Source organism: Zeus faber, assembly GCF_960531495.2.
Source record: "Zeus faber genome assembly, chromosome: 18".
Taxonomy (NCBI): domain Eukaryota; kingdom Metazoa; phylum Chordata; class Actinopteri; order Zeiformes; family Zeidae; genus Zeus; species Zeus faber.
Window position 1 is genome coordinate 8,496,590 of NC_137210.1, and position 70,600 is coordinate 8,567,189.

The following is a 70,600-nucleotide window of genomic DNA, read 5'->3' on the forward strand; positions in this document are numbered from 1 at the left end:
CCCCATAGATTTTTAATATCCCAATCCAGTTTGCACTTTTCCAAAATCTCTGGTGGAAATGAGACATTTATTTCATTGCAAAAAAAAATAAAAAGCTCCAAAAACGACATCAGTTTGAGTCGAGAGATGCGATAGATTCATTCTAAATTCTAGGTTTTTGTAGGAACTCAAATTTTTGGTCATTCTCATATAAATATTGTCACAATTGAAACGTTAGAAAACCTGAGAGCACCATCTGCAGGTCACATTGATGCACAACCTACAGACGAGGCCATGATATTCCGTCCAATTAAGCAGGGAAGAAATTTTAAGTGTGTACATATTTTCTATAATAATAATAATAATGTTAAACTGGTGGCTCGTGTGGTGGTCCAAATGATAGCACTCCTCCAGCCCACAGGGAAAATAGTAGGCAAGGTTTGAAAACTGATTAAAGGCGGATGTTTAGAATTTTTTTTTTTTTCCTGACACAGGCTCGTTTCAATGACATCACAGGAACAACGACAGTAAGCCTCCAGTTTTTTAAGCACTTTGTCTGCTCACAGTACAGTAGTGGCGATATATAAATTCCATTATGACTGACGAAATGGCCCTTTGCCAATGACATTTTGATCAACCAAACATGACCAGGTAATCCACTCTCCGCCGACCCACCCCACCCCACCCCTCAACCCCAACCTTTCCTAAATGTGTCATAATTTGCAATAGCTTGCCTGTCAAGGACTGTTCAAGGAATGTTCACTGTGACAGATGACAGGTTAACCCACCCGTCCTGAGAATTATATATATGACTATTAGGTTTAATATGTCCAATGGTGAATGCTTTGTTGATAAAACAGGGTGTTTGTTATATATGTTCATCCTATGGACAGAAAAACAGTCCAATCAATGTAGAATAATCCCATGACTATTTTGAAGGTTATTTTCTTTGGTGCCTGTTGATTACAAAACAACTGGCTAGAGAAGGGAGCCATCAGATTTGACAGTTTGGCCCGGATTGCATGAATGAAAATTCTCCGCGCGCACGCACGCACACACGCACACACGCACACACGCAGCCACACGCACACATGCACACATGCACACACACACCTTGTCAATGCCACAGGTCAAATCTACCTCCAGACCACGAAGAGTTCCCGAGGTCCACTTTCCTGCCTTAAATGTTTAAAGGCTGTTAATCTTTTTACAGTTTGTATATCTGTTCCTCATTGTTAGGGGAAGCTTTTCACCTGAACAAAGCGTCCTGTCCACTCCAAGCCCGACGCCATCCTCAGGACACCACCGGAGTCATGTCCCATAGCTGGAGTTTAAAAGATAAATGAAAAGGTGCGAAAACAAAACAAAATGAACGGGGAGGCAAAAAAAAATACTCGATTGAAGACTGATAATACTCCTCGATGTACTCTGATCAACTGTTCCAAATGTCTCCGCTAAATCCCACTTCCCCGAGTCTGACCTTGACGATTTTGTCTGCGCCAGAGGTGAGCAGGCAGCCCGTGGTGGGCTCGTAGTGCATGTGAACGATGCTGTGCTTGCTGTCGTGGAAGGTCGCTGTAGGTGCTCGACTGGAAGGGGGAAAAAAAGGTAAAACAGTTAGCCGAGATACTTTTTCATCCTGGAAGGGAAATTGTGAAATGCCCAAGCAGCTCACGTCAAAACACAATAGGCAGTAATACTCACAAACAATAGAATACAAATATATAAATGAAAAGTGCCGGGATCTGGGGGAAAGGTGAACTATACAATTAACCTCACAGTAGTGTACACAATAAAAATATGGCCAATAAACTTGGAAATTTAAAAGGAAGCAGTATGAGCCTGAAAATTGTCAGCGGTATAAACCTGAGGAACCTAAGCACAGTAGTAACTGGACATTTGCGTAATTGGACTGTGTAAAATTGATGCTTTCCTGTCAGGCTCAACTGTCCCATCTGTCCAATTTGACTGTTTGGAATAGAGTAGAATAACTTGATTTGTCCTCATCCAAGCGCTGAAGTCGCTTCAACGTCTCGGTGGAAGAGACAAAGACGATGTGTCACTCACTCCTCATCGGTGATGGACTCGTGGCAGCTGTCACACACTCGCACCTCGAACTCAAAGCCCATGAGGGGGATGGTGGAGCGCCTGGACGAGCACTTCCCGCACACCGCCTGACCGCACTTCCGACAGTGATGCTGGGGGAGAGAGGCAAATAAAGCAGCTTTTACTGACCCCTGCCGGACAGCAAACGTAACTGCAGTTCACTCGACGCAAAAATATTCGCGTGCCATTACTCAGAAATGAGTCACACATATCATAAATAGACCTTTCACCCATGAAAACTTTTGTGCAAGTCGTGCGACAATACAACATTTTGAGTTCCATAAATAGAGTAACATTAATGTGTAGTTTCTTTTAAGATATACAGACTAAGCATTTGCACTTAACAAAAACTAAACCAGAAGCGTACCACTCATCGAAGCAGCAAAATGGCATAATGGTGAGTCAGAATTGAAAAAAAACATATTATATACTGTCCTAAGCGTCAGAGTCATAGGACCTCGACCATGTGACCTGTGATGATCATTAACCAAAAAAGATTTTTGAAAAAAAAAAAAGGAGAAGAAGAAGAAGAAAGAAAATCAGTAAGAGAAGTAAAAGAAAAAGTACGCTACTTGGAAATTGATTATGCAATATTACATTCTTACTCATTCGTTAACATGATCAGAATCACCGGGTGCTCGGCCTGAGGGAAGTGGGAGGAGATGTGGCTCTACACCAAGCGAAACCACAAGTTATATCTGCCCCTAAACACAGGCCAACAGTGTGAAGGAACCGAAAGCTGAAAACTGAACAGAAGTTCATATAGGCAAAAAAAAAAAAAAAAAAAAAAAAAAAAGAGAGAAAAAACACCCCAATCTGTCACTGGATGTTAGCAGGGCCCAACTGGTGCGTACGCCCTTGAACCACCACCACTTCCTGGTGACCTTTGGTCTGGTGATATTACCTGTCGCAGGCCAATCTTCTTGCTGTCCCACATCTGCTTGAAGTTCCAGAAAAAAGGCTGCTCGCACTTCTGACAGGAGTCACTGTCCAGCCACTCAGGGGTCTGATGGCACACACAGAATTTTACAAAGCGAGCGGACACGCCTTGATACACTATGAAAAAAAACTAAAAACGAAGAGAAGCACCGATTGATAGACAGATTTGACTCTCGGGTTCCCGTCCAAAAACAACAACCAAATGTTATGGTAATGCTTATGTGACTTGTTTGGAGGTGAGCCGAGAGAATGCGGAGCGACTGACGGACCGGAGGAAATACATTTGAGATGCGTAATAAAGGGCGGAATGAGATGAACTTCTGTTGTAAGGGTAAACAAGTCAAGTCTTGCGCTAAATGTCTGGGCACCGGTTGAGGTGGAGAGAGGAAATAAGAGAAGGAGGCCGCTCCGATTAAAGTTTGACCGGGGCCCTTTGGTGAATCTCCGGGGAGAGATTTCAATCCACAGAGGTTGAGGTCGGGAAGAACATCAGCACCCATTCGGCAGCTCATCCAACGGTTTGCGCTCCATCTAAGGTTCATGACAAGGAGTGGTTCACTCCATATCTGTGTGTGTGTGTGCGAGCGTCGGACTTGAGCTTGCTCACCTCCTGTCGCGTCACGTCCATGTTCCAGATGACGATGCCACCGTCCGAGCTGCAGGAGATGAGCTGGCGAGTGTGTGAGGCATAGCACAGGCCCTGCACCTTGTCACTTTCTCACACACACACACACACACACACACACACACACACACACACACACACACACACACACACACACACACACACACACACACACACACACACACACACTTTACTTTGAGAGGTTGGCATTAGATGTGAAGCTTCATCATGTCTATGACCTTTTACTCCTGGAATTCATATTCATATCCACATTTAAGGTGATTTACAGTTGGTGATTACAACTGAACTAAAAGAGGGACGTGGAGGGGAATAATATTTCCTATATGATTGATAATGTTGAGGAATATGGTTGATAGACGGATGGATACTTTATTATCCCTGAAGCAAAAATTGCAATGGCAAAAGGCAATAAAAATGAAATAATTATAATAAAAAATATAAGTGATCCAGAACTGAAGACTGCAACTAAGATGAGAAAAAAAAACAACTCTATCCCTGGATATTCAGCTTTAGAATAACTCGCTATTTAGTCATTGCTCCTTATGGATGTGAACCCTAGAAAAGAGCATCACAGCTTTGATTGGGTGTCTGAGTGACCACCGTGAGTCTCTAGTCTGCTTCGAGACGGGCGGCCTGACAGATTGTAGCTGAGAGGAAATCGTTCAAACGTGCGCGCCTGCGTGTGTATGTGCGTGTGTGTGCGTGCGTGTGTGAGAGAAGGCTCTCACTTGTGCCCCTGCAGCTCGATAGCGGTGCCTTTGCGTCCCCCGATGTCCCACATGATGATGGAGTGGTCCGAGCTGCCGGAGAACAGCACTCTTTGGACGGGGTCCCAACACAGCGAGGTCACATTACCTGTCGTGATTTGAGAAGGATCAATAACGAGAACAAAAACAACAACAACAACAACAACAACAACAAAAAGCGTTTTTCCCCATCTTGTAATCACGCCTTCTTGCTGATGAATGTGGTTGTTTTTCTGGAGTCATCTGTGTAAGTGCTGCTTACCTCGGGCGCAGCCTTTCATATGACCGGTGGCAGTCATTTAAATGCTGAATTATGAGTTTTGGGATGAATTAAGCAGCCTCGTCGGCCTGCTCTTACATTTTCTTCCACACACATGAAAAAAAGATCTCATGTACATGACCAATTTATATTGATATCGAAGGCTTAATTCTTGGGCAGATATTCTATCGTTTAGAGCGCTGCGCGTGCTTCACAACTTATACGACAAACGGCAAGAACAACCCAGAAGTCTATTCATTCCTATGTAGAGTCGGATCCCGTACACAAAAAGCTACGGCAAACGTCCGATCGAGGCTTTTTCCAACTCATCACACTACGACCGGAAGTGGAATTTTACATCAGTCGAGTTTTTTTTATTGGAACTGGGCTTAAAACTAAGAAAAGAAGTCACAATATAAAATAATAACGTTATTAATGTTAATATTCGCTATAAATAAATCTATTCTTATATAAGTGAATTGTGTGCATTTTTTTTTTTTAAGAAATTTAAACTGTCATTCATGGAACATGGTAAATGTCCAGCAAAGCAAACGACTCTTTTGTACTGGGAAAAATGAGCTCTCCCATTTTCCCTGACATATTTGGTGACGCGAAACCCAGATGTTCATCCGACGGCCACTGGGGGGGGGGGGGATTCGATGGTCGAATGCCATTGCGGACGAGGTGTGAAGGCGGCTTTAGAGTCTTTTTCCCCAACTTTCCACCGCCGTCTTTTGCTTAAAACTTCTCTTTTGCAGCGACTGCACCGGTGACTTAAGACACCTTCTGCAGGCGGAGGCTCATAATTTCTTTAAATTATCAGCCTGATTAAAAAAAAGAGCACCGACATCTTGTTTTATATTCAGAGTCCACCAGAGGAAAAAGGATCCGTTTAGCGTTACATAGTCATAGTTTATGTATTGTACCATGTATTTGTAAATATGCAGAGTGTGGCTTTGTATCAGAGCTTCATATTTATAAACACCTCAGGCGAGGTTATTTACAACTGTTTGTTTTCACAGCATTAGATCCTTTGTTTATAAACAGAAAGGCTCAGTTGAATCCGCTCGGATACTGCTTGTGTGAGAGTACTGCATGTACACACACCTGTGTGTCCCTTGAAGGTGGTGACCATGCTGCAGCTGTCCTGCTCCAGCTTCAAGATGGTCACCTGCCCCGACTGGTCGCCCACAAACGCGTGCCTGGTCTCGACGTCGAACCTGGGTGCAGACGAGTTAAGGAGAAGGAGGAGGAGGAGGAGGAGGAGGAGGAGGAGGACACCGGCGCAGTGATGAAATGTGGAAAGTGGACCGGATAAATAAATCCAGAGTCTGAGTCTGATCGACTTGATTCACTCCAGGCTCAAATGTAGTTCACATTTTACATGCTGCAGTACAGAGTATAGAGAGAGAGAGAGAGAAAGAATCTACGAGATATAATCAGATTTTCCTTATTTAAATCAGATTTTCCTTGTTTAATGCAATTTCTCAATTAGAGGACCAGGATTCCTAAATCAAATTTCAGGGTAATTTCATGCTGGTCTCATTATGGTCACCGAGAAGTATGACATCATGTTGTTTTCGTTGAATGCCCCGACCACGTCCTCCGTTGCTTAACCGTTGATTTACCACCCTAACCCTCCAGCCATTTTCTTGCGAGTTTTACTGGTATAGTTTGCGGAATCCCGGGGTGACGAGGCTGAGGACACCGGCAGCCTCTCGACCCTCGCGGAGGGCTCATTGGTATGGAGCGGTGTCACCACCGAGTGCTCTGGCTGCCTTTTCATCTGGCCATTAAAATCCACCCCGGCTGTTTCCTTGACAACGGCATGACTGATCTGGTCTATTGTTAGCTCCTTCACAATAATAACAGCTAACTGAGGCTAATCTCACTAACACGCCGTGCCTCAAGTAGCCGTGGCGGAGGCCTCTAAAGACGGGCCCCCTGAGGCGGTCTCCAAAAATTGCCTTGTCGGTTCCCACCCCATCGGAGGTGGTAAATCTCAGTACAGGATACTGCAGGCCAGAGACCCAGGCGGCGGTGCGGTAGACCCCCAGCTGCTGACCGCTCTCCGAGCAGTGCCAGGTGAAGTTCTTGTCCTGGCCCGTGCTCAAAACCCACTCCATCTCCAGCACAAACAGCACCACGGTCACCCTGCCCTGGTGTGCTGCGGTGACACACACACACACACACACACACACACACACACAATAGAGGATTTAAGGTTTCAGTACCGGGCAGGATCTCTCTCGATTTGATACAATACATTAGCAAAGTGGATTTTTAACACAAAACCGCATGCCAGCACACAGTACACTCACACGCTCACACGCTCACACGCTCACACACTCACACACTCACACACTCACACACTCACACACTCACACACTCACCCTGGTAAGTGCGTGCTGGGGTCATCTTGTTGTAGTCTTCTGCCAGGATGAACTCCTGGAAGACAGGAAGTTGAGAAAGACACCCACTGAATGACCAGGGTTTCAAAATTATACTTCCTCATGAATGAATAGGAAACTCAGATCGACAATCCGTTTCATCAAGCATATCAAACATCAAACATCAATCAAACATTCACCCTATCAAACATTCCCCCTCCACATATCCGGCGAGCAGCAGCCACTCCTGGATGCTCCAAAAGGTCAAAGATTCTCCCCAACTACCAATCCATGCAGACATCTACGACCCACCCACTGCTCGGCTTCCATCTAGACGACCAATTTGGAAGAACATCCCACCAACTGACTTTGCCATCCAACTGGCTTGGAAAGCAGAATGGGAGTCCAAGGAGGTCCCAAACAAACATCTGGTGTCAGACCCCGGGTGTCATGACATTTCACTGCATATATGTATGAACATATGTATATGTATGTGACAAATAATCTCTTGAACTTGAACTTGAACTTGAACAGGTCCCTGGCACCAGCTTCCCAAGGAGACAGTGGTCTACGCTCAATCGCTTCAGGACTGGACGTGGCCCCTGCTTGGCCAGCCTTCACTAATGGGGCAGTAGCCCCACTCCACTGTGTGCTTGTGGAGAGGAGCAAACCATGGAACACATCATAGAAGTTTGCCCTCTTCAAAAACTGAAAGGAGGATTAGTCATAGTCATAGTCATAGTCATTGTCATAGTCCATACAGCAGACCAGGAGACAACTGCTTGGCTTAGGGACTTTGCATTCGCTAAATCAAGCATAGACGATGAATTTAACCACCATTTCTTTATTACTATAACTTAAACGTAACAGAGGTATTCAACACTACTGTATGTTGATTCCGAAAGGAAATCATTGATTTCAGTGTGACGCCCGTGGCAAACTCCCAACTTTCTCTTCTTTTCCGGCTACATTGACAGGGTGGCCAGGCGTGCTGGTTCACCCGCTTTTATCAAATTGAAACTGGTGACCCAAAGATTCTGAAATATACAAATACGCCCTAGTTTTATTTAAGTTATATCACCTTTATTCATACCGGCGGAGCGCGCACGCTGTCACAGTAAAGCCCTCTCAGGAGCAGCCACAGCACAGCGCCCAAATCCAGCTCCAGAGCTGGAGCCTCGGTCGAGAGCAATTCTTATTCTGATGCGTGATGTGAAGTGCTACAGTTTTTCTTCACGTAATACACATAATATCGCACATAATATCTACGCTGATGCCTCCTGCAGCTGCGTAAATTATGTTATAGTGTTTCATATTAATAAATCTAACTATGAATGGAGTGCACTTAGAGTTTGGGAATTAAAGAAAAAATGTGGTCTCCCCCATACTACCAAACAAGGGCTCACCACAATAACATTTTTTATTAAAAATACAGCAGCCTCGGTAGCTCTGTGTTGGCCTCACATCGGGGGGCCAACGCAGATAAATTAATAAATAAATAAAACATCTGCCGGATTAACTAAAAAGAGCCCACTCCTGTAAGAATCCCCAATGGACCGAGTTTCATGGAAAAGGTCAGAGGGAAGGATGGCAGAGCGGTGAAGTCTCCTGCGATCTGACGGAATATGCAGTGCAAGACTGTGGCAGAAATAGCTCAGATGGCAAAAAGAACCAAAAAAAAAGAAATGTTTACTGCGCGCGAGAGAGAGAGAGAGAGAGAGAGAGAGAGAGAGAGAGAGAGAGAGAGAGAGAGAGAGAGAGAGAGAGGAGAGAGAGAGAGAGAGAGAGAGAGAGAGAGAGAGAGAGAGAGAGAGAGAGAGAGAGAGAGAGAGAGAGAGTATATGTGGGCTGGCAGGAGATACCTGCAGGGTCAAAGTGCAGGAAAAGCAGAGCAGCACTTGGCTTTATGACCCAATTCCTTTAAACTGCTCTGGCCTCTAGGAGCTTAGTATGCTATGGACGGCTTGGCAGACTCACAGACTCAAGGTAAAAGAAACAACTGCCTTACAGTTCCATCTGTTTGCATTAACCGTCTTAAAAGGGAGTAATGGCTGCTTTGCTGTGACGGGAAAAGGTCTTCATCAGTAGTCACCAAATGCACTTCCAGGACAACATTCTTTTTGCATCTTTTCATATCAAACCTCAAAATATTGATATCGTGACTGACCTTTCTGAAATCAACATTCTCAATATCACAATGGCAATTCTGCCTTGAAAGCAATGACAGACAGACACAGACAGACAGACAGACAGTAAACCGGAGAAAATTGGTCATGTACCATAAATAAAGCATCGCGCAAATTCATGCAGGACACGGAAGTCATACACCCTCAGCTGGAATCAGCTGGCAGCCTGCTGACCATAACAAACTGGATTGAATCAGCGTTTCTCACCAACCACGGTCCACTCTCACAACAAGGCGGTGCATTTAAATATGTCGCCCTTCATCTCCGATCCCCGCTTCGCCAACGCTGCATCGCACTACTGCTGCTGGCAAAGCTTTGCCTCCACCTTTCTAGTTCAGAGCCCTGCCACGGCTCAAAGATTGAACCGTATTTCAGTGTTTTTGCTTTGGGCCCACTGTATACCCACGGTGGCTTTCCGCATTGCGCTCCCCGCTGAGCTCAGCGTGCTGCCTGGTTAACCCAGGGAGCGTCTTAAGGCGCGGAGCCATCAACGCCAATCACAACTGTACACTGTACCGTCCATTTATTTGTTGCAATAAACGGTTCACTGTGGCGAGATTGTTTCTGACTGAACTACTGAAGTAAAGCGAACCCAAGACGAGAAAAATAAAAGGTTATGGACAATAAATCTAATGACAGAACATTAAATGTAAGCCTAAAAAATGGACATAAACCCAATAGAAAAATTTACCTAAATGAAACAATGGGTAGTGGTTTGAATTTTTTTAATATCAAGAATTCAAGAATGTGTGATTTTTTTTTTTATATTAACAATGGGTTGGGTTTTTTTTTTTTATATCAAAGTGTACATTTACATATACTTTGATCAGAAGTGCAACTAGTTTGAAAACATGACTAAATGCTCCAGCGGCTTGCCACAGGACACTCCCTGCTCTTTTCCTCCTGTCAGCAACTCTGATGAAAAACAAGCTTCTGGAAGTGCGCGGCACGTGACTCTGCAGGTCGGTGTGGCTGAAGCGGCATGACACCACAGTCCTCAGTCAAAAGCCCCAAATTGTTGCAGTGCTTTAAATGTTTATTTTAATTTTTTTTCCATATAATTTGCAGCCTTGGGGGGGGGGGGGCATAATGTGACTAATGGGTCACTGAGCAGCACCTTTGTATGTTTCAATCAGTTCACCTTGGTGATCTCCTCTCATTAAGTACTTTTAACGGAAGTCCCGGGAGACCAGAAGCCGCGTGTCGCCCCGCTGACTCCATCCCCGCGCGTCGTCGTGAGACGGGGATGTTCATTTGCTGTGTGTGTGCGGAGGCGGAGACACTTACGGATACGGCACCAGTGTCCATGCCCACCGACAGCCTCCTGGTCTCTGGGTTAAAGGACATGCAGGAACACGAGGCTGGAGGGGGAAAAGTAACCATAAACAAATATACACATCAACTAACGTGCTCCCCAAGCCCATTCCGGGACTGTTTGCCACAGTTCTGTGAACCCGTTGTATGAAGTACATAAACTTTCACTGATTTCACCTTAGCAGTCCCCCCAAATCTGTTTCTGAACAAATTTGTGGTGAGAAATAAGTTATCCAGTTGATGAATCTTCCTTCAAATGATATCTACAAGGCATCATTTCAAGGTTTGTTCTGATTTTCATCGCCGTGCTCCAATATCATGGTAGACACCGCGCCGGGCATTTTTTGTTCCAAATAGTAAACGTCGGAAAATAAAATAAAATAGATAAATACAGGTACTTCTCACTTAACGACCGAGTTCCATTCCTAGGACCAGGTCGTTAAGCAAATTGGTCAATAAGTGAGGACCTGTGTTATTTGACTGTAAGGGGGCGTGGCCATTGTGAACGCTAGTGTAGTGAATACTGACTGACTGCGGGAACGAGACAGACTGAGAACGGTGATGAGATGACATGTATACCGTGTATATAGTATATATAGATTATATAGTATATATGGTGTATTTGTGTATATTGTACGCAGAACACAATACAGACTGCTCAGAGAGCTGGTCGTAAGTCTGAACAGTCGTTCAACAGGTAGGTCGTTAAGTGAAGAGTACCTGTGCATACATCTTCAATAAAAAAACTGTTTTTATTGGTTTTGTTTGTAGAAATGTGCAGCAGATTGTGCAGCGCAGCCAACAGTGAACCTACTCCATGCCGTTTGTTTTTCTTTGTTTTTTTTTGTTTTTTGTTTCTTTTGGAAAGAAACACACAGCGGAATTATTTTTTTAATATTTATACTTCCCTCATCAGCAGTTTTGTCATGGGCGGTTTGTATTAATTCCTCTTTCTTTTAAAAGATTTGTGCTGGTCTGTGAATCTAACAGAGCAGTTCCCGGTGGCGATGGTTTTTCTCCAGCCGTGGATGGAGTTACTCAGATGGGGGCGGCGTTTCTAATTCTAATGTGTCTCAGCATTACTTAGGAAGGAGACAAATCTGAACAGTGTGTTTTAGGACATGTTTTCTGAAATAGACAGCTCACAAGAAACTGACTGGGTTGTCTTATTCCACAGTTTGTGTCTTAGTAGGCCCATCAGAGACCCAAATGTATGTAGGAATAGGATAGGAATTAGGAAATTAGGGGATAAAAGTGCAAATATACAAAGTTCCCGCAGGGAGAAGCTTAATAACGCAAAGAAATTATGAATTTGAGGCTGCAAATTAGTGATTTGAGAGCATTGATTAATAATTTGAGGGTATGTTTTTGTGTAATACTTTTGTGAAATTAATTATGAAAGGTATATAAGGTATTATTACTGTACTACCCTCCTTTTTCTGGGTTTATTCCAGTTTGACTACATGGCTACATGGTCTTAAATGTTATAACGTCCCGTATCTTATATAGTTTTTCCCGATGACCGTATGGGGTTCAAAAATATTGCGCAACTGGTGTAAGACCGACACATAAAAGGAAAAATGTAAATATCTGCTGCTGTGGACTGGGGATTGAAACCGCATGGCGGCAGAGTTCCAAGAGAGCAGGTAACACCCAGAGCTACCTGTGAAACGACAATCTGTCCGGCAAGCTGATCGCATTCTCAAAGATTAATAAAATATTAATTACAAACCCATGCATATTAATTACATATTCATTTACACCGAGAAAATAAAAAAGCTATAATTATCTCATTAAAAAAAAGATTCAACGGGAGTTGGAATGACGTTGGTTTGGATAGTAGAAAAACGACAGCTCAGCTTTCCATATACAGTGGTGTTTGTTCCTAGTATTTTATTAGGGTAACAAAAACAGCTCTTACTTGGCATGGTTTGGTAGACACTAGGCCAGTACTGGCCACTGTCCCTCTTCAGCCATACCCGAATTGTCCTGCAGCCATAAATCAAAGCATGATGAGTTTGCCTCCGAATGACAATGAGTCCTTCACTTCATTAATGACGTCAAATAAATACAAAATCCCCTTTGTTCATACGCAGCAGATGCAACAATGTGCATAAATGGAAACGCATACACTCTCTAGAAAAGCAGAATAAGTACATACTCCAGGCAAGTGAAGAACCGGGATATTCGGCACTCTAGCTCCTCTCCTTTGACAAGAAAAGTCCCCTCATGGAGTTTTCATATGGATTGTTTACTTTTCTATTACATGTGAAGCCAAGTTAAAATTTGATTTTGTAAATGCCCATGGGCTTGCATAATATGGGATCAAACATATACTCATTATAGGCATTAAGCCATGTTGGTATCGTATGGCATCATATGGGTATCGGTTGAAATTGGGGAAAACATACTGACAATGCACACCAGATTCAAAGCACAAGGTGCTTTATTTGTCATGCATCATACAGTACAGTGCAGTGAAATATTTAAAGGGGCAGTTACTGACTTTTAAACAGTACAGTAGCGCATGTACAATAACTACATAGCTGCTTTATGTGCATTTTTTCAATGGATTTTTTTTTAACTCTATATTTTGTGTTTTATTGTATTTATTGTGATTCATGTGCTTTTTACCTGCTGAGACTAACAAAGTACTTGCAATTCAATGTACATTGCATTTTAGAGTGCACATGACGAATAAACATATAGACATAAAACGTATAACGCCAAAGGCTGTACAAAAACAAAGAAGGTAGAAGCTATAAAAGATATTCACAACATCATCGAAATCAGAAAAATGTTCAAATAAAAGAAAGGTTCTGTATAAGAACGTGCACTATAATTACAGTTAAATACAGCCATCTGGTCCTAAAGAGGCAGCAGGCGGTTTGTTTTTCTCTTACGTTGAATGCCTCCAACAGGGAGGTTCGTGTGGCATGAGGTTCATTGACCGAACCGGGGCATTTAGGGGGGGGTGGTGCTGCGTGAGGGGGCTCCGAGTAACAGGGCGATTTCTACTCATCGGCGCGTCGTCGTTCCCCGCATCAACGCCACACTCATCCCCGTTATTTGTGTACGTGTGCTGCTATTTGCCGAATACCGCATTTTGAGGCGGCCCCACCTGAACGCCGTGCGCCGCAGCCAGCTCACCTGTCCTCGGAGACGCTGATCACGCCGTCCTCCTTGGGCACGATCACCGCCGCGCTCACCACGTCCTGCAGAGCCTCGATCTGGCTCAGCAGAACGGGCTTCCGAGTCTGCGGCTCGGCGCGCTCGGCCGCCATGAGGGACGCAACGCTTCTCCTTCCCCTGCCGTGGATCCGGGTAACATAACGCCCTAGTCGGACGGCATGGCCGACGCTGGTCGTCGCCGGCGGTCGCTCGGCTCGGTCGTGTGCGGTGTTGTGACGGACAGCCAGCGCCGGGGCCGGAGCCAGTCAGCTGACTGGGCGTAGTGACGTCACACGAAATATGGCGGCAGTGACCGCGGCTACAACTACCCCCCCCCCAAAAAAACAGAAAAACACTTCCGGTATGAGTTGGTCAGTACTTCAAAATAGATTTAATTTTTTTTTAATTATTTTTTTTTATGAATTGTTGGTACGTCAAAATATGTTTTATCTATTTTTGACTCAACCCCTCCCCTCCCGCGCGCGAGATTAATAAAATAGCGTAATTGTTGTAAAATAGCGTGGAGGGAAGTTTAAACTGCCGCATCCATCCCTACGTATACCGAAACTGTGTACATGTGTTATCGTAAAATATTCATTTTACTTCGGTTTTTCATCACTCACTCCTTTTTTTGTGTAATTCAATTTAAATATATCACAATTCCGATACCCCATTGGTTTATGATGACGAACTTATTGAAACACAAAGCTTACAACACCATTATATCAATGGGTGAACAACCCCAAGAACACAAGTTTGGCTTTATTCTCTGTGGATCAGAGTGCATCTTGGCACAGGCTAGAAGAAACGACGCACGTACGCATCCTCTCTCTCTCTCGCTCTACATTTTGTTCGTTTGTTCGTTTTATTCGTTTGTTTAAATTTATGTTATTGTATTTTATTCTCTCTCTCTCTCTCTCCCTCTCTCTCTCTCTCTCTATATATATATATATATATATATATATATTTATAAATAAAAATAAATCTTAAAACACACACACACACACACACACACACACACACACATATATATTACTACGGTACTACTCTGAGATATATATGCGTGACCAAAACAGAAACAGTTAAAGTTGGTCTTCAAGAACCTGTCAAAGATAAATATAAGATGTTCCTCTTCTAAGCTGCCGGATGTTTTCCTCTTGTTTCTGCGGAAGTGATGATGATTTTCCAAGTAGCTGTTGCTCAATGTTGTAGTTGTTTAATCAACTCGGGGGCACTAAGTGGGGTTGAAATCTGTTGCACATGGTAGAGAGGACATGGCTATTGGAAGGCGAATAGAAATGTTTAAATTGTGCCCGCTGGCTGCCATCTTAGTTGGAGTGAGCGTGTCAGTATGATAGATGCACCGGGTCTGCACATACTGAAGTGCAATCTCAAAGAACTAAACCGACCGATGGTATAACATAAGTCAGGATTTGAAATAATTATCCCGACCATTGAAGTTATGTTACTGAAGTTGTATATTAGACTTCACTACCCCCTGCTTGGTGGATGAAGTGATGGGTAAACGGGGCGAGAAACAACGACCTCCTCGCGGCCGTCGGCGAACAGGCGCACACGTGAGCGCACGCTTCCGCCTGGGCGCCATGTGTTGCAACTCACTGACAATGACGATTACGCCGAGTCTATCTCCCCTTGAATCTAAAGACAACACGTCTTAATTTCTCTTCTTTCTCGCACTCCGCTGTGCCCCGAGGGGCGCCCCCCAGCACCCTGCGCCCGTGCAAGAGATGGAGTGAATGCGGATTATGCAATCGGTTCACAGGGTGGACGTTACGCCCTACCACTTAATGCGCACAAATAACAGATCCAGTGTGGTTTAATGAGGCAGCCGCAGATCGTCGGATTCCCCGACCCGCAACACATCTTCTTGACTGGGAGTATTTCTTTCTTCGCATTCCAGCCTCCAATAGTGATGAGAGTCTCGCGAACGATTCGTTCGTAGCGAATTCATATTTCAAGCGATTCCGGCGTCGGGAGTCACTCCGGGGAAACGTGTACGTGCGAGGGGGAATCGTCGACTCTCAAACTTAAATAAATATATGTTTGGAACTAAAAGGGAAAGGGCCAAGGCGTCCGGCGTATTCTATATAGAATCCGACCGACAGACACGTTCAAATCCCGCCCAAACGAATGTCTTTTATTGTTTTGTCTTTTTGTCCTTTCGATTCCGCGCCGCACACGGCTGCACCGACTCGGCCGACTCCCATGCGCCGCGCAGCAGGCGTCCCCCCCTCTCTCGCACGCCCGCGCCGGGTTCGACGGGCGAGGCGTCGGGGGAAAGGGCGAAACCGCTCCCCCCGAGTGAGACGTCGGGAGCCGAGTCGGAAAAAGGGGAGCGGAGCCTGCCACCACCCGCCCTCCCGAGCGGGCATGCGCAGGGGGAGGGGGGGGGCGGGGAGGGCTTGCGCCTTATTTGGATATGGTAATCAGGGGCCCGAAACAGCCAATGGAGAGGCGAGTCCGCGGGCACGTGACGCCGAAAGCCCGCTTGGGAGGCGGGGTCAGGCGCGGGGCTGAGATTAAAAGCGGCGGACAAGACAGCGCACTCAGTGTAGGGAGAAGCAGCCACTGACACTGAGGGGGGGAACTTTTGTTTCCATGAAACTTAGGGAAATTTGCAAAATACCACCAAAATTATTCAAACCCCTCGTAAATCCACAACCTGCCCCTAGGGTCGAAGGTTTTCAGTTGACTTTACCGAGAAAGGGCTTCTAACACTCACTGTTCTTGTACTTTTTTTTTTTCCAGAGAATGGCTGAGACAGACAGTTAGCCAGCCAGTTAGCCAGCTAGCTAGCTGAGGAGGGGGTGATACAGGGCGGCAGGAGAACAAAAGATTTTTTTTTTGGCGTTTTGGCCGGTTGCACTGACACCAAGTCCATGCCGAACGTGTCATCACCACCACAATGCCCGTGTTACTTTTTCTGATAGACACGTCCGCTTCCATGAACCAGCGCACCCATCTGGGCACTACCTATCTGGACGTAGCGAAAGGCGCTGTTGAGACTTTTATGAAGGTACTGTAATGAATGGATTTTGGGGAGAGACCCGAGTGGCATTGGCGGCTCACACCATCGTTGTACTGTTGCGATCTAAAAAAAAAAAATGCCTTAATAACCGTAAATAATTCTTGTACTATCTCCACAGCTCAGAGGGAGAGATCCGGCGAGCCGAGGGGACCGGTACATGTTGGTAAATTTTGAGGACGTTCCGCTCGGAATAAAGGTAGAGTTTTTATTTTCGCGGATAAATTGTCCTTTCCGCCCGCTCCACCACGTTGTGGTCGCCGCATCGTTTGTGTGGTGGAAGAAAATCTTCAGATCAGGAGGAGCTTTCGTACCCCTTTTAAAACATGGCCGACATTTTGTTTCAGTGTGAGCCGCAAGGAACTCTGGGAGTTATTTATACAGGGGGTGGGGTGGGTGGGGTGGGGTGGGGAAGGGAGGGGGCGACTCGCCTACTTCACTTGTTTGGGTAAACTAGCACTTTCTAAGGCATCGCCTCGGTCCAGTCCAGCCTGGTTGGATGAAGGGCTCGGCCCAGGATAGAAACTTTATTCTACTATACAATAGCAGCTCACATCAAAACCAGAGGCTATAATAATACAGTAATACCAATGCAATTGCAATATGCGATGAACCTGAAAATATGCCACTACACATTGAAAGTTAAATTTTAACTTTCAATCTAAATAATACGATGCGCCATAAAATTAACTGTTAAATCTCTGCTAGTATGGAAAACAAAGTGATTATGAAAACATACAATTTACATTATTATTTTTATTTTTTTTACATAGTTTTAACATCCCTGATCAGACTCGAGTCGAGCCATGGGAGGAGTTACAAAGGTCTCATGGCAGCAGCAGTAAACACTTCCTATAGCACTCCACGGAGCACTGTGGTTGTCTAAGCCGCTCTGTTTCTGAAGGCTCTGCTCTGCTACAGTGTCATGAAGTGGGTGGGAGTGGTTGTCCATGATGGCCAGGACGTAGGCCTTCCTCCTGGTCCAGTCACCTGGATGCTGGTCCAGGGTGACACAGGACAGAAACGGCTTTCTTTATTTACTTATTTACCCTCTTTTCACCCGATGCTTCTGCCCCCAGCACGCCGCCCCATAGAACAGCATATTATTGGCTTTGATAAGAACTGGCCTATATTTATCGCTGGCAGTACACAGTAATAACCAATGTTTATTTGTTTACCACTCATCTCTGCTATATGACGTGTTTGGGACTGTGTTAGATATCTAGTTATTAAATGCATGTATAGTTCTATTAACAAAACCGTCTCTTCTCCCCACCCCATATCTCTCCCCCAAGGCTGGATGGAAAGAGAGCCATGCAACGTTCATGACAGAATTGAGGAACCTCCAAGCAACTGGACTCACAACTATTGGCCAGTCTTTGAGGACCGCTTTTGATTTGCTCAATCTCAATAGATTAGTGACTGGGATAGACAACTATGGACAGGTATGTTGTACCGGAAAGGTAGAAAGAGAACTAGACTAGTAAAGTGACTTGACAAGGTATTGCCGCCAAACCACAGTGTCCCGTCACCCCCAGTCTTACAAGCATCAAACACCAGCACATTCTGGCCCCACCCGCACTTCAAGGAACAAGGGTTCATGAAACAAACTGACAGCCATAATGTCAGTAGCCATTATTGATCTCTCACTGTTATTGGGTTGGTTTTTGCCGGGAGCATTGATGGGCTTAGAATTACATAGGCTATACTCATTTAAATTAATCTCTTAAGATTTTATATAAATTATATGGATTGTTAATTTATAACCTGGTGTTTTATTGAGCAGAGGAAGCTCTTCAATAGAAAATCTTCTATGATGATAAGCAATTCATTCCCTGCTTTGGCCGATGTAATAGTTTACTAAATGTTAATAGTAAGGTAAAGCTTGGCCACTCATTGAGTGGTAAGCTTTGTCTCAAATTTCATATTATAAATATCAGGAACTTGGGGCCCAAATGATGTAAAGACTTTTTTGTGGAGAAGAATGAAATGTAACTAGTAATGGAAGGATTTCTCATGAAACCTCTTTAATAATCTGCTCGTTCTGTTTAAGGTGCTCATGATCTATGATTTTAAGAGAAAGATGTGGTCTCTTAGGTCTATAGGATAAGCTCAGAAAATCACAACATCAGACTTGTTAACTGCAAGGCTGGGAAAACAATTGAATGCGAACACAACATGGATACACTTACCGTTTTCCTTTCATGCTGTGTCCGGTATTCATGGCTGCAGTGTGTGCAGAAATTGGTGCACAACCCGGTTATGGTACTTTTGTGATTTGATATTGTATCAGGGCATCTGCTTTCCAGTCAGAGGGTAAAAGGGGAAAGAACTTGAGGTAAGTAGTAGGGAGGATGGTCGTTTAGCCAGCGTTTCCTGAGAAACAAAGGGAGGATCTCCTCCGTTGAGGATAATTTGTACATACAGTGTGAATAATGCATGATAGTCACTTAGGAGTCTGAGTGGCAAGTACCACGCTGCCTGGGAGGCAAAATGCATACATGGACAGAAACAAGCTTGTTGGAGGGACCAAATTAGTTTTAGTCCAACCCAGGCTCTGTCACGAGATTTAGTCCAAAGACTAATATCGTGACCTCTTGGCTGCCCTCATAATCATTTAATTTCCTCCTAATCTTTTAAACATGAGGCAAGATTAATTTTTGAAAAGAAATCATTTGCATTTAAAATTCTGTCTCACCATGACTGTGTACCCAATGGATGCAGATTGGTGCTAATGGTCTAGGATTGTCCCTAAAGGTGTCCTTGCCATACAAACTACTGTCATCAACCCATCTCATATGCTGTATTGTGCCACTTTTAAACCGACAGCTAATATTTGTAAGGAAGTTCTCAAGGGGAGGCAGGCAGGTGAACTTCAAAAATACTTAAGTTAAAATTGAGGTTATTCTTATATTATGTTGTTTAGGTTTTTAGAGCAACTAATTGTTAATGGCATGAATGTTTTAATATCTTTTGAAGTCTTCATCAAATAGTGGTCAGAACTTGTCAGATTTTCTTTTAAATAAATATTCCGGTCTTCCAATAATCTTTTTCATAATTACAGTGACCATCTGAACCACAATTTAAGCTAAAGGCAGTCCAAACAACAAAGGCGCCATTTTTTTAAAGCATTTTAGACGCTGGCTTGCCTTTTATGGCTTTCATAGGCAGACTAAGGGCTCATCGTCGCTCTGATAACAGGCACACTGACTTGCGTAGGCTAATATGTTTGCCTGGTTGTTTGCATCAACCAATCAGGAACCCCAAACCTAGAAGGCTCTGTAGCTTAACATTTTACTCTGAGAAATTAATTTAGCTGTGCAGGCACTGGAGAAGCATTGCACACGAAGTTGCATGCAATGCTTCAATGCCTGAACTTCTGCAAACCTGTTGTGATGGACGGACAGTGCACTGGATCGCCGTCACTTCTTGACAGTGGACCCAGCTATACATCATTTCAGAGGGACTTCATTCACAGTTTATTTATATAAATTTATATAAAAATTTTTGCCAAAAGGATCTACTGTATATAGATCTACACCGATACCAACAGAGTATTTTATTAGATACCTTTTCTTTCTACTATACCCATCATGTGAATGGAAGCATTCAGTTGCGTAAAATGCCGCCACTCCTCCCCATCAAAATGATTTTCACACCAACACATTTTGAAAATGTTAATTATTGAAATAATTATTAAAAAACTGTACAAAACTGTACAATGAAGTACAATGAAGTATTTGTGCAATTAAAAGTAATTAATTTAACAAGACATGGGTGGGGGGGTGATTACAGTGAGGAAAGCCTGTCAATGTTCATATGGGCACCTGACTGTTGTTTTAAGACATAGTTTTAACATCCCTGATCAGACTCGAGTCGAGCCATGGGAGGAGTTACAAAGGTCTCATGGCAGCAGCAGTAAACACTTCCTATAGCACTCCACGGAGCACTGTTGTTGTCTTAGCCGCTCTGTTTCTGAAGGCTCTGCTCTGCTACAGTGTCATGAAGTGGGTGGGAGTGGTTGTCCATGATGGCCAGGACGTAGGCCTTCCTCCTGGTCCAGTCACCTGGATGCTGGTCCAGGGTGACACAGGACAGAAACGGCTTTCTTTATTTACTTATTTACCCTCGTATCACCCGATGCTTCTGCCCCCAGCACGCCGCCACATAGAACAGCATATTATTGGCTTTGATAAGAACTGGCCTATATTTATCGCTGGCAGTACACAGTAATAACCAATGTTTATTTGTTTACCACTGATCTCTGCTATATGAAGTGTTTGTGACTGTGTTAGATATCGAGTTATTAAATGCATGTATAGTTCTATTAACAAAACTGTCTCTTCTCCCCACCCCATAGCTCTCCCTGTACTACTGTATATAGATCTACACCGATACCAACAGAGTACTTTATTAGATATCTTTTTTTTCTACTATACCCATCATGTGAATGGAAGCATTCAGTTGCGTAAAATGCCGCCACTCCTCCCCATCAAAATGATTTTCACACTTGTACATTTTGGAAATGTTAATTATTGAAATAATTATTAAATAACTGTACAAAACTGTACAATGAAGTATTTGTGCAATTAAAAGTAATTAATTTAACAAGACAAGGGGGCGGTGGTGACTACAGCGAGGAAAGCCTGTCACTGTTCATATGGGCACCTGACTGTTGTTTTAAGACAGACTTGAAAAATTGTGATCCTATCCTTTAACAGACTGTTGTAGCTACTGCTGCTGTAGTGACCCAATCACACGCCTTGTTAAATCGAAAAACCCTTCCGGTGATTGGCTGCTTGTCTTGTTGTGTGTTGTTATGTACTGTGGGTGTCATGTACTTATTCTTATTATGTAACCAAATGTATTGCTTCGAGGGGGAAAAAAAAAAAAAAAATGCAGCGTGTGCACACATCCAGTAATATAAGCCTAGCTGTCAAGGGTGTGTGAGGCACCAGGACCCTATGGGAACGGTGTCATGGCAGTGCAGTTACACAGGTCCTGGTTCAAGCTCAGGTTTTCATACAAGTAACTCAAGTTATTATGAGCTAATCAATCCCACATAGCTGTGGAAGGATGATGGATGGTGATGCATGCCACACTCCTTTAGATTTGTTAATCAGCACAAAAAGGCTGCTTTCATGATATAGCGTTCCACCTTTGAGAGGGAGCCCTCATGGGATGTACAGTGGCCTTATGGAGTGTGTCATGAGCTGGCGAGGCTCTTCTCCCCTACTCTGACCAATGCCATTTTTGTTATTGTCAGAGATGTTGATGTAGCCTTTCTCTCCCTGCAGACGGCACTGCTTCTATTTATTATTCCCTAAGGTTAAGGATGTCTCTCCTCACCCTCCCACTTCATGTAGATCCCCTGTGTATTATATATATATATAACACTACTTATTTTTGACTAACTTTAGAGAGAGAATAAAACACAGAACCTCTTGAAATCTCACTCTTTAGCTTCAAATGCAGTGTACTGTGACAATAGCATCTACCCTACCTTATTATTTATTCTTGTTTTGGTGGTCCTGCCATTGTGTATTTCTTCCTTTTGGCTCCTTCCTGAATGGTTGATGTGTTTTAGTTTAATCTGTCCCTCTTCTGTTTTTTTTTTTTTTTTTTTTTTAGGGGAGGAACCCCTTCTTCCTGGAGCCAGCTATCATCATAGCCATCACAGATGGCAACAAACTGACTAGCACCAGTGGCGTCCAGGATGAGGTCAGCCACGGTCTCTCTAGAGATGGACTGTCCCGCATTCCCTCCTCATCACACACAAATGTTCACTTAAACACAAGCACCCATAACTCCTGTAGCACCGTGTGTGTGTGTGTGTGTGTGTGTGTGTGTGTCTGTCTGTCTGTCTGTCTGTCTGTCTGTCTGTCTGTCTGTCTGTCTGTCTGTCTGTCTGTCTGTCTGTCTGTCTGTCTGTCTGTCTGTCTGTCTGTCTGTGTGTCTGTGTGTGTGCGTGCCGCTCTGACCCGTCAAGACATGGACTCCACAAGACCTCAAGGTGTCCTTTGGTATCTGGCACCAAGATTTTAGTAGCATATCTTTTAAGTCCTTCAAGTTGCAAGGTGGGACCCCCATGTATCGGGCTTGTCGTTCCAGCACATCCCACAGATACTCGAGATCTGAAACATTTGTAGGCCAAGTCAACACCTTTTAAACTCTTTGTCATGTTCCTCAAACTATTCCTGAACAAATTTTTTGTAGTGGCAGGGCACATTATCCAGCTGAAAGAGGCCACTGCCATCAGGAAATATCATTGCCATGAAGGGGTGTACTTGGTCTGCAACAATGTTTAGGTAGGTGGTATGTGTCAGAGTAACATCCACATGAATGCCAGGACCCAAGGTTTCCCCAGCAGAACATTGCCCAAGCATCACACCACCTCCGATGGCTTGCCTTCTTCCCATAGTGCATCCCGGTGCACTATGGGAAGCGGAGACGTGGTTACCTGGTGCTGCAACGCAAACGCACCCTACCATCCACATGATGTAAAAGAAAACATGATTCATCAGACCAGACCAGACCACCTTCCATTGCTCCATAGTCCAGTTCTGATGCTCACGTGCCCATTTTAGGCGGTGGACAGGGGGTCAGCATGAGCATGTCATGCACTGTGGGTTCCGACACCTTTCTATCATAGCCAGCATTAACTTTTTCAGCAATGTGTACTAAAGTAGCTCCTTTGTGGGGATCGGACCAGACAGGCTAGCCTTCGCTCCCCACGCGCACTAATGAGCCTTGCGCGTCTATGACCCATTTGCCCATTTAGTGGTTGTCCTTCCTTGGACCACTTTTGGTTGGTACCAATCACTGTATACCAGGAACACCAAGACCTGCCATTTTGGAGATTCTCTGACCCAGTCATCTAGCCATCACAATTCTGCCCTCATCCCATTTTCCTGCTTCCAACACATCAACTTAAAGAACTGACGGTTCACTTGCTGCCTCCTATATCCCACCCCTTGACAGGTGCCATTGGAACGAGACGATCAGTGTTATTCACTTCACCTGTCAGTGATTTTAATGTTGTGGCTGATCAGTCTATTACACCAAACAAAGATGATTGTGATAATGGATTAAGGTCAAACTTGGTCACATATAATGTGACTCATAACTGTTAAAATCATAAACCTTATTCTTATCATAAAATATATTTGAATAGTTAAAACAGCTGGTAGGTTTTAGTTAATAGTTAACAGCCTGAAGCAAGTAGGTTAAGCTATGAAGGTCAGAACCCTGAAACGAGTGCAGCGGCTCCTAGACAAGTACGTCTCCGCTCTGTATCCTTGTCTGCTGATTGCTCTGGTCACATGGATTCCCTGAGCCTCTATATGGTTCTTGAGCCGTTTCTAACTCTCATTCTCTCAATGATCGCCTCCTCTGCCACCCACACAAGCAGCAGGCAGCTGGAACATTCTCTCACTCACTCCCTGGGAGAGCATGCTATTAAGCCATATACCTCTATTGTTTTGATAAGAACAGAAGCGCAGCTTTCCTGTGCCTACATAAAAAATAACTGCAAAGGCGGTGGCTCAGATGGTCCTGCTTTATGGTTTCCATAGATGTACTACGCTGTGAGCTTGGAGGGCTGTTATGGTGCAGCCACTGGCACCTTCTGTTATTTAAGGTTCAGCTGTGCAGTTCACAGATAGTTGTAATATTAAGGTTATCATTTTGCCCCACCAATGCCAAAGAGATAAACTAAATGATCCAAATTTCGGTATTATATGTCACACAGCGTTTTAAAACTCAATACCTTAAAGTATGAAGTTTCCATACCAGGTGCTACACAGCCCTGAAACCCTAGAAAAACCTTATACAGTTTTGTGTGCAGATTTGATTGACGAGAAGACCTTGCTGGCTAGTGAATGTGATGTATGGACTGTTCCACCACTAGTGATAAATGCACTTATGGCAAATCATGTGAAAGTATCTGCTAAATTACTGAAATGTAAGCACAAAATTTGAACAAGCAGTGCAGCACAACTGTTTACACTGCAGACATCTGCTGAATTTGGTTTCTTTCCATAAATTCTTTGTTGCTTGTTTCACGACCTTGGGATTCAGTCCTTATGGTATTAACTATACACCCTAACACATCCTCCTGTATAATTGTCCATTCTGCTGTCCATGACTGATACCTCTGCCGTGACTCACATGCAAAAGGAATACATCAACTCACGTCTTTTCCTCCACATTTACACGGTCTCTGTTTTTTCATCCTTCAGCTCCACCTGCCCCTTACCACCCCTCTGCCGGGCAGCGAGCTGACCAAGGAGCCCTTCCGCTGGGACCAGCGCCTATTCGCCCTGGTGTTGCGCATCTCTGGCCACACTTCCGTGGAACCCGAACCCATGGGTGGCGTCCCACCTGATGATTCGGCCATTACCCCCATGTGTGAGGTTACAGGAGGTAAGGTTGATGTGGAGGAAAATGGCAACAAGTGTCAATATAACTTTTATAGTGACTTTCAGGTGACTTAACATCCAAAGCTACTCGCTCGTGAAGCATTTCAGATAATTCTGGTCTTAGAGATTCTTGCTGATCTACATCATTTCAATACCAGGCCCTGTATTGCTTTGCAGCTCACCGTTTGAGTGTAAAAGTTTTTGGTTGAATTTCAAGACCTGTAATATCAGAACTCACAAGCTCACACTAATAAAATGATCGCAATGCATATTGAATCTGCAGCTAATAATAATAATAACATTGTTGAATCGAAATGTCACTCCCAATTCCCATTACTATATCAAAGTTGTTTATGATAGTGTGGGTGCCGCTGTGTGTATTTATATATTTTTGATTTAGCTTAAAATTGTTGGTTTCACTCTACTACTTAAATTGTAGAAACCAACGTGAACATGACTGTGATAATTGGCGAAAATTTAGCATTTAGTTTTCTCATTTAAAGCACCACACAATCGTCTTTGCTTTTCATTTTTCATATAATTTTTTATTTAATATTGAAAGTAATGTGCACTGGCCCTCCATTTGGTTAAAATGCAATGGGTTTTTTTGATGTCCCATGCATTCCTCTCCATGGAGAACAACAATCAAACGTCAGTGTTTTCAAAATCCAACTCTGCTTCAACCTGGTAGACCCTTTTGAAGTTGTTGAATGTTTTCAGACCAAATATGTACTGTAACTGTTGAATGAGTGAGTTTACCATTTAAACACTCTTTTTGTTTTCATGTATTTTCATTAAACTTGTAAAAACGGTAAAACAATCTGCATTCTTAAAGTGGACTGCTTTGATGGTGAACCTTTTTATACAACCTATTTACTTAACCATGTAAGACATCTACCATTTTCCAAAAGTGACTAAGTACATTTAATCTGTCATTGGCAAATTACTGAGTAAATGTAACTTGAAATGTGGATTTATGGACTTATCCATCTTTGGAGACACATCAGTCTTTTACTCCATAGCCGAGAGAGAACTTGCCAGGCCATGCTCAAAATGATTTATAACAAGATATGAATAGCGATTTCTTAAATGTAGGCCAATGCAGAGCTAACAAACTATCCCAAACAATACCAAAGAAATGCAACAAAGGGGGTATTGTTGTTAGGGAAGACATGGATGACATAAACAAGTCAGCCAGCTGTTTTGTTTACCTTGTCATCCAGGCAAGGTCACATGCTATTTTCATCTCCTCTTCAGCATGTATCTATTATTTTCCCTAGTGTTGAGAAAATAAACCCTTTCTCGCTGTTGAAGTCCATAGCCTGTTCGTCAGCCACCCATTTAATCAATCCTTCACATCTCCTGGTTTTGACAATAAAGCAAGTGGGAACAGGCTAGAACAGCTGTGATGGTGGGGTTAAGATGAGAACAGGCACCGCTCACAGAGCCATAGGGCTGCCAGTAGGCTAGGCTTTCACAAGCCGACCAGTGGCACTGAATGCCAAACATGACACAGCTCCCGCAGACAATGAGTCGTGGTCTATATGCTGCCTTTCCATTACTGCTGATGGTGGAGCAGACACAATGCCAGGGCCTATTGAAACGTGTCTGTGTGAATGGGTACACGGCGGGTCGCTGGAGGTGAAGTGTCAGACAATAAATGTCGCAGGCTGCCTGTCTGATGAACAATGAGGGCTTATCAGCAATAGCAAATAAGACTGACTACGGGTAGCGCACATAAACGGGTAGTGAACTTCAGTGCACTCTGAGAAGGTTTTCCACTCATGTTGTGAATAGTATATCGTTTTGGCGCAGAGAATTTACATATTCTCACAAAGCCAATCTGTTTTTGTCTGTCTCCTTGCAGGACGTTCCTACAGTGTTTTCTCCCAGCGCATGTTGAACCAGTGTTTGGAGTCTCTGGTGCAGAAGATTCAAAGTGGCGTGGTGATCAACTTTGAGAAGACGGGTCCAGACCCGCCACCACTTGAAGGTGAGACAGTGATCAAGATCAGACTCCTGCAAAGCTGAGCTTCCCTTTTTTAATTGGGGCAAGATGCTTGTACTCTCTCCATCTCACTCCCACTCGACATTTTTCCTCGTTACTGAGCTTTCGCTGTTGCCCAACCACCACCAAAGGGTATTTTTTCCTGTCAAAATCCCCACCTACTGTACCTATTAAAACATTGCCTTTGCCTTGTTGTGAAAGCCCTCAGAGTATCAGCTGAAGGCAAGCCACCTCCGCCCCCGCTCGGTTTGCTGTTTTGATCACAGGCCGCCTAAAGAAATCAGTGTTATGATGGACTGTGCCAGAGTGTGTTAAAAAGATAAATCACATTCTCTGGGAAGTTTCTGTAGATAATGTGATCCAGTCTGGGACATGAGTTTGTTATTAGTCAGCTGAATTTCAGCTCAAAAACAACAACCCCAAATATTTTCACTTTAAAAGTCCATCTTACTATTCTTCCCTCTCACTCCCTATCCTTCTATCTGTGCCTATTTAGACTCTCCAGCCGAGCCAGTGAAGGCCGGTCCCCAGACGTGGTACTGCTGTCACAAGCTTATCTACGTGCGCCCTAACCCCAAGACCGGCGTACCCATCGGACACTGGCCTATCCCAGAGGCCTTCTGGCCGGATCAGAACTCTCCCACACTGGTGAGGAAACATTCACATTATGGATTTCCCTTTCGATGTGCGGGATGCACTGTTCTCCGAATAAGCTTTGTTGGTTCCTATGTGACACAACACCAGGCTAGACATGGTCATGGCAGTGATAATTCATGACAATTGTATTATTTTGATCGGTTCGTTTATTAAAGTGAATGGTTGATTTTTATGACCTTGATTATGACTATTCTTGTCCTTGACCAGCCGCCCCGCTCGGCCCACCCTCATGTGCGTTTCTCCTGTCTGGACGCCGAGCCCATGGTCATAGACAAGGTGCCCTTTGACAAATATGAGCTGGAACCCTCGCCTCTAACCCAATACATCTTGGAGAGGAAGTCTCCCCACACCTGCTGGCAGGTTGGCACACACACACACACCGATTTGTATGTCTGACATAGATTAGTCAATCGTCCAAGCATTTATTTAAAAAACACTGAGTTTGTAAGGTGGGATGATAATTGAATTTGTTGTTCCCAATGGTATTATACACTGGAGAAACATCTTCAGACATAGTCATAGCATGGTATTCTGTTTCGTGTTCCAAAATAAGATTGGAATATTTGTGTTTTGATTTGAAAACTGATATCCACATGGCTTAAAAATGTATTATACATTCTTGTACTCTAAAAACAATACAGCCCCTCTTTTCTTAACTTGCTGCCTTTTCTTCCCTCTGTAGGTGTTTGTGTGTAACAGTGCCAAATACAGTGACCTGGGTCAGCCTTTTGGCTACCTGAAGGCCAGCACAGCTCTAAACTGTGTCAACCTGTTTGTCATGCCTTACAACTATCCTGTGCTGCTGCCACTGCTGGGTAAGAAACAAATGACCGTTCATCTCTATGAGATTACAATTTTGATTGTAATATCAAGATGGCGCCACCAATGGCAGCCACTGTGAATTGGTGCGCGTTATTTTGAGTCTTTTTTTTTTTTTTTTTTTTTTTTTTTCCTTCTTCTTCTTTTCGGTGTTAATGTTGTTTTTTTGCGACGGCACATGGGTTTTCATCACAAGAGAAGAGATCCTTAACATCAGGGAATCTACTCCTCTGGATTTATTCCCAACTTTTCTCGCTCCTTCCATGGAATTATTTGACATTGTGGTGAAAGGTGCTGTGGCCCCTGGCCAAGCAGTGAGACCCTGGAGGGTTTCTGGGGCAGGGGGTTACGCAGGGCGCTGCAGGCGATATCTCTTTCCAACATGCATTCACTGTGTAAGAATATGGACGAGTTGATGCATTGTGGGGAAGAACGGAGACTTTTCTCTTTGGGTATTGTGTTTGAAAAAGTCAAGGTTATGTGGAACTATTCCGGAATTTGCGCTACAGCTGCCCGGCTTCCAACTTTTCCAAGCCGACCACGACACTGAGCTGATGCGCAAAACTAGAGGTGGAGGAATCCGTTTTTACGTGCACGATGACTAGTGCAGTGACGTGGAAATCATTTTGCGTAAATGTTCTCCTGATCTGGAATCTTGCATCATGAATTGTGAATAGTGAGTTCACATCCTTCATTTTGGTTGGTGTTTACATTCCACCGCAAGCCAACATGCAGGAGGCACAGCAGTTGCTCGCCGATCAGATACAGGATGTGGATAGGAAGCACCCGGACTCCTAGTTCTCGGGGACTTTAACAAAGGGAACTTAAGACACAAACTCCCGATATACAAGCAGTTTATCAACTGTCCGACCAGAGCAGAGAACACGTTAAATCACCACCGTCCGCAACGTGCATCACGCCGTTCCCCGTGCTGGGCTGGGAAACTCTGACCATGAATTGGTCCACCTGATCCCTGCATTCTGGCAGAAAGTCAAACTGTCTAAACCTGTTGTGAGGAGAACCAAGAAGTGGAGTAGCGGCGGATATGTGCTCCGAATGTTGCAGCTCCAGAAAAAACAAGCTTGTTGAATCAGGAAAAGGAGGAGATTAGTGACCCGGAAAGGGAGGTTAAAGTCAGTCCCCTTCCATGACCCAACGGCATTATGACCAATGGCGACAAGGGCTGCTCTCAGAGCAAGAAAAGGCCAAAGTTCGCCTCAGGGGCTTGCACTGAGAACACCCCAAGAACCCATATCGCCACATCAATTTGTTCTTATCTTGTTCTGAATACATCTTTTTGGTCCAAAACTCTACTTCTTTTTAAGTGTACCTCTACCTTACCCACCCCCCATCACATCTTCTCACTCTATTTCGGAGAGAGACATTTATAAGACTATTCAAAGGGCAGATCAGCTGGAGGGGAGGCTGTCTCCCCCTCCACACTGAAACACTGTGCAGACAAACTGTCTCCGGTGTTGAGACATTTTTAACACCTCACTGGAGGCCTGCAGGGTACCAGCCTGCTTCAAAGACTCCAGTCTTATAGACTACCGACCCGCCGCGCTGACCTCTGGTGGGGATTAATACTTGTGAATGCCTTGTGCTACGTCACCTCAAGACTATCACCAACCCCCCCCCCCCCCAGGACACACTGCAGAGCCTACATAGCCAACAGGTCTGTGGACGACGGTCAACGTGGTACTCCACTTCATCCTCCATCACTTGGACTCTCCTGGCACCTACACCAGGATCCTGTTTTTGAACTTGAGCTGTGGATTCCATACCATCAGCCCAGCTCTTCGGGACAAGCTCCTCCAGCTGAGCGTGCCCGACTCCACCTGCAGGTGGATCACTGACTTCCTGACTGACAGGACTCAGCACGTGAAGCTAGTGAACCTAGTGAAGCGTGCGCGTGTTGGACTCTCAGACTGTCAGCACCGGCATCCCCCAAGGTTGCACCCTCTCCCCGCTGCTCTTTTCGCTGCACACCAGCGGCTGCACCTCCAGACACCACTCGGTCAAGCTCCTGAAGTTTGCAGACAACACCACCCTCATCGGACTCATCTCTAGGTGACCAGTCACCCCTGGGCCACACCAGAAGTGACACGTCAGCGGCACAGCAGTGCGTCAGATACGCTGCCATGTTAATCAATGTGGAAGGTCACACCAAGCAGAAACATCAGTCGGCGAACATCGTTTTATAAACTTTATTGGGATACTGTACCTGCCGGCAACACGAAGCAGGACGGTCTGCTTGCTGCTTGGAGTCAACTATGTGGGGGTTGTAGTCAAACTTACTTGTCAAGCAATAGATTTGTGTAGTAGAGATTGTTGTTTATTAGGCATTATTAAGCTATTAATTGTTTTATCAAATATAAAGTAATATCCATTTTGCATGTTTTTCTTCATTTTAATAATCGAACCACAAATAATTGATAACAAAAAATCATCAGAAAACACTATTACAGAAGCTGTAGCTCAAAAAATACACATACTGTATAGATTGTGGAAATCTCCTGCATCCTCCTCTGGTTAATGGGATCAACCCATGGCTGCCGTCCCTGGCTTCTCCCTATATAATGTATAAATATAGTGTAATATATTTAAAGACTTACTCATTCCACCGATACAAGGTGTTGTATTCAAGCCAGAAGTTGCTGTGTGAAATATAAACAAATGTTAAACTCACAAACTAATCAAACTACGTTCATAAACAAACAGACTCCAAATGCAAATAAAATTAAAAGTAAATGGTTGAAATTAAAAGCAAAGAGTCACTGAACTCACTTACCTATTGAAAGTCGATAAATTTCACAATTTGAAGTTTTAAAGTTTTGAGAATGCTGTAGAATGAGTGAAGGCGGACCCAGAAGAAGTTGACGCATCGTCAAATGACGTGACGCTTTTGTGTTGGAGTGACGCTGACTATGTCACTTCTGGTGTGGCCCAGGGGTCAGCAGACAGATGCAAGGTGGACCCACTGGCTTGGTGGTGTGGCCAGAACAAGCTAGAGCTCAACCCTCTGAAGACTGTCGAGATGGTAGTGGACTTCAGGAGAAGGCCAGCAGATTTGATCCATCAGTACCAAAACCTCATGCCCCAAGAAAAGCTTTCTACCCCGTGGCAGTGGGACTGTGGGACTCACCAACCGGCCCCTCTGCCCCTCCTGCCCCCCACTGACTGTCTTTCACACACACTATGCCGCCACACTGACTGTCTCTCTCTCTATCACACACACAACTGCCTCCACTGTTTCTCTCTCACTCACACACAACTGTGAAATAATGTACATTCAATAACACTGGTGTCACACTGTACATAGGGTAATAAGAAAGCAAGAATTTAGGGTTTTCCACCCATATACCGTAAGAGTAATTTATCCTGTACATAGTATAGCATTGTGTGCTGTATATCTGAACTTTCTGTTCTGTATCTTTGGCCGTCAGTATATATCTGACATTTTCTTATAACTATATGTTTTTCCTATTTTTATTCTCCTTTTTTCAGACTGTTACCCTTTTTATTTTTTAATGCTATGGCCTGTACTAGAGTGCACCAAACCTCACCAAAATAAATTCCTTGTACATGCAAATTTACCTGGTAAAATTAAACCCATTCAGATTCTAATTGAAGGCTGTGATCGACGCTCTGGTTCCAACCATGTTTCCTTTCTTTCTCCATGAAGATGATTTGATTAAAGTGCACAAGTTCAAGCCTACCATCAAATGGCGCCAGTCCTTTGAGAACTACCTGAAGACCATGCCTCCATATTACATCGGGGTGAGCGGAGCTGAAATTCCAGCCATCTTTTTTGTGTTTTCAATGCATGAAGCATTCACCGTATTCATTGTTTCATCTTGCCAAATTGTTTGCATGTAGTCCCTAAGGAAGGCGCTGCGGATCATGGGAGCGCCCAACCTCCTGGCAGACAACATGGAGTACGGCCTGAGCTATAGCGTGGTCTCCTATCTCAAGAAGCTAAGCCAGCAGGTAGAATGTATATGTGTGATTGTGTGTGAGTGAGTTGTTTTACCGATTTGTATAACTTCCCGTGTATATGATCCCAATAACTGTTTACATGCCTTCCTCTTCCCAGTCCAAAATAGAGTATGACCGTCTGATTTCCTCGATTGGTAAAAAGCCTCTACCAGAGACGGGTATCAAGGTGCGCTGGCGGGGCGGGGGCGGCATATCACTGGCTCAGCGCAGGGACTTCAACCAGCTGCTGCAGAGCATCACAGGGGAGGCCCCAGCCCTGCCGCAGGAGCTCAACACCAAGGAGTTCCAGGGCTTCCACTTGGCACTGCTCAACAAGGTACCACGTGTGTTTTCTCTTCATGCACTGAAAGCCATATATATATTGGCAATGTTCCGTATTGGCATCATGTGGGGAAAACAGGAGCTGGTGTCAACGTTCAGTAAAAGGGACAGGGCGAGGTAGAACAGGTGGAGAGTGTTCCTTCTCCAGAGGCAGAGTGTAAGGACCGGTTGAAAATGATCACACTGATTTAATAATTTGCGGTTAGGGTTATTGCGTCCAGGCACGGGGACTCTGTCCCTGTGTCCCAGCTCAGTCAGCAGAGAGAAGAGTCTGTCCAGGAGGGGTGGGGAGATGGGAATTGAGGCACTGGTCTCAGAGCCGGGGGGGGGGACAACTATTCAGATTCTACGTCCGTTGCAGACAGATTGTCGCATCTACACTGGACATAAGGTACTAACCCTAACCCATTATGTCCTGGATCCGTAATAGTTATCTAATGTGGGAATAGACTCCATATGGAACTTCTCCATAAAGGTGGTCTGTGTGACTGACTACCTACTGCCTTTGATATATATTTTTTTTATCTCTCAATGTTATGAATTCCATGTGGGGAAAGGGGCTTTACATTGCTACAAATACATATTAAAATTGTACTTTAATGTAAGTTACAATCTCTTTACATTGTGACTAATGTTACACAAGAGAAATATTGATCCAGATATTGTCTAAATAAAGGCTCTAATAACGCTAAGGTTATAGATGTTTGTGGGGTTGTAAAGGGAGTGATGCAGAAAGAAAAAAAATTGCGCATTTGCATCTTGGTGACAGCATCATAGCGAGAGGTTTCCGATGAGATAATGTGGTGCAGCAAAGAGGTCCAGTCGTCATGGAAACAGGTGTAAACATATTTGGGGAATTCCTCACATAGCCCTGCCCTTCCAGTAGCTGCAGCAACCAGGGAACGTAATCATGTGATGTTTTTGTGACGCCACAACTTTCCCACTATAAAGCTGAGCATTTCGGGGGTATGGATTCGTGGGATACAGCGAGCATGGTGGATACGGTCACGCAACATATAGCATTTGATAACGGAAGAGGGCAGAATTACAACTGGATGTGAGCCGTGGTCAAAACACACACTGTTTCGCACATAGATATAACACACGTGCAGTGAGACTGTAGCACAGTTCAAAACAAGGTCTTGCATGCAGAAAAAGAAGCTGCTGTCAGCTTACGCCAAAGAAGAAAAAGGAACATACACACAGAGGCATCAATAAAGAAGGAATTCATAGCGCGTGCCATCATCTGGGTGATAAAATAACAGAAGAGGGTTGTAGCGGAAAGGTGCAGGCAAACCGCCATGAGAGCCCAAGAAGATGATGATTTGGTGAGAGTTTGGGTGTGTGTGTCTGATTATATTTATCCATATATTTATTTTTGAAACAAAAAAAAAAAACATTAGCATACAGCTGAACCGGATAATTGAGGGGATTTGTTCAGAAATCTGACTTTTTAACTGTCTCAAGGGTCTTCTCTCTCTCTCTCTCTCTCTCTCTCTCTCTCTCTCTCTCTCTGTGTGTGAGAGATTTTTTTTTTTTATATATATCAGACTCCAGAGATTCCACCTCTTGACGTTCCGATGCCATGCTTGTGTTGTAACCTTTGACCGCCTGCTGCTTGTTGAAGAGATGGAGTGTTTGAAATAGGCTTTCCCTGCCTCAGGGAGGCACAGCTCTAGCTTCACACATCTGGTTCCTGCAGCATTTTTTAACAATCCAAACGTTGCATTCCTCCTCTCCCCTCTTTCAATGCCAGAGCCTGAAGCCGCAGAGCTTCAGGAATCCCTATGACATCCCCCGCAGTCACCTGCTCGACCAGCTCAGTCGCATGAGAAGGAACCTTCTTAACACCAGCATCTGCTCCCTCAGAGGGCAGGACCCAGGTAGAGGAGACACTCATGTCCACACACAAACTAAGCACTTCATTTGAGTGTGTCTTCTATGGTGGAGTATACCAAAACGGTGCAGAGCATTTAATCAATCATGTCTTCCCTTCTGTACCCAGACCAGCTCCACAGCGTGCCAATCGCCCAGATGGGAAACTACCAGGATTTCCTGAAGGCGGCGCCCCAACCCCTCCGAGACGCAGACCCTGAGCAGCCCAAGCGGCTGCACACGTTCGGCAACCCCTTCAAGCTGGACAAGAAGGTATGTGCTGACTATAGAAAAGAGTTGTAACTTTTTTCTAACATTTTATTTTTCATGTCTAGCGTTTTTCTAACAAGTAAACAGTTGTAACATCTGTTTACTTGCCACTTATTGACAGGAGTGTTTGAGCAGTGGGGCTTTCTGCATGGCAGCTGCTGTTTCAGTGGTTTTTGTGTCATGGGAAAATGGCTAACTGTGTCGCGCCGTCACTCACAGGGCATGATGATTGACGAGGCGGACGAGTTTGTGACCAGCCCACAGAACAAGGGCAAGCGACCGGGAGACAGCAGCAACATGCAGGGAGGGGGGCCGAAGAGACGGCGCTGTATGTCCCCTCTGCTGCGATTGGGCAGGGCTTACACACCGCCAGTGACCCCGCCCGCTAGCCCTCGGTCCTCTGGTGAGTTCCAATACATTATATGACTTGACATCAAGCTTTTTAAGTCACATGCCAAATTTACTTGTTCAAAGTGTAGTGTGTGTGTGTGTGTGTGTGTGTGTGTGTGTGTGTGTGTGTGTGTGTGTGTGTGTGTGTGTGTGTGTGTGTGTGTGTGTGTGTGTGTGTGTGTGTGTGTGTGTGTGTGTGTGTGTGTGTGTGTGTGAGTGAGATAATCAACAGGTATTTGGACAATTATAGTTTATTAAGAGGTAACAATTGCAAAAAATAAGGTGTGTATTTATACACTGTATATGTATGTATTTTCATATTGTCCAATCGTGGCTACTCGGGATCGTCGTTAGGCGATGCGATCGCCAGGGGGCGGCGGGAGGTTACATCACACCGGCAGTGAAATGCCATCATGGACGACATGGAAAGAAATATTTATTTGTTTTTATTAAATAATTTATTCTGTGTTTAGCTTTTTTATTTTTTATTATTGACGTTAGAATTTTATTTGCATTAAAAATTTTAGATAGTCATTTTGAGCATGACTCAGCATCTGCTGGAGCTTTGAAATAATCTAACCTTTAAGCTTTCTGCAAGCAATACAGTCAAAGCGCCATGAATAAACATTTATAAAAGAGTGAACATTTTATTTACACATTAAAATCTATTTAATAACAATGTCTCCTCTATTCAAACAACAGCTCCCTGTTTAAAAGCCGGTGTTGTCTGTGTTTAGTGACTTAGTCATTTGGAGTTCTCAGGCAATACGTATTTGAGGCCCCTTCTCCACCTTGTGCAATGGTGTAGGTTTTGTTTGAACATAAGTTGGGATCTGGGGCTCCTCCCCCAGGAAATTTTGATTGTCAAACACTTTATTTCCTCCATTCTGGTGATTTTTTTTTTTTTTTTTGTGTACCAACTTGTGCCTTTTCTGCATCAATTTATGGTTTAAATACCTTTTATCCATTCAAATTCATTCATCCATTCAAACACACAACCTTTTTTTGGGGGCAGAACAAATGCACGCCTTCTAAATATTGAGGGGGACATGTCATTTGTCTTTGCGGATGCTAATTGAGTCCAGTCACATTAATTTCATAGTTAAAACAAATGCTAACCGTAAGAGCCGTCTCTTTTCTGTGAGCCGGCTCACTGAAATGAGACTAACTTTTGAACACTACCTTTCACCCTCACCACCACTCGGGCACGCAGCTCAGCTCAGCTCAGCTCAGCCATGGGCAAGCGTTTATGTCGAGCCCTGCATTACAGATTACAACATCGAGCTGAACTAAATTGTTTTGTGCAACATGATTTAAGGAACTGCAACAATTTCAAACTGTTGTAAAAGTTCTACGTTATCCGTAAAGGCAATTTAGGGAAGTTTCACCTTTTTTTTTTTTTTTTTTTTTTTTTTTTTTTTTTTCTAAATATATAAAGGCAATTAAATAAAGAATATGCACATACTTCCACAGACGCTGACGTTAACGATGGACTACCAGAGCCGGACCTGATCATCAACCACCTGAATGAGAACCACTACAGCCTGGACGAGACCTCCAAACCAGAGCCTTCCAGGTTGTCGGACCCAGAGGGGAACCACGAGGCAGCCGAGGACCCCCCAGACCACCTGGGAACGTGGCATGATCTGGAGGAGGGCGCGGAGCTGCAGGAGGAAGAGAACGGCCGTGCCCTGGATGGCGAGTTCCAGCATGGCGGGGAGGGGGACAGGGAGGGGGAGGGGGAGGGGGAGGCCTCGCCTTCGCCCTCGCCCTCGCCTTCGCCTGAGGCGCGGCCCCTGCGCTACCCGTCGCCTGCCTCCCTCAAGAGGCAGATCCTCAGCGAGTGCCTGGAGGTCAACAACCAGCTGAGGGGGCTCATCACCAAGGAGATTAGGAAACCTGGCAGACGTACGTAGAGGAGTGCCCACCCCCACTCAGACATTAAATCATTTGGCATTTGTCTCTATGAAGCAACAGGATGGTTTTTCATTAGTGTCTCATGTTGAATGCATCGTGGAACTATTATTCGTATTCAACATGTTTATTTATCACATACTGTACATATACATACATTCAAGCATGCATATATGCAGTGAAATGTCATTGCAGCGCACCCGGAGGTTATGCACAATAAGGACTAAACTGACACAATAGCTTACTAACTTAACCGGCTGATTCCTAAAATGAAATGTAGTTAGTAAATAAAATAAAAAGGGAGTAAAAATCGTGTGTGTGTGTGTGTGTGTGTGTGTGTGTGTGTGTGTGTGTGTGTGTGTGTGTGTGTGTGTGTGTGTGTGTGTGTGTGTGTGTGTGTGTGTGTGTGTGTGTGTGTGTGTGTGTGTGTGTGTGTGTGTGTGTGTGTGTGACATTATACAACAGTACATTTCAGCAATATAGTAACTCTGAACAGAACAGCAATACAGCACAGTATGCTATAACCCAGTACAGTGATACAGTATGCAACATATGGTACAGTAAGGCTGTGGGGTGTATGTGAGTGTCTCAGTGAGGCCCCCCCTGGTGAGTTTAGGGTTGACAGTTGTTATGGCTTGCATGAAGAAACTCTGCCTCAGTCTCTCTGTTCACACTGTGTGACTGCGGAGGCGCTTGCCTGACCGCAGCAGCTGGAAAGGTCCATTGTTGGGGTGATGAGGATCCTTTATGATCCTGCGGGCTCTGCTACTACACCTCCTTGTGTATAACTCCTGCAGGGAGGGGAGGGTAGTTCCAGCTGTACGTTCAGCTGAACGCACCACCCTCTGCAGGGCCCGCCTGTCCTGGGCAGTACAGTTCCCAAACCAGGCAGTGATGTTGCCTGTCAGGATGCTCTCCACTGCTCTGGAGTAGAAGGACTTGAGGGTCCTCACAGAGACCCTGAATTTGTTTAGCTGCCTGATGTGGTAAAGACGCTGCCTCGCCTTTCTCACCCGAGTGTTTGTAAAGTCCATGTAAAGTCCTCCGTGATGTCGACCTCCAGGTACTTGAAGCTGCTCACACTGTCCACAGAAGTCCCATTAATCACCAGCAGCGCGTGCGTCCCCAGTTGTAATCCTCTCCTAAAGTCCACAATCAGCTCCTTAGTTTTGCTGACGTTCAGAAGAGCCTGTTGTCCTGGCACCAGAGTGACAGGTCAGCTACCTCCTTATGGTAGGCCTTGTCGTTGGCGGCGGCGGTTATCCGGCCCACATAACTGTGTTCTCAGCAAACTTGATGATGGTGTTGGATCTGGACCTGTCCACACAGTCATGTGTGTACAGGGAGTACAGTAGGGGGCTGAGGACGCAGCCCTGTGGGGATTCTGTGTTCAGAGTGAGGATGCTGGATGTGTGCCTCCCCACCTTAACCACCTTGGTCCTGGTTGTGAGGAAGTCCAGGATCCCAGCACACAGCAGCGTGTTCAGTTCTTTCTCCCGCAGCTTGACAGCCAGTCTGGTGGGGGACTATTGTATTGAAAGCTGAACTGGAGTCATTGAACAGCAATCTCGCATCGGCCCCATTCCAGCCATCCAGGTGCGTGAGTGGATCTGTTCTGCCGGTACGCGAACTGCAGCGGGTAAATGTAGAGGGAGGAAGGCAGATGTGATCCTTAATCAGCCTTTTTAGCATCCTTCACCGCCCTTCAACGTTTATAGGACACCGCTTTGTTATTGGTCGTATTTCCGGAAACAAGACCTTCGTTGGAAGCGGCCATGCGAGCATTCAGAGTGCCGCGGATGGTTTTATCAACCCATGGTTTCACCGTGGGAACGATGCTATCTGCTAACGTAGCTTTGAAGCTCATGGCTACTTCTGAAAACTCTCTAACGTCACTGGAGCTTGATTGGAACATGTCCTAGCCGACGTCACTCAGAGGATCCCGAAGCGCGTCCTCTGATTGGTCCTACCACCGCGTTTACATCCCTCGTCACTACAGTTCCACGTACGACGCAAGGTTTGTAAACAGAAAGTAACGAGATGGCGCCGTGGTCTGATTTGCCGAAAGCAGGGAGCGAGATGGTTTGTATCCATTCTTGTACAGTGTATAGCAGTGGTCCAGAGTTCTCTCCCCTGGTGGCACACGTGATGTGTTGGTGGAAATTAGGCAGAACTTTTAAGGTTTGCCCTGTTAAAGTCCCCAGCCGCCGCCACAGTCGCGTCGGGTTGTTTGTTCTGAAGTTCACACATCATACAGGTCCGACAGTGCTGTGTCAGTGTCCACTTGAGGTGGAATATAAACGGCGGTGATGATGACTGTGCCGAATTCCCGGGGGAGGTTGAATGGACGGCATGAGATGCTCAGCTGTTCCAGGTTTGGCGAGCAGGAGCGGGAGAAAGACTTGATGTTATTGGGGTTACACCAGCTGCTGTTAGTCATGATGCAGCTGCCTCCACCCTTGGATTTCCCAAACTCACTCGATCTGTCAGTGCGGAACATGGAGAAGGCCTCAGCTGGATGTATGCCGTGGTCCGGCACCAGCAGGGTCAGCCATGTCTCCTTCAGGCAGAAGGACTACAGTTCCTCGTATCCCGTTGGAATGTAATCCTCACTCGAAGGTCATCCATCTTGTTCTCCAGGGACTGGACATTGGCAAGGAGGATGCTGGGCAGAGGTGGACGGTAAGATTGCGACCTCATTCTGATCTGAATGCCGCCTCGCTTAACGCGGTGCTTCCTCTATCGGGCCCCCGCGTGGAACAGCGGCTGCGTTGTTGTTATTTTGCTTAATGACAGTGTTGGCAACTAAAATCTCCACCAGCCACTCTGGATCACCGGATAAAATTTCCCAAAGTTGTTCTTTTAGGGAAATTTTTATATCCGCCAGTGCATCGTGGTCGTAGGGGTTTTTGATGGACATACTCGAGTAAAACAAAACAAAAGACAATAGAAAAACGTGCGTAATGGACAGGGAGCGCTTGAATTCTGACATGTAATGGCTCTTCATCATATTATTGTTAGAAATGGGAATTGGGTGGAACTTTCCAGATCCATATTTTAATGATATCCACCTGCCGATTAGATATGCAGTGTGATTATCTATGTATTGTGATTTTTGTGAGTATTGAAATTCAAATTTTTCTCTCTCTCTCTCTCTCTCTGTGTGTGTGTGTGTGTGTGTGTGTGTGTGTGTGTGTGTGTGTGTGTGTGTGTGTGTGTGTGTGTGTGTGTGTGTGTGTGTGTGTGTGTGTGTGTGTGTGTGTGTGTGTGTGTGTGTGTGTGTGTGTGTGTGTGTGTGTGTGTGAGATCATGCTCTCAATGTTGAAAAAGCCAAGTCTTGGTTTTTCTCATCCCAAGTGGCCATGATACTCTACTGCTGTCTACCCGAACGGTGCTCTTATCCTCCTCCTGTTGTTTCATGCAGATTATGAGAAGATCTTTCATTTCCTGAAGCAGATCCAGGGCACGCTGGACACACGGCTCATCTTTCTCCAGAACATCATCAAAGAAGCTGCCAGGTGCTGAACTCAATCCACCTGTTAAACCTAGTGGTGCTCTGGCTCATATGTTTTGGAAAACTGGGCGTCGTGTAGATTGAAGGGCTTGGAAGGGGGCCGTTTGTCTTTCTGTTGTTGGTCCTGTTGTCCGTCAAGGTCATCAGTGCTGTGATGAAAGAAATCGATACCACTTGAAATCTTTACCACAAATATCATTCCGTGCTTTTATTTGATCAGTTTTGGTTATCAAGTGTATGACTTTTTCCTCTTGCGTTCTGTGCGCAGGTTCAAGAAACGCGTCCTCATCGAGCAGCTGGAGAACTTTCTGGAAGAGATCCACAACAGAGCCAATAACATGAACCACGTGGAGGTGCTTTGAGACTGTTGCTCAGGCCCAGGCAGAAACCCCCGCCCCGCCCGAACCCCCAAACAACTCCTACTACCAGCACCCACCCCAACCAACCACCAATCGGAGAAAGGACACCCACCTCTAAAGCCATTGCTTCCACCCGTGGACCCTCCAGTTTTCTCTCTGTTGTGTCACTATCAGGGACAGTTTAATGGATGAACCAAAACAACCCAAAGCCACTGGGACGGCAGCGTGGATCCCCCCCCCCCCCCCCCCCTTGAGGATTCCAGTTATCCATAGGGGGGGGGGGGGGGTCGGTCAAGTTTATTTCTACAGGTGACCATTGACAAAAAAGCACTTGTATGTATGCAAGCTGGCTTGCGCAATCCAATTGCCCGGCCCGTGCGTTTTTGCATTCCATCCCAGAAAAATTTCCTCTTGTGTAACCTCCGTAGGCCCCCCCCCCCCCCCCCCGCTGATTAGACATAGTGTTTAAGTGGAATGTTGGAAATCCAAAATGAGAGAGAGTGTGTGGAGTCGCTTGAGGATCGGTGGAAGCTCCTGATGGCAGGGCGAGGCGTTGAGGTTGTGTGCGTTGTGGGTTTTTCCTCCCACTCAGGGTAAACAGTTAAGTTTCGTCAATGCATTGGATTCCTCCTCGACGACTGTCCCCCCCCCCCCCCCCGGTCCAATCTTAAATGACCCGCGTTGGGAGAGAGGCGGCTCAATGCACTTCTTGGTGTTCCGATGAAATGGGAATTTGGGACTTCAATATGACCACTCGCGCAACAGAAAAAGCACTCCACCAATGTGTCGGCGGACGCACATGGCTCGGCACGACTCGATGGTTTGTCAACTTTAAAGGCCCCGCCTACCCGACCAACCTGCCAGCGAGTCGCATTTTAAACAAACTAACACCTCATTGGTTGGGTTCCCTCCATCAAAAAATTGTCCCCTTTCGACTTTCACTGCATTTGAAGATGCCGCGGCGGTCGGTGATCTTGTTACTCGTCTTCAGCAATACGTGATTTCATTCCGACTCGCAGCAGGTCTAACGGGGGAGGACTCGGACGATGCAAAACATTGGTGGAACAACCATTGATGTACAGGGACTAAGCTCAGGAACCGACACTAATGCATTGCAGTTAGCAATATTGTTGGCATTAGTTAAAACACAATATCTTTTTACTTTTTATTGTAATCTGACAATGGCTGACGTGCAATGGTTACTCACTTCACCTGCGGGGGAGGGGAGGGGGGGTGTTGATGATCTGGTTTTGGATGTCAACTTGTCCTGTGTGCTGGTAGCTGCCAAATATTTAATCCCTTACTCCTTTCACCGTGAATCTCAAACCAACTCCCTGTCTCTTACCGTAACTGAAAGTTGAATTTCGGAGGGGGGGGGGGGGGGGGGGACTTTTACAACATATGCCCGACAATATTATTGGTTGAGCCAATCTCCACCAATGTGGGACGGTGCGGTGACACACAAAAGGTGGTTGGTTTAAGATTCCGAGAGCAGCCCTCTTCCACTCTCTCCCTCCTTGGACAGGGACCAAAATCTGCCATACTTTGTCTGTGTTTGTGAAAGAGGACGCTACCAAATGAAAGTATTTTGAATACACTGTATAGATGTAAATAACGTTAGAGTACTATTTAAAGAGAATGTTCAGTGGAAATGGCCTTTTTGTAAGTATTTCCATGAATAAAGTTTCTATTTTACACTGTGAAGGGCCATGTAAATAAAGTGTCCCATTGTTCTGTTCAGACGCGCCTCCACAAAGGTCTCTCTTTCACGTGTTCACACTGCTCAGTTGTGTTGTCGGGGTAGGTTGTCTAGGTGTGTTTTCTCTAATAGAGAATGAGAGTGAATTAGGAAAAAAAACAAAAAAAAAAACGACAAACACCTGGGGTGTAAAAACCACAAATGTATTAAAATTTTATTTACAGATATTTACAAAAAATATATATAGTCCCTCTTCCTGAAGTGTCTGTGGACCCTCCAGTTGGTTGGCAATAAATACTGTTAGTCAGATGGACGAGGCTGTTGGAGAGTGTGTTGGTGTGTGTTTGTGTCAGCTGAGAGAGTAGGTTGGATCCTTAGGGCGCCTGGTCTGCTGGATTCACTACTCGTCCCATAAACAAGATAGATCCTGAAATGGTAAGACACAATAATTGGGTATAGGGCTCTGTGATTTGACCCTCAGCGATTGTAAGGAATATTACTAGGGATACACCGATACCAGACTGAATGTGAGTACATAACTACTCAAAAGCGCTTGCATTTTCACTGGGAATAAGGCCGGTATCACTTGTTTAGACTATAGTTAGTTTGTGCATTTTCTGCTTTTGAACTATCAGACGTGACATTAAGATTCACTGAGTTGAGAGCAGAACTCTTTCAACTCTATCGAACTCCTTTATAGCTTAAGGTAGGTGAGTACCTGAGCACGATATCCCTATGCATCCCTAAATTTTACACAGTATTACTACTATCAAAATCACTACTTTCTCATGCATTCAAAACCCCATGGCAAAGAATCTTTGCAAGAGTCTTCAAAATTGTATATCATGATATCCAGATCTTGAAATTGAACCATGAACCGTGAATCAATACCACTAACTAAAAACAATTCTAAAGTTGTTTTATTTACCTGTGTTCACTTGTCGCAGGAGGAACAAGAATGGGCGATCGGCCTTGAAAACCGGAGCTCTGGATCGTTTGAGAAGCACCATCGCTGAAAGACGGACAAGTTCATGATCAGCCTTCGGCCATGTCATTTTTGGTATTCTGTGGATGGCGACTTGAGGTAATTACTTTAACTTTTGATACGGGAACATGTTCACTGTACGATTGCAAGCATCGAATGGCTCAATTCCTCACCAGTAGCAGCAGCAGCCTTTGTTCCATCTTCCGTGACTTCTATGCTTGATTCGTGAAAGGCATCGGACACATAGAGTCCTCCGTCCACTGTGGGGAGAAACGTGACAGGTCTGTAGCCAACAGTTCCCAGGTACACTCTTGAATATTGCTGTTAACCCCGGCTCACATGCAATGTAAGTGATCATGAACTACAGAACACTCCGAGAACTTTCACAACATTTCCATTACCTGACATGCCGTTGAAGTCGGCCGCCGTTGCGCTGAAGGCGTCTGTGATGCCCATGGAGGGTAGAACCGACCTCAGGTTGAACTTGTTCTGCATTCTGAACCTGGAAGAGTGAAAATAGACAAAATGTCATCTTCATCCGCGTTGAAAATGAAATAACGCAAATCATGAAAGCCAACGATGTAGTCAGAGTATCATCCGCTACTTTTCTATTCCAGCATTCTACATTGTCCAACACACGGCCCGATACACAATGGGATGCAACGGCCGCAACCTGGGCACCTGCCTGGGTAAAAATATGTCCATTTTGGTTCTGCGTAGCCCTGTGTCCCAGGAGGCCACTTGGCGTGGGCTGAGCTGGGACTCGAGGGAGGACAGCGGGGTCTTCTTGTCACTGGGCAGCGCCAGCAGCAGGCTGAGGGAGCGGCCCAGGTAAGGCAGCTCCAGCACTGTGTAACGCTGCTCTGACGCTGTCCGGAACTGGCCTGGACGGCACGGAGGATAGAGGTTCATGTATTAAATCGGTGCAATGTGATGCCTGATTTGCAAAGGAGTACTTCAGTCAATTCATAACGGTATTGGATATACAGTAATAAGATTGGACTGCAACTTTCATATCAAAGTATTTTCCCCTTAACAGATTGGTTGCTACAATATTATCGTCCTTAATTAATGGATGTATTGACGAGCCGTACCGAAGTTGACCTCTGTTGCCTGGTACATCATGGGCACCTTCACCACGCTGCCGTCTGACAGGGTGAAGGGGAGGTTCTGGGTGTTGGTGAAGAGGAACTGCTTTTGCCAGGTGCCGCGGAAGGCCACCGTGTTAAACAGCGCCATCTGCAACCGCTGCCCCCACCAGGGAGCCTCCCCCTGGGCCTCGCCTGAGCCCGAAAGCTCCCCGCTGCTGCTTCCCGCCTGAAGCGGCCACGTCTCTTCTGGAGGGCGAAAAACAGGGAACCGCTGAAGTTTTACATGGGCTTCAACAAATCCTGCGATGTCATCAAAGATCCAACCCAATGAATCCATGGATAGAGCACAATTGGACCATAGAGCATAATGGACATGTACAGCCTATCTAGACCTATATAACCATAAGTCTGAGTGGCCTACCGCTGCCCCGCTGGTGTCCCCACCGCTCGAGCTGGCTGTGAGAGTGGTTGGGCTGGCTGAAGTTGGCTCGGACCAGGCTGGTGTTGGCCCAGGCCTCTGCGTGTTGCGTAAACTCTGTCAGGAGCTGAACGCCGCTCTGGATGAATAAGGACGTGGCCTGCTGCAGCCACATCCCCTGGCTGTTGTTGCCCGCGCCGCTCTGCGAGCGCAAAAGGAAATCCTGCACCTGCACGTCTGCAGGGGGAGGGAACCAGATGAAACGAGAAGTCAGGTGATTTCCTGAGAGCGGCAGGAAACTAGAAATACAATTTAGAATAAAATGCACTTTAAACTTTATTTATACATGTTTGTCACGCTGAGAGTTGCAGGGTTGTACTTTTCACTCCAAAGCTCCGTATAAACCATTCTTCTCTTTTTCGATTAATTCTGCAGTAAGGCTCAGAGTCAAGGAATCGCCCTTGTAAAAAAAAATAAAACACCAGAGTTGGAAACAACTTGACCCAGTGCAGCAGCACGCTCAGTTGAGCTTCATTAACACAACCAAGGACACATGAGACTGACATCTTGTTCTCTGCTGCTCTCTGCTCTTTACTAATATCGCAAGTAGAATGAATACGCACCATGTTCCCCCAGAACTGTGCACAATTTAAGGCTGCTAAACACATTCTCTCAGCCAGATGAGTCACAGCAGATCCGATGCACTCCCAGCACACGCCGTCGGCCGATCCAAATTATAATCAGACCCATATTCTTTGTATTCAGAGTGCCAACTATGCGCATGAGAACAGTGTCATTTAGAGCAGCGAGATCCACCGAGGGGCGGCGTGAGGCCATCAAACCCCACTTCCGAATGTACGGAAGAGAGAAAAACAATCCATTTACACTGACACTAATGTAACTTAGTCAGCTTTTCTGTCCTGGAAACAAATTGTTTGTCATTTTCAGCCGAGGCTCATGGAATGAGCCTTCTTGGAAAATGGTTGGAGCAGATGGAGCAGATGATTTGGGGGCCGTTGCCATTTGGAACCGACGGACCCGCAGTCTGTGTCTGTTGTGGAGTGACAGCCACATCAACAGCACGGATATGCGACTCAGCTCTGACCGAGGTCTGTTTGTCTTTGGGGGCACTTACAATGTAATGCGGTGACCTCTCAACCCCCCCCCCCCCCCCCCCCCAACCCCCAGCACCCACCCACCCCCTCAGAGCCCAGAGTCCCTGGACCTGGCCCCGGGAGCGGGTAATGAGATTAGAGTCGGTGCGAAGGCAGGCATTGTGGCTCCAGACACCGCTGTGCTCTGGCCCGGGACTGCGTGGCCAGAAGCCGCACCGAATCACACCACCTGGTACCAACAGCGCTGAAGGAATCCCAGAGCCAGCGCGAGCCGCAGGCCCCAAGTGGCGAGGTCAGGCTAACACCCAAAAGCCGCCTGGTTGGGACATTGGACGACACCCTGTCCTGAAATTTCGCCAAAATGATCTGCTGAAAATAGCAAGTTCTGCCCTTTGACATTGGTGGATGACGGGTTGGATCCCTACCGTTGACACTGTAGCCGAGGGCCCCCTCCAACTGGGCCAGCGTGTTCCCCCGGGCCCCAAGCTGCAGCAGCCCCAGGGACAGGGAGACGCTGACCGGCGACACGATCAGGTTGGAGGTGTTCTCCGTCTCAGTGAGCGCTTGGTAGAGGCTGACGGCGAACCTGTTGTGCAGCTCCCCCATGCTGTCCTGGAGGCTGCCGTTGCTCTGCGTTCTCTCCACCAGCCAGAAGCAGAGGAGGAGGGAGGTCATCGAGCGGCGGTACATGGTACCTCAGCGGTGCGGAAAGGGTCCGTAGACAGTGGCGGAAACGTTCGGAATGGAAAATCTTCAAAAAGGAAAAAAAATATATATATATATTTTTAAAGAAGAAACCTTTAAGATAGGAGGCAATCACCGCCATTAATAGCCAACGGCCGCATAAGCATGTCAATAGATTTGATTTGTTCTGTGCTGTCGGATATGTTGCGGAGAATAACTTCTCCATAATATAACTACGTACCATAATAACAGTGTAATATAATAGTAAAAATAGTAAAACCTAAGGAACGCCAACACGTATCAACAGGTTTTCTTTCAGCGAATCAGACAGATATCTAATCTCCACAGTGTTGAAAGTGACTACATTATCAGTTACCTCGACTCAGAGTCCCGGCATGGAAAGCTGCTGTTGAGGCTGCGCGGCTCCGATCTCTCCTGCCGCCGTGTTTGTACTCCCGTCGCTCCTCGCCGTCGCTCTGCTTACTGAGGGAGTCTCTAGTCATGAGACCGTGTTTAAAGGAAATGCTCAGTGTTTGTGGTCTCTGTCGGCGATGTCCGTACCACTCGGTCAGAATTCCTCCCTCCACCGCGCTATAAGGAGCCAGGCGGAGGGGGAGGCATGTCACCGGCCAGCAAATCCCAAACCGCGCTGGGAAAGGCGACACACACACACACACACACACACACACAGGCATTCTCTCTCTCTCTCTCTCTCTCTCTCTCTCACACACACACTGTCGTACACAAAGATGGTACTTTAGTTATGCAAGTCGCTTGGGCCTTTTGTTGGGATGATCAAAGACCTCAGAGCCATCATCTGTTGTGTCAGCGTTTCTAATTGGCAGACAGGCAACGGAATGTGCTCTTAATGAGAACTCTTTCCCTTCTGGTATGCAGTCACCTGCCCCGTCCAAATAGTACTAGTGTCCCTTTTCCTGCTGGGACAATACCTTTTTACAGACGGAAGCATTTTTATTATTATAATTATTATTATAATTGTCATTATTATTGTTAAGGATAATAATATTTTCATTGTAAGGGTGGAAGCAGCCGTAGTAGCCATAGGCTCAGTAGTAGTGTTAGTGCTTTTATTTCATTGTTTTCTTTTCAAGTGATAAAGGATCGCACACAGAGATGTTTGCTTTCTGTGCAAATACTCTACCATTAAAAATACACTTTAAAACATATGGAGAGAAAACGGATCGTCGCCCAGTAATTGACTGTAATGAACTAAACCGCTCCGCTATAAAGCAGCCTCCTCTTTTAACCCGACCCTCCTCATTGTTTGTCGCGAGCGTCCACATAAAGAAATGCCGACATTTTTCCCATGAAAGGATAGGCGCGGGAATACTAGTCATCAGGTATTTGGCCGCTTTGTCCGGCGGGAGATTCCGCCCATTACTGGACTTAATTAGTGGAGCCAACTTGGCTTCGTTAAATGGAGTCTCCGCATTCTTTTAAAGCCGAGCTGCAGACGCAGGAATTTGGTATTTTTAAGGCCCGACAGCAGGAGATGAGACGTCACGGTAATTGACTAAAAACGATTGAAAAGGCGCCAAGATAAACAAAAGCTTTCATCTTGGCGGCTGTGGGACCTTTCGGAATAAACACAGTAGAGCCAAGTACAAATAATGATTTGTGCTCTCCAGAATCTGATCCACGGAGCAATTAAAAGGCGAGCTCCGGCTGCACCCAGGGGGTCGGAGTGGAGGCCATGTGAGCTATGTACTCTGCTGATCTATGGCTGTTGACTCTGTGCCCTTCAAGTTCCCTAGGCCCCCGGGAATCGAACACGAGTGCGTTTCACTTTGAATTCCAGGTACCAATGCGTAATTGCCGTTGCGTGGAGCATACTCCGAAGTGAATTACATCCCCCGTCACAGTTTTGGTGAGCCCCGCCGCGGTCACCCGCCATGCTGGGTTATTGTTTGGATACAGTTCGTCGGTTGGACTAACTGTTGACGTGGTCGGCTGGTTGACTGGTCGACGCCTAAGGTTGGCGTAGACCAGTGATTCCCAAACTTTTTCGCATCAAGGAGCCTCAATTTGATACAGATTAGGCCACAGACTCTGGACCAGACCAAATCTCTTGATGAGATTTTGTCTCTGGGACCCCCGATCTGGGCTTTTTATCGTCAGTTGTGATTTAGTCCAAACCTACATACCTGGCTATACTGTAGTTAGGCCGATAACAGGGAAGCTATCGAGACCCTACGTTGAGAACCACTGCTGTAGACAAGGCAATACGACTGATTTTGTCTAAACTTCCCATATAAAGGTCACACATGTGACAATCGTGCAAACTAAGAATTAGAGAATGATGGTATTGGTATGGTATTTTCGACCCCAGCATATTCCGATGATCCGCGTGCGCGTGTGCGTGACTCTGCGATGCCTTTGTTTTCCCCCATATGGCTGCAATTTAATCCCAACTAGTGGTGACAGCCCCCAGGCTCACCAGTTAAACCCCCCTCCACATGACCTCTGACCCCTACGGAGCTGATGGGAGAAGGAGCCGAGGGGTGGAAGAGGAGGAGGGGGCAGGCTGTTCACAGAAAGGAAAGAACACACACACACACTCACACACACACACCACAGAGCCACCGGAACGTATGGTTTTCTCTTCTTAAAGTTGCTCCCAACCAGGAAAGGAGTCTCATCTGGTAAATGTATCACCATGTGTTCTGGCAGAGGGCGAGAGACAAGAGGAGAGGCCGAGTGGAGGAGTTCTATTTGAGGTTTGGTGAAAGGTGGGGTTCTTATTTGTCTTGCAAAATGAAAGCAACAACCACTTAGTCTGGGTCATTTATTGACACAAAATTTGACTGTTACCATAAAGAATGGAGTCATCCCTATCTTCCCTCAGTCTAACCTTCCTTCTCAAAGCATTTTATTTCTGATGTTGGGTCCCTCAACATGTTCCCCCAGCCCTGTTTCCTTGAGGGGAATATAAGGCTGAGTGAAGATAGGACCTAAATGTGTCATGAGCTAACACAGGGCTGTGGAAACAGGGTTCAGGGAACACAAGGCTGAGGGAGCATCGGGATGAGGGAACATTAGGACCTAAATTTGTAATGAGGGAACATGGGGCTGAGGGAACATACTGTACATGCGAATGTACACATACTGTATATAGAACCGCACACACGTACACAGCAGTAACCCGTGCTGACAGGGAATACCTGTGCCGTGCAGCAGGTGGAGTGGCCGTGTGAGAGTGATTTGCTGTGGCTCCCTTCCAGTGCCCTAGTTCCCTCAGGGCTCCTGCTCCGTGGGATTAGAGGGGATGCTGGTGAGCGGCGCTGGGCAGGGCCGCGGCCAGATCCGCGGCGCTACGAGCCGGTGTCGCCGGATTGATCCGCCAGGTACGCCTGGAGGATTAGGGCCGGAGCACTGGCACTGCGAGAGGGGCGACGTGAGGGGACGCATCCCGCTAAGACCGCACGCTCCACTGGAGGAACATGGGCATGGGCTGGACTTAGGGAGCATGGGAGTAAAAAAAAAGCGCTGTTTTTAGGGCCCCACGGATGCTGACTTGTGTTGTGTTAGATCAGGGCTTCCCAAACATTAATTTAATAACATTTATTTTTATTCTCACAATAAAATGTGTAAATGTATGCATGCATAATAATGAACAAAACATAAATAAAGATGTAATGTAAAAAAAAAAAAGTATTAGTCCACTGCGGACCACGTGGATTTCCCTCACGAGGAGGCAGCGGACCCCAGTTTGGGAACACCTGTGTTAGATCACATTAGCCCAGAGAAATAACGTGTAAAACATGTCTGATCTGGAAATATCACTGAATTATTTATGGTGAAGAAAATTAAATAAAGGAAGCAGCTGCAGATAGAGCCGCCAAGATCTTTTTAAACGTTCTCGCTATGCACAACAAAAACAAGAGAATACGTCTTTAGTTGATTAATCAACTTTTGTCATTGTGGCTGAATTACATGGTAATAATAGTAGTGACCTGTAGTCAGCCAAGTTTTCTCCACCGGCGCCACCTGCTGCCATGTGTAGCAGCTTTGAATTGGCAAGTTTCTTCAGTCTTATGGTCATTTTAATAATGACTATTAAAGTTATCAATGGAACAAAGGATGATTGGTAATTCTAATAACTTTATTGCACCATCCACGGGTAAATGAGGTGAATTATTTTCTTTTTAGCCTTTTTTCATTCGTGTAGTGCCTGAATCAGACGTGTGTGTGTGTGTGTGTGTGTTTTTCTCTCTGTCTATCATTTTAGAATTCCAGACCTTTAACATCATCGTTGAGGCGCCTAACGTGGATTCATAATAGCTTTGCAACCATGGCGGCATTATTATGTCTCAGACCGTGGTGAGAATTAGACTTTGTGAAATTTGTGGAGCTGCATAAATGTAAGAGCCACTGATTGGTGTGGGGAGGGGGGGTGGGAGGGGGGGTGGGGGGGGGGCACCTGAATCTGTTGATTGCAGAGTGATTATGATTGGAGTGTCACCTATTCGTCATCCACCCGCAACGCAATATCAATTCCACCAATGCAAGTACAGTGGCTATATTTGAGGACATGTGCTTCTGGAACACGATATCCTAACATAGGGCTGTGTATTCATACGCTATTAGTTTGGAAACAAATGGCCAACACATGTGAGAACATTTAACAACAACTTAATTTAGGAGCACACGTGACACTGCACCCCACGGTATTTTAGCATGTAAAACGTGTGCATAGTTCCTGCGCGGTACTGTACGTACCCTCCGGACTGTGGGAACAATGCGTTACACTGACCGCGCCGGGCGCCGATTGGCCCGGGGTGACGTCACCCCCGCTGGGCTCAAGGAGACCCTCGTCTTGACAACCCGAGTGTACTATTATGGGATTTCCCCTCCTCGCCCGGTACGGAGGTCCCAGACTCCCGCCTGTTGAAGTGCTTGCGCGGTGTGAGGGGCCCCACACTCCGCCGCAGGGGCCAGAGTTCTCAAATCTGTGTCGAATGAGAAAAAGACATTGAGCGCAAGGCACCCGGACGCATGCGCCTCTCTTCCATGACATTAGTCTATGGAATTAAATGGAATCAAATGACCTCACTTGGCGCTGGCTTGGTTTGATACCAAGTTGGATTTTTTTTTTTTTTTTATTATTATTTTGAACATGAAGTATGATGTGGAGAACTTATATGGCGCATTATGGTCTGGGAGCCCACCTCCTGTAGTTCACCAGCGTCACCGCAGGGGGGGGGGGCGCAATTTCACTAAATATGAAATAAACGGTAAATCATTGAGCTCCAGCTCCAGCTTCATTATTGTTTAATTCGCAGACAGCAACTGGCCATTTCTGATGTTTCCCCCCAGCTCTATGGACTCATTGTTGCCCCGTTTGCCGGAACCATCCAATGTATACGTAACAATCATTCAGTAGTATAGGTTTCTTGTACTTTAAACTCCTGGGGTGTAGTTTGCTCCAGGGTGTAGTTTGCTCATCATCGGACTTTCCTGGACTACCAGGTCTACTCTCTACTCCTTTAGGATCACCCGTGCTGACTGTGAGAAACTGTTAGATATCTTATATATATATATATTTATAAATACACATATACAAGATCCATGTTTGCAAAACATTCTGTGTTAAAGCAGGCTCTACAGATAGTGTTGGCTGCTGAAAACTGTCAATGAAGGCGAATATGTTGCAAAACGCGCGAGCTTGTAGAACAGGATGAAGGAGCCAGCAGAACAAAGATCTCAACTTGTGTATTGAAATGTTCCCTCACATAAAATATTCACACACCTGTGGTCTCAATTTGAAGTGAACATTCACAAATGCGAACCTTGATATTTGGATGAATATACTGAAATTATATATATATATATATATATATATATATATATATATATATATATATATATATATATATATATATATATATAAAACATTTCATATTTGGGTGAATACACTTTATATTATATAATTATATATATTGGACTTTTGCAAGACGAAGCGCGTTTTCGCTCCGCTGTCGCGCCATACACTCAACACGCATTCCCTCTCATTTTGTTACGACACCTTTATAAGGAATTGTCAGGTTTTGGTTGGTGCGCGTTTATTGACTTATTTAGTCACAGTACTAACCTACCAAAACAAAGCGTTTGGAGGGAACTTAAAGCCCGGCCCCGGGTGTGTGTGTGTGTGTGTGTGTGTGTGTGTGTGTGTGTGTGTGTGTGTGTGTGTGTGTGTGTGTCAGAGCCGAGACATGGAGGACAGCGGAGCGAAAGAGCGCTTCCGTGCACCCCGCGCACTTCCACGGCTGCAAGGCGGTTTTGCAACACATTTATTACAAGAAGTGTTGCAAAAGTCAAGCACCACAGATTCGACATTTTCTGAAGTTATAATAGCCAATGTGAGAGGACGTGATCCTAGATTTGTAGTTGTACCCTCTCTCTCTCTCTCTCTCGCTCTCTCTCTCTCTCTCTCTCTCTATATATATATATATATATATAATATTATATAAATATATAAAATGTATAATATTATATATTCATCCAAATATCAAATTACACATTTGTAATTTGTAAAAAAAAAAAAAACACACAAAATATGTGTGAATGTTTATGTGTTCAATATACAAGTTCAGATTTTTGTTCTACTGGTTCCCACCTCCTATTTTATGAGCTCTCACACTTTCCTTCATGTGAAACTGCTGCTGAGATACACATTTAAAAAGAAATAAAACGTGCTCAGGAAGTGAATGTAGATAAAAATGATACACTGTCATAGTATACATTACAATTGTCCTTTGTGAAGTGACTGTTGAAAAAACGTTTTTTATATGTTTACTTAATCACATAACTTGAAATGTACACATATAACCTACCTTGACCCAACGTTAAAAAAAATACACAAAGTTGAAAAATACAAATATATAGTAAATATATGAGCGCGGACAAATGCTGTCATGAAGTCGTTTAGCCTTTATACAGTCGTGTACATTTAATCTCCGACACCAGGGGGCAGTGCAGAGCTGTTACGTTAGTGTCCCTTCCCCGGTCCCTTCAGCTCACACGGCTCATCAAATGTAGAACTCTTGGTCTTCCTCCCCTCCATGGGTTGGTTTTTGAGCACTCCTCTCTTCCACCGACCCACTAATGCTGTTGGAACTGTCCCAGTGGTTCAGGGAGACGTCGCTGAGGTACGGCGTGTCGCTCGTGCTCAGACAGGAGCTTTGGGGTCGCGGCCTATGCAGGGTGTAGGTCGTGCTTTTGATGGAGAGGCTGCTCGTTCTGGTGGGCACGGGGGGCCGCCCCAGCGTCGATGCCCTTGCGAGGGCGAAGCCGGGGGGGCCGGGGGAGAGGCAGGGGCCGATATCCTCCGGCGGGGCGGATGACGGGCGAGGCGCATGCGGCAGGCTGGCTTTGACGTACGCCGACACCACCGTGAGGTCCACGCCGCCGCTGCCCCTGCCCGCGTCCACCTTATGCCCCGTGTCCACGTCCGTCTCCTCGGCGCCGACCAGAGCCTCCACGTTGAGCCGGAACGGCGGCACGAGGGAGGAGCTGCGGGACAGGGAGTGGGGGCTGCTGTGGTGGGGGCCGGGGGAGGAGCAGGCGGAGCGTGAGCTGCCGGTGCCCGGGGTCGGCAGGGAGAAGAGGGACCCGGAACGCTGGCTCCTCCACTGCGTCCTCCAGGCCTCTGGGCGGCGCCGCTCGGCCCACTGCTCCTCCTCCGCCTCCTCGTTGGGGTCCTCGCGGGCCAGCGGCAGCGAGCCGTAGGATACCTGGTTCTGGGCCCTGGGGTGCGTCGCCATCCGATGGTACCGGCGGTTCTTGTGGGAAGCGGCGCTGCGGCTGAAGGTGGAGGGGGCGGAGGCTGACTCGGAGGCGTCCTGCCAAGGCTTGGAACGAGCTCCTAGCACCTGGGAGGAGACAAGACCAAACACTTAGAAGAGTGTTAGCGGTGTGTGTTGACGCTCCCATGTGTCCACGCCTTCACCTCCCGCCTCACGTCATTTTACTGTCAAATCCTTTCTTCCGGGTGCTTTTTCGATGGGGGATCAAAAACGTGTTATCTTATCTCAGACGTGACTGATGTGTCTTTAAAAGGCCTAAAAATAAACAACCCCATAGAGAGAAGGGCGGAACTCCCCCTCTCTTTCCCTGTTCTCTGGTCTGTGCAAACAGTGAAATATGAGGTCACATGGGAGATTACAACGGAGCGCGGCACTCGAGGTTATGGCTTTTGTGCTATTAACCCCCCCTCCACGCGCACCCGCCACGAGACCCCCGCCGAAAAACGACGGGGTCTTCGGTTTCACGCCACATACAGGCAGTGGAGTGAAAGCGTGAAAGAGGAGGGGAGGGGGTGAGGCACAATAGAAAACCCAAGGGTCCCCGTACCCCCACCCCCTTGAAAAGGGGGCCCCACGTTTTCAGCCCAGACAGTTTATGAATTGAGAAACCGACAGCTGGGGAAGTCATCAGCGTCCCGCCCCTATCACACCTCCATTTACGTACCTGAGTGTCTCCACGCAAAGCCTGGGGTCTGGAGAAGTCCCTTTTAAGAACCAACCGACATAAACCAGCGCTGTACCTTCCACTCTCTCTCTCTCTCTCTCCCCCAACAATTTTCCACAATGAGAATCAAGGGACTCTAGGACATTTCCATGTGTTCCTAAACACAATTCCTAAAAAAAAGTTCAGTACAAACATTTACATAGAGTGTGGGACCGTGTGTATAACTTCGGACCAGAATGGAACGCTCGTGGCGGCCGCCTCGCAAAAACATCCCCAAATGGATGTTGTACGGACGCCCGTTCGTGTTCGACAAAATGATAAAACGGAGCAGTCAAGAAAGAGATCCAAAATACAATGTGATAAGAAACAACACATATGTCCAAGTCAAGTCGCGCCCTCCTAACTAGTGAGCCCAATATGGACATGTTGGGAGAACTGGTTATTGACGAGTGCTGATACATTCATTTGTATGAGACCGCAAGGGGAATCGATGGCTCAATGGATGAACATTCAAATCATGATCCATACTGTGATTTAAAGGAACTGCAGTCTGATTCAAAGCAAAAATAGCCACAAAGGTTTTGGGTGATTCAGTTGTACAGATAGAAAGACAGACCATCAGACGGACGGACGGACGGACGGACGGATGTTTTGGTTTATAAATTCAAAGATTCTGATTAAAAAAAAAACAAAAAAAAAACACGGTGTGGATAAACGATGACGAATTATCGCATAAAGTTTTTTTGCCGTCTGGGAATGAGTGAGTGAGCGGACGAGCAAGAGAGAGAGCGGGAGAGAGAGCGAGAGGGGGAGAGAGAGAGAGAGAGCCAGCTTGCCACAAAGCCCCAGTGTTTCCACCGCCACACTTGCTCCCCTTTCTTCTCCACACCGACATTCTCTCCTGCCTCGCTCTCGCCCGTGATTCCGCAGCCGCCTCTGGAACCGGAGTTTGAAAGTCTCTGTTTCTCTTTCTACTTCGGTCTTTTTCCCTTTTTCTTGGCTACTCGCCCTCCCTCCCTCTCTTTCCCTCTCTCTCTCTCTCTGCGGTGAGGGGAGAAGTGGTGTGTGTACTTATCTCTCCCACGCAGGAGAAGAGGAGGAGGAGAGAGGGCAGACCATGATTGCTCTGATTTATGGCTTTAATGACACTTGAGGGAAACCAGGGAACGACAGGTGTGTGTGTGTGTGTGTAAGTGTAAGTGTAAGTGTACATGTACGCTTTTGTGCAACTGTTGTTGTGTACTTGTTGTACATGTTTTAGTTTCTGTAATTCTATGGATTGGACAATTCCAGACAGAATTTCAATTGTCCTCATGGTTGAGTTGCGGCAGGGCGGGCCCGTGCTTTTATGTGGCCCTAAGCGGCGGAGCGGGGTGTTGGGCATGGATCGCACGGTGCGTTTTTTTGTTTTTTTTTTCCTTTCAATTAGGAAAGTGAGGAGCATGCTATTTATACGTGGTCGAAAATAAAAACACACTGGTTTTTTTTTGTTTTGTTTGGAGAAACGGGGGGAATTTGGCGAAGCGGCGCAAACTGGCTGAGAGGGGAGGAGCGGCGGGTAGACGTCATACTCATTGTGTGGCCCTGAACAACCGCATAGAGTCCTTTTATAGGGGCCGGCGCTGTGTTGCGGATTTTATGTGAGCTTTCATTATAAAGCCAGATTTACGCCGAACGCATAATTGTGTCCGACAGTCGGAGCAGTCGGAGCCTCCCCCCAGCGGCCGTCAGATGAACTGCGCCTGGGTTTCAAATCCCAAAATATGTCAGGGAAAATGGGAGAGCTTGTTTATCCCAGAACAATAGTGAGTAGTTTGCTGAGCCGGGCATTTACCATGTTCGATGAATGAGCGTTTAAAACTCCCTCTATATAGTGTTTGCAAAGTCCGCAAAGCAGGCACAATTCGCTCACATTAAAAGATATTTATTGAAAGTGAATGTGGCGGCATCCAAGGTTCACGTTAATAATGTTATTATTTTCAGATACGTGTATACTTATTAACACATATTTCAAAAGAGTTATTTACTTTGTTTTGAGCCCAGTTCCAATAAAAAAAACGTGACCGACCTCACTTCCTGTTGTAGTGTCCGCCCGAAACTTGTCACCTGCGTTGGAAAAATCCCGGAGCCTCGATGGGATGCGGAGATTCGGCAGAGTGCCAAATCCGACTTTCCACTTGAATGAACGGCCTTCCGGTTTGTTCTTGCCATTTGCCGTTTTCGGTTGTGAACCAGGCGTTTGGGTCCACCCGGCAGCGGGGTGTTTTTGGGTAATGAGGCTGTTGACGTGGACGCGATCAGACCCTCCCGCGCTCTGAGGGCTTAGTTATTCTGGGATGAGCCAGGTCAGCCATAGAATTGACCTCCTGGCGAGCGGAACGGAGTGAAACAGGGCACCTCGACGGCACAGTGCGACCGGAGCCAAATTCAATTCAACAAACAAAAGTCTGCGAACTGGTTCAGTAAAAAAAAATAAAATATTATATTATTATAACGATATTGCCATTCACTCTACCACGACCAAGGAAATATGTTTTTTTCGTATATTGACTACATCTTGCTCTCCGCATTGAAGAGTGCGGATTCAACCAGCTTAGCAGCAATCCACTGTGCATTTCGCTGTTGCTGGTCGTTTTCAAGCTGCGTGCTTTCACTTCTTCCATTTGCTACTGACGTTACGCTATGTTACTGTAACATAACGTCATCTGATACGGTATGTAACAAATCTTATCAGGGAATCTGATCACATATTATGGTGAGGGAAGTTAATTAGTGAACGAGGCTGCTCTTGTAGCGGAACAATCTGTACTGAAGGGAGAGGAGGGGAGGACCCAATAGCACGCAGAACATTATAATGCATTGTGATGGGGACCCGCTTTGACCATCTTGCATTGAGGCCCGGCGCTGACTCATTATGCCACTGTATCTGTCTGTCTGTCTGTATGTCTGTCTGTCTGTCTGCCTGCCTGTCTGTCTATCTATTCACCTATCCATCTACCTATCCATCCAACCGTTCCCACCTTGCAGCCACTTTGTCATGTTTGATCAGGTCCGCGCTCCCGGGTGGAAGGCCTTTGTGTCGTCCAGGTGGCAGATTAAGCCCCATGCATATGGTCCATTGTCATGATAGATTAGCCCTTTGTTTATCCAATCCCAGTAATGGACTCCTTGGTTAATCGGCTTGAATTCACAAGACTACTTATATTCCGGCGCCCTGACAGGAAAAGCCCCTCTGAAACTGACACTCTCCAAACAAACACTGTGTTGATGTGTAAGTGTGCACACATTATGCAATATTTTGTTGTTGGGCTTTAGGACCCTTGAAGTGGGATTTATACTTAGGATGGTGGAAGTCAAAACAGGTACACCTTGTAGAGATGGGTGGATGGATGGATGGATGGATGGATGGACGGATGGATGGAGGGGAAAAGGAGGGCTACAAAACAGAGTCAGACTCAAAGGTCCTTTGTCTGCTGTGTGGACTGTTATTTTTGGTGTAGGAATCCATTTCACTCTCCTCTCTGAACGTGCCTGTGTGCTGAGAACCTCTCTCTCTCTCCTTTTTTTTTGCTCTCATTTTTCGCACTCCTCTCTTTCATGTGCGCATAGTGCATGAACACAGACGCTCAAGACAAACCAAGGCGCAGTCAGACACATGTGGGAGACTCTCTTTTTGTGGTTGTCCCGGAGCTCCTGCCAAACCCAGTGTGTGAGTGTGTGAGTGTGTGAGTGTGTGAGTGTGTGAGTGTGTGAGTGTGTGAGTGTGTGTGTGTGTGTGTGTGTGTGTGTGTGTGTGTGTGTGCGTGCGTGCGTGCGTGCGTGTGTGTGTGTGTTTATGTGTGTGTTTGCACTCTTTTACTACATTTGTGCGTGCGTGTGCGTGGGGTCAAAACAGCTGAAAAATGTTAGTCCCCTCCTGCAGCAGTTTGTCAGTGACCGGTTGCTGCGTAGACAACCTTCCTCTTTCCAGTGTCACAATTGCACAGTGTCTCTCAGGCTTTTAGGCCTGAGCTACTATCAAGTCAATAATATTGATGAAACAGAAGTTGTTGGGTTAACTGATTGCACCCATCGGTTAATGGGTGTAATCAATCAATCCAGGAAGTCAGAGTCCTGAGGAACAGAGGAAACGCATGCCACTGAAGTCATTTGAAGCTACAGTACTTATTAGAAGCCAACCTTAAAAGCTTAGAACGAACCCTGGAAGCCATCGCCACACCCTCTCACCTGCAGCAGGATCCTGTTCCCATCGTAGTCCTCGGTCTGCCAGCGCACCTCACTGATGGGGCTGCAGGTGTGCGGCAGCAGGGGCACCAGCGCCCCCACGTCCCGCACGCGGACCTCCATCACCGCCGACTCGGTGGGCACGGGGCTCTGGCCCCGCGGCAGCCTCTTGAAGGAGAGCTGGATCTCCGTGTCCGGGTTGGAGTAGACCACGAAGAAGCAGAAGTCCTCCTTCTTCTGCGCCACGCGACGCTGCAGCAGCAGCTTGTACAGCCGCACCATGTCGCTGTAGTTCTCGTGGCGGCAGTACACGGTGAAGCGCACGATCTCCTTGCCGTAGTGGACCTGCCGCACTGCCCACAGCGGCGTGCCAGGCGCCAGGGTGAAGAAGTCCTGGCTGCAGGGCGGCAGCATCCGCCGCCCATTGCTGACCTTCTCGGTATGATGGAAGCTCCAGGGCGGGCGCTGCAGCGCGTGGTGCAGCGTCACAATCTGCTCCTCGCTGCCGTCGCTGCCGCACGACTCCTGCAGGAAGAGGATGACGGCCATCGCCGGCTGGCCGCCCGGTGCCCCTGGTGGCGTCGGGCCGCCGTTCTGGTGCCGCCGAGGCCGGGAGCGCTGCGAGGACGAGGCCGAGGAGGAGCCACGCTCGGAGACGCGGAAGAGCTGCAGCTCGGGGTGAACCCACGCCAGCACCGCGTCGGCGGCGTGCTGCAGGAACTTGCCGTGGCCGGGGTCGGCGATGAGGTGGACGCTGACGAGGAAGGGGTCCTGGAGCTCACCCATGGATAAGTCACCTCCGGATCCAACAGGGAGGAGGAGGGGAAAGAAAGGGCGGTTCAACAGCACAGGAAGGGGTGGAAGAAGTATTGGGGACAACAAGGAGAGATCATAAGAATTACAGGTTGCTCAATTTGAGTGCACAACAAAACTAAAATGTTGGATTGAGAGAAGAATGGGAATGTTCAGAGACATGGAATGCCCACCCTTCAGTTCTCCCAAAACATCTTGTTTTTATCCCTCACTACACAATACCTTTCCACTGCAATTTTACACTCTTTTCTCTCTGCTTTCCCCTTGTTTAGCTCTTCACCGCGCCCTCCCTCCGTCTCCACCCACCCTCTTCCTGCCAGCTCTCTCTCTCCCTCTCTCTCTCTTCCCTCCTTCATTTCACTTTTTTCGACATCAAACTATAATTTTCCTGTTTACCTTTCTCTTCAACCCCCGCCATTCTCTCTCTCTCTCTCTCTCTCTCTCTCTCGCTCTCTCTTTCCATCCATGGCCTCCCCCACCTCCCTCCTCCTCCTCCTCCTCCTCCTTTCCACCAGATCCATGATGTGGTGCAGTGTTCTGTGAAGACTCATTAGAACCATTAGCGGGTCATTAGCGAAGCCCCAGAGGAATGTTCCAGACCACAGCGGTAGCGCCGCAACAAGGTGTAGCCTCTCCCTGAACCTGTGACCCGGAAAGAGCTCGACCCGGTCGCAGCCCTCCCGGGGGAGGCAGGGCAGGTACTGTGAAAGCAACGCCGCCCCTTTGAAAGGCTCCCCGAAATGCCGGGGGTTGAGTTGCCGGTTTGTTCGCTTGAGTGTTTGTGTTTATGGAAACGGCACTTGCGCGCACATCTCGTCATCGTCACGCATGACTCTTTCTTTCTTCCCTCTGAGAAGACTTTAACTTTCTCCCTCTCTATCGCCTCTCCTCTGGGGGCTTGTCCCATTTCGTTTGTGGGCCCGGGCACTGCGGGGACTGCAGGGAAAGGACACCGTATCCCCGTCCCTGGCACCGGACGCCGAAAAACAGGGGGAGATGGGGTCTCTTTGTCCCTTGCGAAAGGGAAGCTGCTACTTGACCGGAAAAAAGGTGACATTTTCCGAAACGTAAAGAACGCATTGTGAGGAAATGTTTTTCCTCGGATAAGACACCCCTGTCCACCATTGAAATGACTTTGGTCTGTGATTTCAACGGAAGCTGCAACACCAAAACAGTCTCTATGACACAAGCTGAAAGGCTATATTAGTTGAAATGAAGCGTCCCTCTGTACCTTCATGGAGGTGACCAGAGATCTCCAGGCCTACCACCTACCAGCCTCCAGCCTCCGCTGGGTGGAGGCTGGAGGCACAGACAGCATTCCCTATTAAAGCCGGAGCAACTTCAAAACACAAGCCTCAAAGTTGTTAGCGTGGTCGCCTGATTTGTTCCTTTGTTGCCTCTCCGTCACCCACTCTAAATACAGCGCAACTACATGCAAACAGACGCACGCATGCACGCACGCAGCACACTCACACTCACACACACACACGCACGCACGCACGCACGCACACACACACACACACACACACACACACACACACACACACACACACACACACACACACACACACACACACACACACACACACACACACACACACACACAACCTCTTAGGTGTCAGACACAGAATCTAAAAGGAGCACAGGTTCAGAAGCAGAGTCACACACACACACACACACACACACACACGTCCACACACACACGCACACACACACGCACGCGCAAAGACGGTAGCGCGACCTGTTCACCTCTGCTGGATCCCATTAGAATCAATGTCTCTCTCCCTGACGTCTCGCTGGCATCCAGACATCCAACACATGGATCAGGACGTCTTACAGTGTATAACGCGCCAAACACACACACACAGTCACAGACGCTCATTTCGTCCTTTAAGTATAAAGGAAGCGCCATCGTGGGCTCGCGTGTTAGATTACGTGATGGTGAAACAATTGCATTTAAAGTATCTTAAACTGTGTTAACTTGAAAAAAAAACGCCTACTTAACGGCTGTGTACTCTACACTGTGTCAGTAGCCCAACAAATACTAGATTCATAAACCTGATTCCAGTCGACACTTTCGGGCGAATCGGTGGCAGTTCAGAGACTAATAAATTAGAGATTAAGCCGGGGTGGGGGCGCCGTGTTAAAAGCTTCAGAAGAGTGTGCCTTTAAGCTCTTAATCCACTCGCTGTCTCCAAGGCGATGCTGATGTTCTGACTCGGCCCGCTCCCCGCGCCCCGGAGACACGTGAGCCCGCCGCCGACGCCAGCACTGTGAAAGCGCAGCGCGCAGCAGGAAAAAGAAAACCTCTCCCAGACAGACTCGCACGTAAGCGCATTTGTACATTTACACACGGGCCTGTCCGCTGCAATTCCCGGAGGCACGCAGCCCATAGCTGCTAACCGCCGAGGCAGGCATGCAGCCATTAACATAGATTATAACGTGGAGATAATACAATGCACCTTACATTCGCCCCGGCACATATGACAGTGATTAGCAGCGAAAAACGCTCGTGTCTCGGGCCTCTCGAGCTGGAGCCGGTTTGGCCCTGGATGTAAAGTCAAAACAACCCGGGGAGGAAATTCAAGATGGGGGCCTCCCCCCCCCCCCCCACCCCTTCGACTGATTCGTAAAAAAAAAAAAAAAAGGAGGGAAAATAAGGAAAAAAAACTGAAAAAAAAAAAAACGTATATACGCTGCAAAAATAATACGTCACTTGGACTGGTCGGCAGCAAATTAAACTCTAATGGGCTGAAATAAAGCCCTCGCTTTGTTGAGCGTATTTCATGTCTTTCACTTCAAAGCGAGCCCAAAACGCGGCGGTTTGCTCTCGTTCAGGTTACGCGTACGATTCACCACTATCTGTTCAGTGGAGGCCTCCACATGTAAAAAAATGAAATGTATATTTAAACAACCGCAAAAGGAAGACACCTTGATACCTATGATTTACATGCTCCTAGCAGCATTGCTCTAACATTTAAATAACTAGAGAATAACAAATAACTATAGAAGGGTACAGAAAGGAGTCCATGGATAGACATTTCTGTTGATTTTTTGGCGTTGTTGATAGATTGCTGGCAGACATGCTATAGGTTAGGAGGAAATGGATCAAGGTGACAAGGAAGTACGAGGCCGAAGGTCTGGTTATGGAAGTGGAAAGTGAAACATGTTCCTTTTATCAGGAATAAACAAAGGTAATAGGTATATTCTGTTTTTGGGAATACGAGAGGGGCCCGTACAGCGACTAGAAAAACAACTGCACCGCCGTCGGGTATCGTCGTAGTTTTAAAACTATTGTCTGATCGTGTCAAACATTAAAAAGAAAATAGTGAGGCTTACGGAGAGAGATTAAGAAGTGAGGGCTTTGTGGGCGCTCTAAATCTAATCCAGCTGGTTCGAGATGAACCCGGGGACGAGAGGAGGTTGCCTCGGTAATTTGACCGCTTCTCTATCTATTCGTTTCAAAGGTGACTGTGTGTGAACATACTTGCCGCTCAGACACATTGTCACGTCTGCCAAAACGGTTCCGCATACGATCACGACGCGCAGCGCCCGTGTCGGCAAAAAGCGAAGCAGAGTACGCGGCACTGCTTCAATTAAGTCATTACGAAACAGCAGAGAGCAGCATATTTAGCTGGGATCACGGCCTTGTGGTGCAAAACCTAATTTGGAGACACACATTTGGTAACACTTAATCCAAAGTGCCTTATGGCATAGCCTGCATCTCACATGTCACTCTCAATCGAAGGACAGAGAGCGTGTGTGTGTGTGTGTGTGTCTGTGTGTACGTGCATGTATGTGTGTGTGTGTGTGTGTGTGTGTGTCTGTGTATGTCTGTGTGCGTGTGCATACGTTTGTGCATGTCTGTGTGTGTGTGTGTGTGAGTGCTTGTGTGTGCATACCTTTGTGCATATGTGTGTGTGGGTCTGCGTGTGTCTGTGTGTGCGTGTGCATACGTGTGTGGGTGTGCATGCGTTTGTGCATGTATGTGTGTGTGTGTGTCTGTGTGCGTGTGCATATGTTTGTGCATGTCTGTGTGTGTGTGTGTGTGTGGGTCTGTGTGTGTGTGTCTGTGTGTGTGTGTGTGTGCATACGTGTGTGCGTACGCGTGTGTGCATGCGTGTGCATGCGTTTGTGCATGTGTGTGTGTGTCTGTGTGTGTGTGTCTGTGTGTGCGTGTGCATACGTGTGTAGGTGTGCATGCGTTTGTGCCTGTGTGTGTGTGTGTCTGTGTGTGCGTGTGTGTGTGCGTATGTGTCTGCGTGCGTGTGCATGCGTTTGTGCATGTGTGTGTGGGTCTGTGTGTGTGTGTCTGTGTGTTCGTGTGCATACGTGTGTGAGTGTGCATGCGTTTGTGCCTGTATGTGTGTGTGGGGGGGGGTCTGTGCGTGTGTGTCTGTGTGTGCGTGTGCATGCGTGTGCATGCGTTTGTGCATGTGTGTGTGGGTCTGTGTGTGTGTGTCTGTGTGTGCGTGTGCATACGTGTGCATGCATTTGTGTCTGTGTGTGCGTGTGTGTGTGCGTATGTGTCTGTGCGTGCGTGTGCATGCGTTTGTGCATGTGTGTGTGTGTGTGGGTCTGTGTGTGCGTGTGCATACGTGTGCATGCGTTTGTGTCTGTGTGTGCGTGTGTGTGTGCGTATGTGTCTGTGCGTGCGTGTGCATGCGTTTGTGCATGTGTGTGTGTGTGTGGGTCTGTGTGTGTGTGTGTCTGTGTGTTCGTGTGCATACGCGTGTAAGTGTGCATGCGTTTGTGCCGGTATGTGTGTGTGTGGGGGGGTCTGTGCGTGTGTGTCTGTGTGTGCGTGTGCATGCGTGTGCATGCGTTTGTGCATGTGTGTGTGTGGGTCTGTGTGTGTGTGTCTGTGTGTGCGTGTGCATACGTGTGTAGGTGTGCATGCGTTTGTGCCTGTGTGTGTGTCTGTGTGTGCGTGTGTGTGTGTATGTGTCTGTGCATGCGTGTGCATGCGTTTGTGCATGTGTGTGTGTGTGTGGGTCTGTGTGCGTGTGTGTCTGTGTGTTCGTGTGCATACGTGTGTAAGTGTGCATGCGTTTGTGCCTGTATGTGTGTGTGTGGGGGGGTCTGTGCGCGTGTGTGTGTCTGTGTGTGCGTGCGTGCGTGTGTATGTGTGCGTATGCATGCGTTTGTGCGTCTGTGTGTGTGTGTATGCGTCTGTGTGCATGTGTGTGCGTGTGTGTGCACTGTGGCTGTTGCGGGTGGTCTTCCAGTTCAGGTGTGGTGCAGCTTGACCGTACTGAAAGGGGACCTTGACTAGCGGCATCGACAAATGGATTTCCGTGTGAAAAGTGAGACGCAGCCGGCCTTGTTTTGAAAGCTCCAAAGTGCGTCATCTCTGGAAGGATCCCGGGTATCGCCGGCCGAGCTCTCGTCCCAGTCAGACGTTCGGAGGGGCGCTCGACCTCGGCAAAGCTCCGCCGAAGCAAGCGCAAGCGTGCGCATACGAGGTTTGTGTGCGAGTCTGTCCATGGCTGTTATGTGAGTTTACACAGTGGCTTACCGAGCGTGTCTGCCTAATGTTAACCAGCGGAAAGCGCCGCTCTGAATCACATCAAACCAGGATTCATACCCAGCCGGAGGGACGGTTCTGACGGGGCCCTGCTTCTTTACAGAGCTCCTTTCTCTATAAAACACAACAAGCATAGACATGTGCAGCTCAATTCAAAAGGTTTATGTGACGAATAAACCTCTTGAATCTTGAATCTTGAATCTCCGCCGCTGCCTGAGAGTCCTCCAAGGCTTCTTCGTTGCCCTGGGCACACACACACACACATACACACATACACACACACACACACACACACACACACACACACACACACACACACACACACACACACACACACACATGTTCCCGGTTCTGCTAATCAGCCGATTATCTCGGGCCAAAACAGTGAGAGCGGCGGCTCCGGTTGCGGGCTGCAGCGTCCGGAAGAGTCCATCCCCATTTCAACCGCGGTTCGGGGGCTCATCTTTTCACCGCCCGTGACACACACTCGCAGATGAACACAATTAGCCCAGGCGCGTCGGCGCAGATGTAGATATATGATGCACGGGTAGATGGATACCGGGGCGGGGGCTGTTGTTTCAGAAGGGAGCCATCTGGTCGGGACAGGCGGGTCCTTGAGAGACGCTGTGACTCCTCCCACACTGTTGTTGGATGAACCATCAACCCCCACAAGACCCTTTGTGGCGAAGGTGCAATTCAATGTGTTTTGCGGGGCGGGAGACCTCTACCGAACCTCCCCTCCTTTGAGAAATGGAGGCTGAATCGTACTCACAAATGTTATTTTCCTCACCTTTCCTCATTTTGACTGGTCGCTTTGTGTCTTATTTGTCTTTGCGCTGGAGCTCAAACTCCATGTCCTTTTGGACGCTAGTCGGCGGTATAAAATCTCTGGAGGTGTACCAGGGCGAATCTATATCATTAAAACCTGCCTGGCGAAAATCTCGCAGTAGTTCAGCATGAAAGACCGCCCTTGTTCGCCCCCAAATTCTGTGGTGAGGTATGTCTGTTAACCCTGCGTGCGCTGCTTGCGAACGCTGCGTTTGTCGGAGTTGAGTTTTTTTGGGGTTTTTTTTTTGTTTTTTTTTTACTCTCGTGTGTAAATGTGGGTCCCTGCCGCGCGTCTCCCTGTCATTAGGGGCTGACCCCTTGCGCTGTTTAAAACTTGCCCTTCATTCATTATCCTGAAGGGCCCCCTCCCTCTGTCTTAGGCACAAACACACACACACTCATGCACCCACAGGAGCCCGTTGGAGGCAGGGTCGAGGGTCACACGGGCTGAATGGATCTTTGAGGCCATCACCAATAGAAATTGAGGTCGCCTGATTAAGCGTTTGGGGTGGGATTTCATCAAAACATCTGTAACCGAGACCCAGTCGCTCCTTTTGCTATTGTAGTAGCATAAAACAGAGCTCACCATTAGAATCATAATTCTGCCAAAACAAGCACAAACCTGAGTATTGCACATATGCAAATGGTGGGCGTCGGTGGCTGTGGTGTGTTCAGACAAAGGCACCGGGCACAGACGCGGTTAAAGGCTTTTTGCCAGCAGTCCCACTGAGGTCAGGACAGAAGGCTGTGCGAGCTGACTGGTCAGACCGTCTCCAGACTGGCGGCAGTAAATCTGACGGGGGAAGGTTAATGAGCTTGCTCGCGGCGGTCTTAAGCAAGGCACTTCACCGCACACCGCTGCAGGACAGCCACGAAGAAACCACGTCTTCAACATACCATGGTAGTTTGGAAACGCTGCGATCCCAGCAATGCGGACACGTCTCCAGCGGGCTTATGGGTGATTTGGCCCAAGGTCAAAGGGTCACGGGCTGAAGCCACCTGTATAAACATTGTCGCTCTACACCAGAGGCTAGATATAGTAAATACAAATAAACAGACACAGGGAAGGAGGGAGATTGATGCCGCACACTCCCTTGGTCGTACGTAGACTCGCAAAAATAGACACGTCGTAAGAGTAAGAATAAACGTGTCCAGAAGCTCTGGAGGGGTATACGTTCTTCGGTGATTTATAGTTCTTCTGGATTTCCCCATCTTGCAGAAATCTGGCATGGCATCAGATTGGGAGCACAGAGGAAGATTTATCAAGTATCCATGCCTGCGCTTAATCAAACCAAGAAAAAATAAAAAAACCCTGAACGGATTAGATTTTTCTATTGTGTCCATTGCACCGCTGTGCAGTGAAAACAAAAATAAATCAAGGCTCCCCGTCGATCCCTGACCCATCTGTGTCTCTCAGCAAGCGAGGAAGAAAAACGTCCGGAAATGAATGCGAAGATGCGCGTGTGTGTGTGTGTGTGTGTGTGTGTGTGTGTGTGTGTGTGTGTGTGTGTGTGTGTGTGTGTGTGTGTGTGTGTGTGTGTGTGTGTGTGTGTGTGTGTGTGTGTGTGTGTGTGTGTGTGTGTGTGTGTGTGTGTGTGTGTGTCTAAGTGTAAGACTCTGTCCTTGAAAATCCCTCCCCTGATATTCCAGTTTGGGGGGAGACAAGCACGGAAAAGTAACAATTGCGGGCGCGAGCTGATGTGATGCAGCAGGAGCACAGGAAACATGGAGGGGAGGTGGGGACCACACACACCAGACACACCACGCACGCCACACACACTGCCGGGTCAACGTGTGTGATTGATTGTGTGGGGCGGAGTTGGTGGTGTCTGTCAGATTGCATACGGTTGTACATTTCCTGGTGTGTGTGTGTGTGTGTGTGTCTGTGTGTGTGTGTGTGTGTGTGTGTGTGTGTGTGTGTGTGTGTGTGTGTGTGTGTGTGTGTGTGTGTGTGTGTGTGTGTGTGTGTGTGTGTGTGTGTGTGTGTGTGTGTGTGTGTGTGTCGGGGGGATAACTCCGCTTCCTGCAGACCAGGTTAATGGGCTAATATTGCATATAATCCTCCCATTGTGAAAGGCCCACGGGCCACTGGTGGGGAGAGGTCAGAACCTCTGCAAAAAGCACACACCACGCTGCTGTCCCTGGCGTCCACGCAACACACTGGACACCCCACCCCCCACACACACACACACATACACACACACACACACACACACACACACACACACACACACACACACACACACCAACACACACACACCAACACAAGCCTGGACGAGATGCGGTGGAGGTGGATGTGACCCTGGACGCAGGCGATGGACTCTCATTGTTCCTCCCTGTCATGTGGCTTTCCTGCTCCGCTGCACTGTAACAGCTTACCAGAAGGATTTAGGCAGACCCAAGAGAGCCAAGAGAGCCAAGAGAGCGCTCCAGCGCACCGAAATGTAGCCCATAACCCAACACACACACACACACACACACACACACACACACGCCTCAAACCCCTTATGGACCCCCCTCTAGGACTCCCGCCTTCCTTCCTTCCTGCGCTAACTATTCTAAGAGTGGATTTGCGATGCCTGTGTGTATCAGAGTGATAAAGCCCCGGGCCCGTGCTGCGTTCACGTGTGTGTGTGTGTGTGTGTGTGTGTGTGTGTGTGTGTGTGTGTGTGTGTGTGTGTGTGTGTGTGTGTGTGTGTGTGTGTGTGTGTGTGTGTGTGTGTGTGTGTGTGTGTGTGTGTGTGTGTGTACAACGTGCATGTGCTCCCTGTCACTGGAAGAGATGTTTTATGTCTGCATGGGTTTACTTACTGCTCGCCGAGGACATGGGACTGTAATCAGACCTGCAGTGAAAAGACAAAGGGAGAGAGAGAGAGAGAGAAAGAGAGAGAGAGAGAAGGAAAGAGTGAATGAAGCGGGACGAGAAACAGAGAAAGAGGACAAGAGTTTATATTGTGGAGTGCAACGTGAGTGATTTAAAGGCGCAGGCGCTCGTATTTCAAAGGACGTGCATGCGGCTCGGCAGGGGAAGGAGAAGTTCAACCACAAGTCTTTGGATACAAGACGCATATACACACTAACAGGGGTCACTTCCTGGTGAATAGGGTGTCTTTTCTCATCTAAAAGTGCCCGTTAAGTATATTTCTGGGGCTACAGGTGGTTCGATGGGTTCAAAGGGAATTCTAAAGAATTTGAGGCTAATACCGACGTACATGTCACACACACACACACACACACACACACACACACACACACACACAGACACACACACACACACACTCAGATACATTTCTATATTTCTCATACAAACAGAAGCGTTTGTTGGGAACTTTTACAAACTGGCCCCTCTTAACACAACAATGTTACATATGATATCTGTGATAACTATTAAATGATCC

The 70,600-nt window shown here is 46.7% G+C and overlaps 4 protein-coding genes across 7 annotated transcripts in view; 1 reads left to right on the forward strand and 3 right to left on the reverse strand.

Moving 5' to 3' along the window:
- Window positions 1-684: 684 nt before the first annotated feature.
- On the reverse strand, window positions 685-13,951 carry wdfy2 (WD repeat and FYVE domain containing 2). The gene is made up of 12 exons (XM_080019291.1): window positions 13,716-13,951; window positions 12,487-12,554; window positions 10,539-10,612; window positions 7,069-7,123; window positions 6,692-6,842; window positions 5,783-5,895; window positions 4,399-4,525; window positions 3,632-3,737; window positions 2,990-3,091; window positions 2,047-2,177; window positions 1,460-1,568; window positions 685-1,303 (listed from the first exon to the last, which is right to left on the reverse strand). The coding sequence occupies exons 1-12, from the start codon at window positions 13,847-13,849 to the stop codon at window positions 1,274-1,276; spliced, it is 1,200 nt and encodes a 399-aa protein (XP_079875417.1). The 5' UTR covers window positions 13,850-13,951; the 3' UTR covers window positions 685-1,273.
- Window positions 13,952-16,331: 2,380 nt separating this feature from the next.
- Window positions 16,332-43,008, forward strand: ints6 (integrator complex subunit 6). 2 transcript variants are annotated; one of them, XM_080019399.1, is made up of 18 exons: window positions 16,332-16,773; window positions 16,904-16,981; window positions 18,078-18,227; window positions 22,414-22,503; window positions 25,023-25,206; window positions 27,070-27,195; window positions 27,707-27,858; window positions 28,075-28,227; window positions 28,550-28,682; window positions 32,372-32,466; window positions 32,566-32,676; window positions 32,783-33,001; window positions 34,763-34,889; window positions 35,012-35,154; window positions 35,371-35,554; window positions 37,015-37,449; window positions 40,880-40,973; window positions 41,238-43,008. In XM_080019399.1, the coding sequence occupies exons 1-18, from the start codon at window positions 16,663-16,665 to the stop codon at window positions 41,329-41,331; spliced, it is 2,679 nt and encodes an 892-aa protein (XP_079875525.1). In that variant the 5' UTR covers window positions 16,332-16,662; the 3' UTR covers window positions 41,332-43,008. The 2 variants fall into 2 exon arrangements, with proteins under 2 accessions (XP_079875525.1, XP_079875526.1); XM_080019400.1 differs by lacking the exons at window positions 32,372-32,466; window positions 32,566-32,676; window positions 32,783-33,001; ... (4 more) ...; window positions 40,880-40,973; window positions 41,238-43,008 and adding an exon at window positions 31,637-31,943.
- Window positions 43,009-43,302: 294 nt separating this feature from the next.
- On the reverse strand, window positions 43,303-47,795 carry serpine3 (serpin peptidase inhibitor, clade E (nexin, plasminogen activator inhibitor type 1), member 3). Its single transcript, XM_080019393.1, has 9 exons — window positions 47,697-47,795; window positions 47,062-47,387; window positions 45,525-45,758; window positions 45,107-45,349; window positions 44,698-44,896; window positions 44,414-44,514; window positions 44,186-44,272; window positions 43,956-44,039; window positions 43,303-43,454 (listed from the first exon to the last, which is right to left on the reverse strand). The coding sequence occupies exons 2-9, from the start codon at window positions 47,324-47,326 to the stop codon at window positions 43,402-43,404; spliced, it is 1,266 nt and encodes a 421-aa protein (XP_079875519.1). The 5' UTR covers window positions 47,327-47,387; window positions 47,697-47,795; the 3' UTR covers window positions 43,303-43,401.
- Window positions 47,796-54,193: 6,398 nt separating this feature from the next.
- Window positions 54,194-70,600, reverse strand: part of fam124a (family with sequence similarity 124 member A) — a gene marked incomplete at its 5' end in the record, with an annotated part of 21,324 nt that continues 4,917 nt past the window's right edge. Inside the window, 3 exons of one of the 3 annotated variants that reach the window (XM_080019598.1) lie at window positions 54,194-55,212; window positions 60,038-60,831; window positions 70,014-70,045. In XM_080019598.1, the coding sequence (XP_079875724.1) occupies window positions 54,370-55,212; window positions 60,038-60,831; window positions 70,014-70,045 (1,669 nt within the window). In that variant the 3' untranslated portion in view covers window positions 54,194-54,369. Of the gene's footprint in view, window positions 55,213-60,037; window positions 60,841-70,013; window positions 70,046-70,600 lie in introns of all 3 variants that reach the window. The other 2 variants (XM_080019597.1, XM_080019596.1) reach the window with 2 other exon arrangements.

Excerpts from the sequence above, each read along its gene's own strand:
- wdfy2 (XM_080019291.1), bottom strand. The coding sequence starts at position 13,849 with ATGGCGGCCGAGCGCGCCGAGCCGCAGACTCGGAAGCCCGTTCTGCTG. Across the intron at positions 7,124-10,538 it reads TGGACACTGGTGCCGTATCC|GAGTTCATCCTGGCAGAAGA; the intron begins GTAAGTGTCTCC and ends CCTGTCTTCCAG. Across the intron at positions 6,843-7,068 it reads CCCAGCACGCACTTACCAGG|CACACCAGGGCAGGGTGACC; the intron begins GTGAGTGTGTGA and ends GTGTCACCGCAG.
- ints6 (XM_080019399.1), top strand. The coding sequence starts at position 16,663 with ATGCCCGTGTTACTTTTTCTGATAGACACGTCCGCTTCCATGAACCAG. Across the intron at positions 28,228-28,549 it reads CTCCCCACACCTGCTGGCAG|GTGTTTGTGTGTAACAGTGC; the intron begins GTTGGCACACAC and ends TTCCCTCTGTAG. Across the intron at positions 40,974-41,237 it reads ATCATCAAAGAAGCTGCCAG|GTTCAAGAAACGCGTCCTCA; the intron begins GTGCTGAACTCA and ends TTCTGTGCGCAG.
- serpine3 (XM_080019393.1), bottom strand. The coding sequence starts at position 47,326 with ATGTACCGCCGCTCGATGACCTCCCTCCTCCTCTGCTTCTGGCTGGTG. Across the intron at positions 44,897-45,106 it reads GGCAACAGAGGTCAACTTCG|GCCAGTTCCGGACAGCGTCA; the intron begins GTACGGCTCGTC and ends CGTGCCGTCCAG. Across the intron at positions 44,040-44,185 it reads AAAGGCTGCTGCTGCTACTG|CGATGGTGCTTCTCAAACGA; the intron begins GTGAGGAATTGA and ends TCCGTCTTTCAG.